Raw genomic sequence first — 64,338 nt, 5'->3', positions numbered from 1 at the left:
TGAAACCCTCTGTGCTAAACAGGTCTTTAGCCATTAAATGTCACGGGAACTCCCAAACATGTGGCACAGTATTTACATGTAACAAAAAGACTAAGTAAGTGAAAAGCCACTAGCATGTCTTGTGGCAATGGACTATCTCTGTTTTCTTCACTGTTTTCTCTAACTTGAAACACCCTGCATTCAGCCTCCCCACTGCTGTCTAGACACAGCTCTGCTTTTGCCATCCACCCTGGGGTGAGTCTGTAGCCTGAAGCCACAGAAGCCCATTCTCTGCTCTCTCATACACACTGTGCATTGAAGGGCTCATGGGAGGCTGCCCTTTCCCCATCCCTTCTAGACGAATACAGTCTCCCTGCTAATGCACCAGATATCTCTACCAGCTAATTAAGATATTACCAGATGACAAATTGTGTACACCTGGTGACCTAACACAATGCTTGTTCCCCAAAACCACTGGCCTATAAAACTGCACAATGCCTTTTGTGTAAGAAGGAGAACTGGAAGTTCACCAGCCCCAGTGCCCTGCCAACTCAGCCAGGTCACCTTGAACAGTGTGGTCCACAACCACCAGGGACCACCAGAGAAACCCCCAGAAGAACGCATGCGCAAAGAGGAGGGGAAATACTTTAATTTTTTGGGGGAAATGATTATTATTTAATATGATTTAATGATAATGATGTAATGATTTTGGGGAAATGATTATCACATATATGTTTATTCTGGAACAACCAATCAATATGTGTGTAAAATACAGCATAAAACCAGAAACAATCCTGTACTCAGCATGCATGGATATTGGAGGAGCTATGTCCCTGTGCATCCACCCAAATAAAGAATGCCTGCTTCTTAATACTACACTTGTGTTAAGGAGTTTTTATTTTACCAAATTTTCAGTAGCCAAGATAAAACTTAGAGGATCAGCTTGGGAGGAAGTGAGTGAAGTACCTTAATTCTGAAAACTCACTTAAAACCCTGTCATCTCCATTAAGAATTCTAGCCCTCCCAACATATTCAAACTTTATTTAGAAATATTTGGCTAAAAAATTATGAGAAAGGAGTGATGAGTGGGAGGAACAAGGAGAGACATTTGAAATTCCAGAATTAGGTCCTCCTAACAGGTATGGCTGTTGCAGCACACAATGAGCAGTGACAGACAGTATTACAGTCAAACTCAGAGAAGAATTTCTAAATACAACTCTGAAGTATGAAGCAAACTGTTATTTTCACTCTTGCTTTTGATCAAGAGGCTTTGTTTTCCTTATACTCTTACAAACTGAAATTCCAAAAACCTGAAAAACATGGATGCCAAGCAAATTTAATGACTCTGGAATCTTATTCATTCTTCTCACAGGCAGGAGATAAATTTTCTTAAAGGAAACATCACTTGTGAATCCCAGTCTTGGCACTGAAATTGACATACACTCTGAAGGAATCCAGCCCTCCTTTCTTTTTAGTCTGTCATTTATTTAATAGGTAGCAGAGGTAGAATGGCGCTAGGGGAAAAGGGAGACTGGAGACACTACATACCTTGAATATTCGCCCCAAGAGCAGCCGTATCATTGTTTTGCATCAGAAAGTGCACAAACATGGTGTAAGTACTTTCTTACATTCACGTTTGCAGCTAATACTATGTAGAACATACTAAGAAACAGCAAGTTTTCCCTTTTCTCTCATTTAAATCCATTTGTTTTCTATTAATCTTTGTTAGTGCCTCATCATCACTCATGCTGCCTTTAGATAAATGGTTGTCAGAAAAGCAAAATTAGATCAACTGGCAGATAATACACATATATTTTAACAGTTTAAAGCTTGCTGTTTTTGTCATTAGCCAAAAAAGACCTGAGTTTGCAATGGCTATTTTCTCGCCCTCCTTCCCTCCCTCCCTCTCTCTCTCACATAACCCAATAAATGATTTCTCAATTACATCACACTTTTGTGCCGAGTATAAAATTACCTGTATAGCTACTTCTTCTTTTACAACCTTAATTACACTCATTTTTCTTATAGCTTTTGGGCAGCATCCTTTCCAAGCTGCTCTGCAAACTACCAATTTCTTTTTGCCCAAGTCCTCTCTTTGGTATTTGCCTCCTGGGAAATATAAGTGAGATTTAGCAGGAAGCCTGTCACTATACATACTTATAAAATAATTAATTTAAAATAATTACCTCATGCATGATACAGTATCTTATTGAGCTACTAACTTCTCATATCATCTTCCCACATCCTACTATTTCTCTTACTATTCCCTTGGAATTGGTTGGGACAGATTTAATTTTCTTCATGGCAGCACCTATGGTGCTGTGTTTTGGATTTGTAACTGACTAGCACAGACAGCACCCCCATTTCAGGTATTGCAGGGTCAAGCAAGGCCTTTCTGACACCATCCCACTCCAAGCAGGCTAGGAGTGCACAGGAAGCTGGGGCAGCTGAGAACTTGTGTTGTGCTAACTCAAAACACTTGGATAAGTATATTTGGATAAGTATCTTATTTACGAAGTATTTTAGTAAACTGCGACCAAAGTAAAGAGATACTTTAGTGGCATTAAATTACTTCAATGGGCTGTAACAGATTCCTAAGAATCTGAAATTTCCAAGGTCAAGGAGACCCCTTTAATAGGGTAATACCTGCAAGGTTTTGCAATCTTCTGCACTGATGCCATGAAGGAAAGGATGAGCACTATTTCTTACCTTCCTTCCGATTTCCTGTGTGACTTTAAATTGTAAAATACTCTCTCTGCTCCCACCTGCCAATTGTTTTCCACAGATCTTCTCTTGACAGCACCTCCTGCTGAAGACTTGGATTAGGCCTTCTGTGTAGCCTCACAGCCCCCAGGACAACTGCAACACCTCATAAGGCTTCCTCAGACCATCAGTTCTATAGTGCAGACTCAAGTTACCCTCTGGCAAGAGGCTTTCATACTAACTTTCATTCTCCCTCCTTTGCCTGCACTATGGTTCCAGCAGGAAGGTCCATAGAAGGGCTTGTCTCTAACCAACTTTTACCTGCCCTTGATTTTAAAGTAGCAAGGGAAACCTCAGCCAGGATGCAGATGTCTGTATTAACATAGTTCCATACAGAAACATATTCATAAAATCACTGAACAGGTGGGACTGAACATTAAACGTCATGTAGTCCCAACCCCCCTGCCACGGACAGGGACAAACCTTACTAAACCAGGTTGCTCAGAGCTCCTTCAATCTTGGCATTACACACGTACAGGGGTGGGGCATCCACAACTTCCATGGGCAACCCCTTTTACTGCCTCACCTCCCAGCCAGTAAACAATGGCTTCCTAACATGTAATCTCAACACACTGTCTCTCAGTTCGAATTTATGTTTTACATGTTGCCAGCACAATCACATCTTGAATGACTGCTCAACACATTGAAGAGGAACAGCAGCCAGGATGTGCCCTGCTTGACCCGGCTGGAGTACCTGTCCTGAAAACACAAAAAAGACAGGCAGACACAGACAGCCCTCCCTGTGCAAACAGACTTTGTATGAGAGGCAGGCAAGCAATGACACATGATACGTCACACTGTCTCAGGAAAGGAAAGGAATTATGAGTTCTGTCCTATGACCCAAATAGTTCTGACATGAAACAGCACCTCACTCAGGAATAGGATGGCTGTTTGAACTATGAAAGACTTTTTCTGCTCTGACATATATCAGCAGAGCAAATTATTGCAATGACCTATTTCAAATGCACAGTCATTTCAGTTTTGATTTTTTCTTCTGCAGACTGCTTGGCCAAACTTGGTCAGATGGCCCTTTAAAGGGCAAGATGTGGGTGCCACACACTGTGGCTACACCAGTAAAGCTTCTCAGGTGCAGAGAGTGCTGATCACAGAGGTATCCTACCATGCACACAGGTCATGCAGTCACCTAGCACACATCCCAACCTGTGACATTCGACTAATATACTACAGCAACTCTGCTGGCTGAGTCCTAACAATCTTATGAGAAGAAGGTCTATGGATTTATCTGTGAAAGCTAACAAAAAACATGGAGACTACAGAGAGGTGTCTATCTAAGCAACTCACAGCTGTGGTTACAGGCTTGTGTTTACAAGCAGCTCTGGTAACAAGCTTATAGTCATGTTCAGAAAGAATCTGGAGATGCATTACCTCCAGCAGCCTTTTGAGCTGGTTGTACAGCAGAGCCAGCACAGAAAGGACACCCAAAGTCTGTGAGGGCTGCTGAGTCTCAGAAGAGCCCAGCTGGGCAGGAGAGCAGTGGAATATGTCACACAAGCGTGCCTGTCAGTCAGTCTCCTGGGATGGATGCTGGATCAACTCCAATGTCCCTAGGATTCCAGTCACAGGCATACTTGCTCTGTGCAAAGAGAGGGTGTCTTGACCTGTGGCTGCTCTCAGGTCACACGCCACTCCTACAAGTGTAGGCCACAAGACTAAAACCAGCACACAAGAGATCTGGCTGCCAAAATAACACTGCAGAGTGACTACCTTTGTGTTCTTGCCCATAGAATGAAAGCACTAACCAAGTATTCTGGGGTAATCACAGAACACTAAAAATCACAAGGACAGATCATTTCCCTCAATGGAAAAAGATTTACAATTTGTTATGGCAACTGTTAGCAGCAAGTAACAAAACAGTACTTTTTGTGAAATTAATTGTTCACCTTTAGTCAGGTTTTGGCAGTACTGGGTTGCTTTCCTTGTTCTTCCTAAAAGTTACGAATACTCTGTGCAGAAGTTGAGATATATATTTTCTGCAAGACCTTCTTTAACAGTTATAAGCAGACAATTCCTTCAGTATGCCCTGCATATGCTGTAATTTTGTATCAAGGAGTTTTATGAGGTAACCTTCAGAACTTTAGCAAGTTCTCATTTGACTATCATAGGCCTAAGTAAAACTCAAGACTAATTTTAGCATTTATTGGAACGTACTGCTAGAAAGAAAAGGTCGAATGTGCTCACAGGAAGGCAGCACCAATTTGAATTTTTGGCTTGAACCTGTTTCTCCTTACAACAAATGACACTTTCCTCCACTGACCCATGTCAAGCAGAATGAATCTCACCAGCAACAGCTGTTAAAGAGAAGGAATTCTATATATGCTTGTAATGCAAAATTTTTCCTTTTCCCCATAATATATTCAAAACAGTGGTGTCATGGGAGGAGAGAGGAACACAATGTCACAGCATGTGTACTGTCTGTGCTGCCAATACCACAGGCAGCATTCTCTGCTAACATGAGATACTTACCTTTTAACAAAAGAAGAGCCAGATGTTTTTTCAGCAGTACTTACTGCCCCTACCCCAGTGGAAAACTAACTGCTCTGTTCCAAGTCTGTGGAGGCAGATGATAATGCCCACTTACCCTATTGAAATATTATCCTTTCTATTTGTTCAGAAGAATCCATTTTGCAGTCCTAAGAGAGGCCTGGAGTTAGCAAAAATGGCTTTCAGTGGTTCATTTACACGTGCTAGTGCCCTTAACAATATCATTAAAGGCAGGCCCTACGGATTTGGAGAATGGCAAATTAATTCCCTGTCTCCTGCAGATGACGGATGACTGAAGATGACCTTTTCTCCTTCCTAACAATGTACAAAAGACTGATGTTATATAGACATAAACATATAAACATAAATATCCACACACAAACACCTATATTTGCTAATGGTGGGGTTTGCTGTTACAGAAGCATTAAAAACATTTAAATTCATAATCAAGATCTTAAACATTTAGATCCCACATTTTGTTTCCATTTTAAATCCTAAGCAGTGGCTGAGAGGAAACTGATGAAATAGGAGAAAGAATTCAAAAGGCACATCATTCTCATGAAGGTGAAGAAAAAAAGCAGATCAATATTGTGGCAAACCTATGAATATCTGAATATGACATAAGGCAAGCCTCAGAAGATAAAGGGAAAGAATACTATTTCCATAATTTCTATTAAGCAAATACCTATTTCTTCCCAGCAGTGTCCAACCACAAGGTAAGAGGACAGGACCTCCCCAGGCAAAGTCAAGATACTCCTCTGGCAAAGGGGTGGCAAGCAGACAGGCTCAGCTACCCGGAGGAAGCCAACATGGTCATAGCATCAGTATTTATTTGAGGGGAAAGTGCTACCATTGAGGCTCTTCTATGGATGAGAATTTCGCTTTGAAAGGAGTGCAATTTTACTGTAAAAAAATCTGATAAAGTGTTTCTTCCCATCTTAAGATCTTCTGAATAAGGAAGCCCAGCTCTGAGCTACAGCCTCACATTAAATATTTGCTGGCTAGTGACAGAGAGGTTTCATGAAAAGCCTGGTGTCAGTTGAACAGCTGTCCAGAGAAAAAGTCTTTTGGCAGAAGACACATCAGGTCAGAACAAAGCAGCACAGACAACAGTTGTAAAACCCACAAAGCTAAACCAAAAGAATTTAAACAGCCATGTACTTGTTAAAAGCAAAGAACCTAGTGAATGTAGTTCACTGAAATGAAAGACAGGCTGGCTATTGACAGGTAAGAAGTTAATCTGAAATATGCTTCATGTCAAGACGCATCTCAGACACACTTTCTTTTGGGTGTTTCATCCAAATAAAGACAGAAAATATTTCTCTGCAAAGAATGAAATTTTTTTTAACTACACAAGTTTACAAATCTGAAAAAGAACTAGAGGGAAGAAAGTGAGACAAAAATAGAGGATTCCAAAGAATTTCTGAAATTTTGAGTGCTTTAACAAATAGCCCAAAGAACAAACATTCTGTAGGTCAGAGTACCAAATGTTTCAAAACATCCTATTCCTCCTTTGGCAGGAGAATTAACCATATCATAACAGGGGCAACAATGAGGAAAGCTTTCAACATCTTTACTTTCAATGTCTCATGTGCCATGCATTAAGAAGATAAACAAAAGTAGGCAAAAGCAGGTGAAATGGTGAGTTTCAGTTTTGTCCTAAGATGTCCAGCTTTGGAATACTGAAGAGTATCTCACATAGGGGATAAAAAATGGCCGCATATTTTAATCTCTCAATTTCTTTGGTCAAAATGACAAAGAAGCAGTTAATTACTTAAATCCCATCTGAAATTTCTGGAAGTCTCAAACTAAGGAGTTCACTTGGAAGAAGAAATATTCTTTTTGAGAGGCTGGGAGAGAGCAACTCTGTTTTCAAAAGCATTTTTAAAATGGTGTATGTTAGTTGGTGTTTACCAATGTAATACCAAGAATATACATGAAGTTGTTGTTCTCTCCCCACCCCCACCTTAAGAAATACATTAAAATTCATTGGTCATATCAGATTTTCTACCTCAGAAGTAATTTATCTTTTTCTTTTCTCTCTAAAATGCTCTCAAAAGATGCTAGCTACTGTTGATCAAACAGAAAATGTGATGTGCTTCAAAGCTCATCCTACAGACTATGTCTTAATATTCAACTGAAAGGAAAATAACAGTTTACATCAAATCCAAACTCCTGAATTAAGACAGGACCTCTCAGACTAGCCCTGAAATCTGTTGTTCTTGATACAGTATTATTGCATTTTCATATACTGTATCAACTATATACTTCTTTGAAGAGAAAAAAAAGGCTTTGCAGGAATTCTTAAATATCCCAATGATATTTTTATTATTCATTAAAACAGACTTGTACAACACACAGAGCTTAAGAGCATGATTATAAAAAACAATCACTATCCCCCTTTTATGTTTTTTAAATCACAGAAGAGTTTAAGAGCTGAGCAACTTACGCAGAGGTGATAGATCTCTGAGATCTTGACAATACTATGTGTCTCATAAATCTAATTCTCAAAGCAGAGAATCACAAATGTCATCAGGCACACAGGCCCTATTAAAGTATCCCCAATTGTCTTTCCAGAGTGCCTTTCTTTACCACATTATTTGATAGACTCTCATGTACAGGTTTGAGCTGCCCAAATATAAGGTCTTCAGCCCATTCTGTGCTTCTCACAACACAGAGCATTCACAGGGCTGCCTATTTTTCCCCAAAACAAAGTCAGACCATCAGTGAAAGTCTATCAGATTGTGTACGTATCAACATGTGTATGTAAACAAAAATCATCAGATCTTTAGTAAAGGCAGTTTTTCTTTCAGCATAATAATGAACAGCTTTTGTGAGAAATGTAACGAGCCAATATGTTCAGCATAATACCCCTGTGTAAGCCCTTCAGAGATTAAACTACAACATCAATGCCTGCTACAACAGTATTTGTCAATACATAATCAATTGGCTCCATGAATAGGAAATAACATGGTTTATTGCAAACAGCAGACTTCAAAAAACAGGTATTTCGAAGTCCAGCTTGTTATGATTTTATTTAACAAAACATGACTTAAATGTTTTCATGCAACATTTGTACTTAAGTCTTAAATAATCATGACAAACAGAAGTAGTTAAAGAACGCACTAATTATAGATTTTAGTGAATATACAAAAAACCTCAGCATTATAGGTTATACAAAGTAAAGAACATCTTAAATATTTCCCCAAAATACTGCAGCAGCTGAGACACAGTGATATGCCTTGCAAGGGCATAGGAATGTAATTTAGAAATCACATGGGAACTACCCCTTTCCTTAAATTTCACAAACAAGACAAAAGCAACATTCAACTCCACACACTGATTTTTCAGGTTATGTCTATGCAGGACCTTGAGTTTTATCCAAACAATAAAAGTTAGACACGTTTATTTAGTAAACAATTATGCAGTAAATCTCTATTACATTTCTTCCTTGGTATTACCTGGAGTAGCCATGTTATTTAAAAGTGGGCAGGTTTGGTACTTTTATACTGATGTCACCAATATTAATATTTCTTGGGATCTCTGGCAGATTCATATTCTTTACAGCTGAAACAGCCCGGGCTGGAGCTCCTGCTAAACCAGCCTGTATATAAAGTGAAGAAAAATGCAAATCAGGCAAAGTCAGTCACAAGAAGGTTCACCAGCAATCTACACAGACAACTAACTTTTCAAGTATTTCCATGGTTACACAATTAGAAAAACCACATGGTAATTGTGTTGGGAATGAAATGGGTTACTTGGAAATATTAAACCAGAAAGAGAAAACAGTTCACATATTCCTGTTTATATGGTAAAACGTGTAATGTCAAGTGGATGGAAAAGTATGAGAGGAAGGAACAGGAGGCTTATCCAAGCACACGTAATGTGCACGTTACAAAACAGACAGTCTTGAGGTGTTGGGTGTCCAGTGTGCTGCCTTTGCCTCTTACCTATTCTAAAAGTTCACGTAGTTCACACTTAACTAGCATTGGTTACAGATTCAGAATAAGTAACCTCAAAGTAACAAGGGGCTGAATGTCAGTTAAATCAAAGAACAAACACACACACACACACACGTGTGTGTATATATATATATATACACATACAAAAATACATATATATGTACACACAGAGGTATTTCAAGGTAGTTTAGACTAAGATGAAAAGGATAAACACCCTGCATTTGTGGCTGATGAAGAGCATGCAGACAGATTATTTCTACAGCCAAACTAGAATAACCTGTTTCCCACAGTAGCTAATCATACACTAACATATCTGCATCCCCTTGAGCATTACACAACAACACAGTTATGCCAAATTAAACTATTAAATAGCATCTATTTTTTATTGAAGTTCTCTACCGCATGCAGTGTCTTTGCATGCAAAACTAGAGCCTTTCTGTATAAACATGCAAGTTTTACAACAGAGAATTGCTGACTTCCATTTAGTTATGCTTTTAGTTAAAGCTGCCAAGTTTGCACACTGGGGCATATTATGAAATGTTAACAATTTACAGCTCAGAAGCCTGAAGACACACCAAAAATCATCTTTCCCTACTGCTTCTGAAAACACCTATTCAAAACCTTGTTATTTTAAGGACTATTAAAACAAGACTGGTGTTACTACTATATTTGATGTTGCAAAAAAACCATACTATTCATTTTAGGTATGGAAATGTTTCTCCTAAAAGTTCAGATTCCCTATGCAATTTAAAATTTGCAGTGTGGTTTTACTTCAGGTTTGCCACAAAAGTGTACAAATAATTTTTATTTTTGCAAGGAAGTAAAAAAGCATGGGAAATTTTTAAAAGAAGAGGACTTGTTAGCAGAAAAAGATACCATATTACAAATTCTCTGAATATGTAAAAAGAATTAACTTTAATTTTAATGCTTTAAAAGTAAGATTAAAAATATTCAAAAACAATAAAAATCACAGTATGATTTACTGGTTTTATAGTGTGGCATCTTACAGGCCCAGTAAAAAGGAGCAATCCACAAGAAACAAAGCAAGATGTTAGGAATTTGTTTTAAAAAAAGACTAAACCCGAAGAAATTGAAGGTCTTTAATTTTAGGGTTATCAAAGACTGAAAAACCCAGTCCATTTGCATATAAGGTATTTCTGAACAAGAAATACAGCAAAATAAAAGAAACTTCAAGAAGGTTGTGTCAAATTTGATTATTAAAAAGCGTTGGTACATGACTACCACCCAATTTCAGATTCTTCACCTGACTTCCATAGTGCCCACCCGGTCAATGGCACAAAAGGAGGCAGACGCTCCACACACTCGTCAGGTAACAACTCTACTTTTTGAAGGCTATGAAAAAAACTTTTTCTCCCTTTTACTACTCTCTTGTAAGAAATAAAGTCAAGTCAACATAAGATTTTCACTTAAAATCCTAAATACTGTTCTGCCTTTTCCCCTTAAAAACATAACCGAAGTCAAAATAAAAGTGATTGAAGTTTCCAATTTTGAACTAACACTTCATGTGGAAAGGCTAAAGCATCATAAATCCGTAGATTTTAGTAATGGGATGATTCCCAGAAGAAAAAACAGAGACCAGAAAGCTGTAAGTCATCTATTAACAATATCTTCCCTGTCAAACCCTCCTACATGAGGCATGGCAAAGTTGGGAAAAACATGTCAGGCAGAGAAGACAGCTCAGAAAACTGCATCTCTGATGTGATGAAATTTGCTCTCACTTTGGCCCTGACATAAACCAAATTATCAGTTCTCAGAAGTACAGACTAAGTAAAAGTCAAAAGGTGCAAAAAAGTATTTTGAAACCCTCTTTTTCCTTCATTTTCCTTAACATCACCAAATCTATCAGGTCATTCGCTTCAGAGGCACTTTCAACAGCAGTATTTTCCTAAAGGGGAAAATCTGGACCTAACACTAGCAGTATTAAGAAATGCAAGTGTCTAAAATTTGCTAATACCCCTGAATCTGCTATAAGTTAGAGGAGCAGTATTAGAAATTGCAATTTCTTTCTGTTTATTAAAAAACAGTGCAGAAGGCATGAAGATGCCCAACACTGTCCTGTTATAGCTGAGAACTTGGAAATACCAATTTTCAATCAAGAGGTAACTTCCAGTGAAGTCTTATTGGATAAAACAGTAAAAGCTTTTAATCCTTCAAATTCTATTTGCAGTAATGGAAGAAAAATTCATTAAGCAAAATGGGGCAATGTAAACTGTTTTCCACAGAGAAGATGAAAATACTAATTAAAAACAATGAATTATACAGACTACAACTGAAACAACGGGGAATCAAAAATATAACAAGTAATGACATGCTGGCACATGGCTGGCAATTCAAAGGAGGTGCCTTCTGTGTGACTTGGATGGAGATTCTTCACCCTAATTTAATGGAAGTTATTTATTCTTAATGGATAAGTAACATTTTTAGTATAACTGGTTATTATTTTTACCTACCTGCTACTATCCTCTTTATACAAACTTACAGTCCCTGCCTCCCGCCCCAATGCATAGGATACAATGGAGACACAATTGAGAATTATTAAAAATACCACAATTGACACAACCACTGCCCCTCCACTCCCCTACATAGTCACAACTTCCAACAGTCAGATTTCATGAGGACCATTCTGGATCAAGATCAGTGAAGATCCCTGACAAAACTGTCAGATTACAAACTGATTGTCAGATTACCTCTTTTTTTGCAGATTGTCAGATTACCTCTTTTTTGACAACAAGATTATCTTTCACTACCAGATGCTGGAGTTGAGATTTCAACTATTACATTCTCTTCTCCTGGAATTCTCTGTATTAAGGGAGTTTGTAGAACAGTGGATACATAAAATGCACAGCAGAATGCTATTTAGCACAATTAATTTCCACCCTATCAAGCATAACACACTTACACAGCATTTCTAAGAGAGAGCAAACAGCTCATAAAAAATGTCTAATGGATAAAATGACCGAAAAGCACTTGAACTCCCAAGCTGGATAACGACTACAATTCAAATGCTATTATATTTGAACTCCTTAGTACTCCTTTTCAGCATGTCAGGCAGTGAACTAGTACACAGCCCTTCAATTTCTTTTACTGGAAGTGAACTGTATTTAAAAACACAAAGGTACAAGTAAGTACCTTCAGCCCCGTGTACTTTTGAGGCATACAGCTTCCACTGTAACACTGAACTCAACAAGTTCCACCTGCCCTTTTTATCATGTAATTCAGCAGGTAAGTTGGTGATGTGCAAAGAAAAACCTGTTCCACTTGAAAAAACAAAACATGTAGCAAGCTTTAAACATGCAGTGAGAATGTTGAGTTGTCTGTCACAGCAAGCAAATGACTGGAGCAAGTGAAACTGAAATTTCTTAAGACACAATTAATACAATTTCAGAAAGACAATATGAATTGTATAGAGCTGGTATAACAATAAGCCAATACAACATCGTTTTGCTGCAGCTCCTTCGTACTCTCAATTTCATTTGCTGTTGAAGGATGTGCTTTAATGTTGGAATGCTGTATATTAAAATGTTAGGTTCCATTACTGCAAAAAAAATGCTTGCAAACACGTTCATGTACTTTTAAAGAGCAGTACCATATATGCAAAAAAAGGACACTATTTCACAGATTGAAACAGACACATTTAATAACAGAATTTTTACTCTACTGGTCCTAATCTATCGTGTGAGAAACATAAGCTGTCATTAATTTACTTAGGTCATTATTAATCACTATAGGAATCAATTCTCTTTGTTCTTATCATCACCCTTTCTTAGAATGCCCAACTGGTAACTTTATATCAAAGTCACCCCAGCAACCTTGTTTTACTCTTTAAAAAGAAATTCAGATCATTTGGGTAAAGTATTGCACATCACAAACATTGTTAATATGCACATACAAATAAAAATGTTCCAACTGTCACCCCAAACAACTCTACACAGAGCTAGCTAGCACTAAAATAAATATATAAAAAACACAGCCTAGTGGAAAACAAAATAATGAAGGCTAACACTGCAAAATAAGCCACCCTTTTCCAGATACTTCAGAGGTACTAGGACCTCTCTGCTGCTGGTGTTTCATAGCAATGCTTCTTTTCAGAACAAGTATGACTTCAAAGCAGCAGGGATATGAAATCATGAAAGGATGCGATACATAATATAAAGGAATGATCATGTCCCCTGCTCATGAGGTTAAATAAATGAACGTAATTAGAGAAAAACCAAAATGAAGTCTGCAAGTATATCAAAATGAGGCCAAACAGATAAGAAGACTTAAGACATACTCTTAGAAATTTTAAGCACTTGAATCACAAAAAGAGTAATGGATGGGAATGATTAATTATTTCTTTGTTTGTTTTTCATTGCCAGACCCAAAAATAAAAACAGAATATGTGTGAGCAGAACACAGAAAAAGAAAAGTAGCTTTGCACAAAAAGAAAAACAAAAACAAAAAAGAAACCAAACCAAAATTCTGAGATCAAGCTCCCTAGTGTTACCAATGAAATACAGACTGTATGTTACAAGTGTTAGTGAACATATTAGGCAGAGGAAAGTCACATCCTGGATTTTCTTCATGTGCTGTAGCATACTTCAAATTTAGGTTAAAATGTTGTATGTTACCAAGAATTATTTTTAGCTAATGCTTTTATAAGTCAGTGCTACTAAATCGAATTTGTTAAATCTTAATGGTATTGCAGTACACTACCCTAGGAAGATCACATAAAAAGGACAGAGCAAAGCTATTAATAAATTAAATAAGTTTCAATTGCTTAAGATTCCACCTGTTTAAAATACATGCAGTTTGAATACACAGAGACTTAAAACAAGTGGAAATTAATTTTCAAGTACTGCCATTAACACTGACTGGCATTCAAACTGTTGAGCTAAACTAAATGTTTCAAACAACAAATGGCAGGTGACATTGACCATAAACTGAACTTCAAACACAAAATTTCCTTCTCCTTTTTCTGTTCTTTGCTAACATTCATGTTCATGGACTACAGTTACCAAGATATCTTAGAGCAAAATATGGACATTCAGATTATAATGACAGCAAATGTACATCTGAAGTTGAGTACATGCTGACAGCCCTTCTCATTTTATGTTCAACATCCTTAAGGCTGGATGACGAACTTTGGAATTTTTACATCATCTTTACAAATTGCACTGATAATTTTACTCTCTTTATACAGAACTATTTCAGCTTGCTGGTTTTAATGGTAGGATTTTTCATGTTTCATTCATCTGAAGCTTATTCTGAAACTTCTCTTAGCAAGCAGGGAAAAGTTCTTTGTTTTTACGTGGAAATACTAAATGGTGAAGCAAAATAGTTTGTATTGTTTCTTTTAGATTATCAGGGACAAAATTCTCCCGACAAAGGAGTTATTTGTATTATGCCATCATATCTTTTTTGTTATCTATGTGTTCATTTTTTATTGATAGTACTTTTGGAGGGTTTTTTGGCTAATATTCACACAAGTTCATATTCCTTTGTTTCTTAACAATGATACAAAGAAAAGTTAAATTCTAAAATGCAGGAAGAGAAATAAAATAAAAAAGTATGATGTCAATGAAAAGCTAGTAAAATACACTATAGCCAATAAAAAGATGAGGGAACTACAAGAAACTAGCACAAAAAGTAGGCTACAAGGACTAGTATGGGTATTTTTACACGTAATTTTTGAGTCTGGCCTACATAATTTATTGCCTTTGACATCATTTTGCTTTCCCTTTTTGTTAAAAGTACATTTTTTTCTAAAAGTCAGCAATACCTTTGTCTACCTGTCCTGTCTGGGAGACTGAAAGATAAAGGTCTGTAAGAGAGAAGAATGGAAAGAGCCAGAAAAGATCAGGAGGTTCAGAAAAAATGAGGCCCAGCTTAAAACTCTAAATCACACGCAGTTGAACACTCCAAATAGAGAAGAGGTAGCCCAGCTTTACCTACAATACTTCCAGAAGCTCAGAATAAAATCCCAATGACCCCCTCTCCCAAAGAATTCCCTCCCTTTATCACAATGATTCTTTGGCTTTAGGATCAACCAGAAACCCATTCACAGATTAACACTAAACTGAAAGGCAGGGAAATGCATATAAGACAACATTTCTCAGGGTACAAATAGTTTATTTTGTAGCCCATCCAAACAATATTAGCTGAATCACAAATCAAAGCTAAGTACTCCCCTATAGTGGTTTAATTGATCTCTGTATTATGAATATATTCATAAATTCCTCAAGCTGATAACTTTGCTCAAATATAAGTAAATTTAATAAATACATTCAGTCTTTTTCATTTAATTCTAGCTGAAAGCTAGAATTTATTTTAGTAACCTAGTTTAGGTTTAGTAACCTAGTGCATTACTAAACAAATACCTGACGTTAAATAGCTAAATTCTGTATATTACCGAAAGCCAGATGGGCACAATAAAAATTGAAGTATTTCTGAAAATGTAACCCAGTCACAGCTTTATTAGTTTCATCATTTCAGCTATAAAAGAAAAGGCTATTTAACCTTAAAATAGCTGCTTTGTAAATGCAAGAGGTATGATGGTGGTCTAAAAGCCAAAGGGACTAAAGCAGCAGTGACGTGGGGCACAGGTGGCACTCCTATAAACTATGGACTACATCAATATTAATTTCTAATTTTTTTTAATGAAAGAAAATGAAGAAGATTCACTCGTTGTGGTTTCTTAGTGACCAGCATTCAAAATTTATTAAGTTATTACTTATTTTTATTTAGATGGATTTGCTTGTGTCTTGAAAATGTGTGTTCAGGAAAGACATACTCAAAAATTTAGAATCTTGATCAAAAAGACAAAAGGAAAAGAAATAGCAATCAGGAATTTTCTGTGGATATACATGAAACAAATTATTAATGATCTAAGGAAATAATTATCAGGTATGTGATGTATCTCAGCATTACAGCAACTGTTAAATTTGAAAAGAAATAGTCACTGCACTAAGGAAAAAGAAAGTATTTGTGGGAGCAGACTGTGAAATATTCTGCTTCATCCCCGTCACCAAGTGTTTTAATTCATCACTGCTACTTTACCTTCTATAATTCATTGCTGAATGTAAAGAAGCAAGTTCCTTTTGCTTTGTATATATTTCACGTTCTGTGTGGGTTTTTCTTCAGGTAATGTACCATCTACTTTTATACTAAAAGCTCTTAAAAGAAAGAATGACTTGTTGATGAATAATGGAAGACAGCAAGTATTGCAGCTGGCTGAACTGAATCTATGTGTTTCAGAAGACTAGTCAGAGATTGGTCTACAGTTGATTTGGTAACATAATTTACAAAATTAAATACTTTCAGATAGAACCAATATGCACATAATACATGGTAGAACACAACTGCTGAGCAACTTCAGCTTTGGGAACATGACTATTTTTTATCATATAAGGAAAAGCTTATATATACAGAACTTATTAAAATATAATAAAAAATTATGAGAATAACTCCAAATATTCATCTCTGTGATCAGTGTTTCATTCTGAGTGTGACAAAAACATTAAAATGAACACTTTGTACATGTTCAAAATCTACTACAGAATCCTTTCAGACACATATTGCTATGTATTGTGTCACATCATACCTAGCTTTTTCTTGTTTTTCACATACTGTTGACCGGTTCATGGATATGGTTTGGAAGTTGTGCAAAACAAAAAATTAAATGTATTAAAAAAACTTGAAGTGGCACAGCTTGAGACTGCAGAATAAGAACAGCATAGATTGTACCACAAAAAAAAACCTGAAAAATTCATTTTTCTCTTTATTGCACTTCAGTTAGAACTAGGAAGTTCTCTGGGTCCTCTCCTAAAATGCCATTTAGTTCATATTTATGTCACTTGGAAGATTTCAGTCTGCTCAGCTGACTTCAACTTCAGAAAGTCTTCAATTCAAGCAACGGCTTGTTTAGAAACTTGGTTATTATTGCTTTGATGTATTCCTTGGTGGAATTACTCCCACCATTTAGAATCCAGCACAGACTTAGCAAAGATACATTAGCAGCATTTTGGCTTACAAGGCACATATGGTGACGTTAAAGGGACAGTAATATTCTGTATCAAAGATAAAGTAATTCTAGATCCTTTCTTAATCTAAATGTCTTTCCTAAACACAAATTAAACAACTTGAATTGAAAAAGGATTCCCAAAACTCTTGTGTGATCCCTCATTTAGCCCATTATGGACAAATACAGAATATAATTTTCTCACTCACTGAAGATCAAAACCTCAGATTATCAAAATTGCAGAATTCATATTTACTTTGAAGTGTCTAAAACTGGGCTTTAAAGTCTATCTAATCCACTTCAGTCCAATTTATTTCCTTGTGTTGCAGCATTACTGCTGCTATTTATTTCAGATGCTTAGAAGCATACTATCAGGCAGGAATATATAGTCTTTAAAGACACTTTGTTTCTTTATCTAATTTCATTTAAGTGCTGAAGTCACTAGTCCAGCATAACAAGTAGGCTGGAACTAAAGGTTTTCTACAACAGAAACTTAAGAGCACTACAGAACTATCTTAATAGCAATGATGCAAAATGCGATTAGATACAAAAAGCAAAATCTAACCAGCAGCAGTTTATTACTTATGATGAAAGGTACAACACCCTGACATACACTGCAAATTGTTGGCACTAAAAGCAGGCAGCTTATGCTATTTAGTTTGCTATGAAGGACGAAGAGCATTATACAGCAGGCTATTTACTACAACCCTGCTTTTAGTTTAGAAACCACACAGTTCATCACTCTTACCTCAGATTTCTCCAGTTTATTTTGAGCATCAATCTGAGTAACAATTTCATTCATATTGGTCTCCAAAACCATTCCACCCATGACCATTTCAGCCAATATATTATGGACCTAAAAGAGACCAAAAGAGAATTTAAAAATGCAAAATATCCTACATACAATCTGGAAAGATGGTCTAGGTACCTCAATACAGGGAAACATGTATTCTGTAAGTCACTTAATTAATGTTAGCATTTAATCTAAAGCCAGTTGGAAACAAAGATCATAATTTCATATTCCTATCTCCATGTTCACGCCTCTTACAAGCACATCTACTATACCACCTCACAATGCTAAGAAACTTTCACATTCCTCTTTCTTTGTTCCCATTTTCCATAAATTATTAGAGTTTGAGTTAGCAACAACAGCTGTAACACCTCTAGGAAGCAGATCCTACAAGACTAAACAAATTGCTCACAAGTAGATGTGTAAACACTCCTCTGGGCCACACTTGAGAAGGAAAAGACTCTGATGCTCACCCATCACAGATCCCAAGATTTGGCTCAGAAGTAGAATTGACATTCCTGAGACAACTGATAAATATTAAGTCTTCAGTATCTACAGCTAAGACTGACAGCTAGGACTCAAACTGCAGGAGCACATAAACCAGCTGGGGACATTACTGAAATGGATACGTCTGAATATCTCTCTTCCCTGCAGCCCTGACTTGAGGATGAAAGACCTGGTTCATGAATCACTGCTTCAGAGTCTGCATTCAAATCATACTAAAGACTTAGTTTGGGTTTTTTTCTTTTTTAAAAGGCATCCTTCTGCACACTTACTTGTAAAAATCCAGGGTTACCATATAATGCATAATATTTTAATCCTATATTAGTATTTAAATCTGAAGACAATGAGTATTTTTCTACTTTTCAGAAATAAACATGTACAATCTGGTATCTCAAAAGCAAAATTCTAAGTACTATTTCGGACATTCTCCCAGTTTCCCCATGGATCAAGGATAGAAGTAAATCTCTAATTCAAATAACCGGGAGGTAGTACATCAAAAACCAACACAGTCCTTCCTTTTGTGTCATACCTAAAAACCAAAATTGAGTTTGTTTCCCTGATACTTTTAAGTGTATTTCAGAACAAATGTATAGTTCATGTATCTACCTAAGCTGTAAACAGCCCTTCTTCAGGCCCCTTTGTGCCCTTCCAAAACCTTTCTTTCTGTATACTTCTTACTCCTTTGCCTCCAGTCTCTCGAATATTTAACTTCTTCCTCAATGCAAACTGCAAACAACCCATAGCTTGGGTTATGATTCTTACTTTTCTCTGCATTTTTTCCTACTTTCAGAGTGCAATACTGAAGTCCAGCACACAGTATTATAAAAATGTTTAAAGCATAGATGGCCTTATAGAAGCTTGACTATTTTGTCTTACCCCACTTTTCTACTAAAGGGACAGCTTTCTAAATAACAGCATTTAATTAATTTTATTTGGCAATCTCCATATAAAAGGAAATCACACCTTTGACTAATAAAGTTACATAACTAGCATAATCCGTTGACTCCTTCCTCTTAAATGTTTGCTCATGTGTAAGAAGCAGCAAGAAAAAAATAAACAGCAACTGTTTTTTATTTTCAAATTAAAATCCATTGCAATTACATATTGCATGTACAAATACACGTTCTGGTCTCTAGCTTTTCTTATTTAAAAAACACTATTTTCATAAAGAAACAGCAACAACAAAAAAAATCATAAATAAAAATGCATTAAGTGGCAATGAAGTGCAAAAGAGACTTCAATAGTGTATTCAAAATAGTATTTAAGTGGAAGACTGAAGGCACAACAAACAGATATTTTATATTCCAGAAGGGATCAGACTGTTGAGAACATCAACTTTTAAAAATTTGAAACGGCTGTTTTGCAATAACAATTTTAAAGTGTTTTTACAAAAATCAAGAGTGCTTCCTACTTGCGTTCAATGCACTCTCTAAAAGCATGAATGCATATTCTAAAGAAGAAAGAGCTTATTGAGAAAAAACTCTCCCAGGAAAATTTGGCAAACACATTTTCTTGTCTTCAAGAAATTTGATTCTGGATGGTTCACTCATCTGGTTAGATAATAAGCTCTTGCAAGAGATCATGATACTCCCAGTGATATTTCAATAGGTGCCAAAAACTAGTGAAAGAAAGTATTCCCTTACATCCCTAGCAGAATGTATTCTATTATTTTAGTTGTATAATAGCTTTCAGTGATGCCTTTTCCATCAGAAAGCATTAGGCTCTTGGACTCAGGGTGGGAATGAGTGCAGGACTGAAATGAACCTGCCCCTCTTCCTCACAAGACATGTGAAAATGTCTTGCTCCACCTATAGCAAGTTTTTTGGCTGCTTGTAATAGAGATGAAGAGAAGTTAAATTCTCTTCTGTATGAACAACACTCCCCAACACCCCAAGTCCTCATCTCTTACAGCACATTAGAAACACTAATTCCCACCTATATTCCATTCTCCAAATGAATTTATCATACTCTTATCAATATTCTTGAATAAGCATCTGTCTTGGCTCCAGGTCACGCTAAGTCACTGCTGAGTCCTGTACAATTATAAAAACCTGTAGAGCATAAGTATTTCCTTACAGAAATACCACATAAAATCTTACTAAGGACACAACAGCTGTTGAGATTACATAGTTTAACTCTTCTACATGCCACCTCATCTTTTTACAAGAAAAAATGTTGGTTTGGGCAGCTGTCACAAGAGAATTGCAAGAAAGCAACATGCCACAGCTCCATCAAGAACTGAAGACACAGAACAACTCTCATACAAATAACTTAGCCAATCCTCACTCTTCTTAATATCAGACCACTCAAAATACAAATATTTTGTATTTTTTTTCACCCCAAACAGCATCCACACATAAGCACCCATTATGACTAAGACTGTCAAGATCAAACAGGAACTGCTGCTGTTCTTCCCTTTTGCACACTTGAAATATATTAACAAGAAAGAGAAAGTGAATGTATTTACTCTGAAGGCTCAGTGCATTATGCTTCTTGACAAATTGAAGCCGTTTAAAGACAATTAAACACTTTAATTCTCACAGATACATCTTCCTGTTTGTTCTCTGACCTATAAAAATACTGATGAACTTAAACTGGAGGGGAAAAAAAAAGGAAGAATGGAGATGACATTAAATTAGTCACAGCTGCCCAACTAACGTTACTGTACAGTTGGTGGCAGCCTTGCCTTACTGCAGAAGTTCATGTCTCTACATTGAATTCTTTTGTTCATTTACACTCAAGTAAAAATCACTGCACTGGTTAATGTCACGCTCAGAGCTTTTTAACTCAAGGCTTCACTGACTTTTATTGTGAAACTGTATTATTTTTACTAAAGTATCTAACTAGTATTTAGGGTTCCCATTTTCCTTAAGAGTTTGAAAATTCTAGTCTAAATATTTAATGGGATTCTCAGGCAGATTTTTAGTAAATCAGATGAAACAGTTAAATTCTAGTGTCCATTTGATATGTAATATTCAAGAAGAAATATCAGCTCATAGTCAATACAAAGTAAAATATTCTTCAAGAAATTTAACATTTTGAAGCCCCTAAGCTCTCTACATATTATTAGAAATGTTTTGTCTATGAAGTTATGTTATTCAATAGTCTGTGATGAAACATGCTACAGAGCAACAACTTGGAGTATATCTCAGTCAAAGACCAAACTCCTTCCCACAGAATGACTGCAGTACTTTCATTCTTTAAGCTCAGAAGCCAATATATAAACACTCAAACTCTTTTGTACTTTAATCTGTCATTTGGAAATATCCAACATGTTCCAGTAATGGAAATTACTAGAAAACTTAATGACTTTTCATGACCTAAGTACTGGTTAAACACTCACTCTAGGTAATCTGCACTTCACTGTCTGGTCAAGGTGCAAGTGTTTCTTCCAAAAGAACTTCCTGATTTTGAAACAAACTGATTTTGAAATAGTTCTTTCAGATACCTAACTTGGTATTATTTCCAGTCTGCTTTTTCTATCTTACTTTCCTTTGACATCTTTTGCTGTTGATGCAGAAAGATATTCACAGATGGGGAAAGGCGACTGCACAGAAAGCAACAGTAGGCACAAAATGCAACTGAAGGAATAAATTCTGTATATTAAATTCTCAGCATTTTGGGTATTACACCAAAAAATGCCCAAGTCCTTTTAAATGAAAGGTGACTATAGTAAAAGCATTTCTCTAAACCAAGTAAGTTAGTACAACACTTGTTTCTTATAGCTGGGAATATTCAAACAACATTGTTTCTAAATGTTTGAAGAAAGACAAAGTCCGTTGGAAATTTTAAATCAAAAGATCCACACAGCATTTAAATTACATAATCACAGCATATGAAATACACCTTCCAGTCCTAACTGGAAAACGCTTAACAACTTCAGTTCTGAGTTATATAAAACCTAAACATAAACAAAATAGAAGACATTATTTCTTAAAGCTCTTTCCACCCTAAGAATATTCAGATATCTTAGATTCTACAATTTGATGTGCAATATTATTATGCAAATCTCCTGTATTATTTTGTTGCTCCTCAGAAAGGCATGTTCCATGGCAGCTTTCATGTAGTAGAAGTAATATTTTAGCAGAAACAGTTTACATTTCATTGATAATTAACTAACAGAATCAAGGAATCAGTAAGGTTGGAAAAGACCTCCAAGACCCTAAAGTCCAACCTTTAACCAAACACCACCATGCTGATTAAAGCACAGCACCAAGTGCCATGTCCCTTTGTTTCTTGAACACTTCAGGTTACGGTGTCTCCATCAGTTTCCCAGGCAGTCTGCCTCAATGCCTGACTACTCTTTCAGGCCAGCTTGAGGCCATCTCCTCTTGTCTGCCCATGGTTACTTGGGAGAAGAGACCAACAACCTCCCTTCAGGTGGCTGCAGAGAGCAGTGTGGTACCCCAAGCCTCCTCCTCACCAGTCCAAACACCCCCTGCTCCCTCAGCCACACCTCACAAGACTTACTCTCTACTCTCTTACGACTTTTGTTACCTTGCTCTGGAAAGTAAGGCAGAGTTTAATACAAGTAGGAGCTGAACCAAATATTTTACTTGATAAAAATATTACAGGTTGTCATCACAGTACCTTGTCTACATGAAAGATTAAATCCAGCTCACAGACATTTTCAAAACATTTGTCCAGTGTTTCCACAAATACCTGTGAAGAGGGGAAAAAAGCACCAAAAGTAAATCTTAACAAAAATTCTGCAGTTCCATTAGGTGCGACATTTGAGAAATGCAAATACAGAAATTAAATACTGGTCAGATCTTAACGCATTAAAGGCATTTAAAGAAATTATGTGGTTAACATTATGTCAAAAGTATGTTATCTATGTAGAGGGCAAAACAGTATGCACAAGCCAATTTAGGTTAAAATTCTGCTTAAAGTCACACTGTTTTAAAAAACATATACATCTTGAAAAACCAGTAACATAACCTAAACTATAATCTCAGCTGTGATTCAAAGTACTCCTTCCCATTTCATTAGAACTCAAATTATGAAGCAAAGAAAACCAGCTTTTTCCATCATTATTTTTAACAATTACTGCATTGCAGGCATTTCCTAGTTAACCAGACTGTTAACATTGCTATTAACTGTCAACATCACTCCTTCCAGCAGCAGTACAGCACCGACCCACTGAATCCAGGATGAAAAAGGCATCTATCTTAATGTCACACGTCCTAATCCTGTCAGGCATACTACCATATAAATTTAGGAAAGTTTGCAGCAGTTCACACATAGGCAAATAATTTCTTTCTGAATCCAGAATATAAAAGCATGAAAATCCAAGCAGCTTCTGCACTCCAGCCGCTGATGCTCCCTGCCAGATATGGCCTGTACATCACCTTCCTCTGGGTGTTTCTGAAACAGATTCCTTGGCATTTATGTTTGTACTTTGGTACCCCAAGAGTACCTGATCCCCAGTTAGTCCAGATAATGAAATGATGATTGTACTTGCAGTCCTGAAGCTCCTGAATGCCAATCACCATGTGCTTGTGGTGAGTGCTGTCAGAGACTCCAGTCTTAGAGCTGTACACACAGTTCTCTTTGGCCAAGGGATACCTCCTACAGACATAGGTTATGTCAAGATCTCTCAAAGTTAAATGTAAGATTGAGCTTAGGGTCTTCAAAGTTAAAACAAATTTCTGAAAAAAAATTATTTATCTTTTATTAATGGCATGAAAATAAATTGCAACTTGTTGGAAATTTTAATCAGTTTTGTATGTTTCAAGGACATTTTGTCACAATGTGTATTTAATATTACTTACTAAGCTGTCACTGTATGCAAACAGCAATCTTTTATTTAATTCTTAAGTCAAACATCCTAAAGAAGCAATATGGAAGACAAACACCTCATTTTGATTCTGTTCCACATGATTTATGAACCCCACCTTGGTATTTGAAAGGCACCAGATTTCAAACTGCCTAGGCCCAGGCATAGATCTGACATAGATCACAGAACTGTTTAGGCTGGAAACCTAAAGATGAATGAATCAAAGAGATAATCCAGCACTGCCAAATCCAGCTCTAACCCAAGTCCCTGAGTGACACATCTACATGTTTTTAGGCATGGTGACTCCACCACTTCCCTGGGCAACCCACTCCAATGTCCAACAATCCTTTCAGTGAATTTTTTTTAACATCCAGTCTAAACTTCCCTTGGCACAAATTGAGGCTGTTTCCTCTTGTCCTATTTCTTCTTTCTTGGGAGAAGAGATTGAAGCATCTCTATAATCTCCTTTCACACAGCTGTACAGAAAGGTAAGGTCCTCCCAGTCCTTCTTCTTTCCAGGTTAAACACTCCCAGCTCTCTCAGCCATCACTCCTTGTAAGACTTGTGCTCCAGCCCCTTCACCAGCTCCACTGCCTTTCTCTGGTCTTGTTCCACACCATCAGTGTCTTTCTAGTAGTGAGGAGCCCAAAACTGGACACAGGATTTGAGGCATGGCCTCACCAGTGCCCAGTACAGCAGGACAGTCACTGGCTTCACTATTGCTGATCTAAGCCATTGGCTTTCCTGGATGCCTGGGCACAGCTGGCTTATGCTCAGACACTGGGGGTCAACCAGCACCCCCAGGTCCTTTTCCACTGGGCAGCTTTCCAGCCACTCTGCCCCAGCCTGGAGCACTGCAGGGACTACTGTGACCCAAGGGCAGGGCCTGGCATTTGGCCCTGTCAAACCTCCTACAACTGACCTTGGCCCATCCCTCCAGCCTGCCTGAATCCCTTCAGCAGATCAACATTTCCAGCCAGCACAAAGTCATCTTCAAACTGACTGAGGGAACACTCGAACCTGTCATCCAGATCACTGATAAGGATATTAAAGAGGCCTGGCCCCAACACTGAGCTCTGGGGAACACCACTGCTGACCAGACACCATGGATGTAACTCCATTCACCTCCACTCTTTGTGGATAAAAGTCCTGCTTCTACAGACATGTATTTATATCTACCAACCCAGTGAAACAGATCTTGACATCACCCATTCCCAACTGCCTACCTCACATTATCAACAAAGAGTACACTGACATCTTAATCACTGGTTTTCAAATCCTGCTCACACTGCAAAAGAGAGGACGATTACACCTGCCCTTGCTATTACTACTACTATTAAAGTATTTTAAATGTTGAAATCAAACTACAAATTAACCAATGATCCATGCATTTAGACTACTCTTTAATACCAAAAATACAACTCTGTCACAAACTAGGAACACAGAGCATATTCAGAGACAGACTCAGGACAATAAGGTTTGGTGACAAGTTAACGAAGAAAATGAATATGCTTCTGTTAAATTATACTGAAGCTAAGCAAGGCAGGGATTTTTCTTCAAGCAGTTATTAATTCATTGCAATAATAATAGTGTTCTATAAAGAAAGGATGCAAGCAAACAAAAAAAAACTTGTATGTTAAGCAGAAAAAAACTACACATTTGACAACGTGTGCAGCAAAACAAATCACCAAAGATGTTCTCTTACTTTCCTTGCACCTTAGGAGAAAGCAGTAACAAGAACAGTGCTGTCTGACATTAGCTGCAAGAAGAAGATTGGAAACAGTGTAAATGCAACCTCTGTCCAATGGTTTTAGTTACAAGAGCTAAGAGTTTGACATATTCCTCATATAGTCACCAACTCTGCACATGATGCACACACTCTGACATCTGTCTAGTTCCTTGGAAAACAAAGCAACTCATTAAAGACAATGGCAACCCAAGAATCCTAAAAACACCCCCCAACATGTGTTCAGTAGCAGTATACAGGCTCACATATCAACAACATAAAAGTCAAAATTTTGTGACATTCTTCCAGTAAATAAAGCTCCTATAGCAATACTTGATTCACTGTTGGAGCAGTTAATTTTAAACCTTTACCTATTACACAGCAACCCCACCACACACTAAATAAACTCACAAATCTCTGCTTACAATGCATGATCAGCAATGTGCAACAAACATTTTTTAATCTAAGGGAAATCAGCTGGCACTGACTATTCCTTCACAGAGATTTTTCACTGACCAAGGATTTCTCATGGACACTTTGGAAATTTCCCCCATCTTCCATTCATGACAAGTTCACTCAGAATAATGCCAGAAATGACTAGGTCTACATTTATTATAGATGATCTTTTAAAACACTGGTCAGCAAGGTAAATTAGATTTTTTACACTAACATTTCTTGGGTTATTTTAAGATGCCTGCAATAATTGAAATGGTAGATAAAATCAGAGTAACTTTCATCTGAATTTTAGTTGAATCAAATGAATTGCACACTGGCAAGCAGTGCTAAAATTTAAGTACTTCAGTAATCACTTTAAATGCTGCAGACTTTAGATCAATAACCAGAAGAGAAAACACACCAATTGTTTTGAAACACACACACCCTTCACACACATCAGCTCAGATGCACCATGTGACATTACTGGAAGAATAACATAAATAAATTAGTGAAATAGCAGGAAAATAAGGATGCAGGCACAATTTATTACTAGCTCCCCCTTGTGCTTAATTTTTAGAATTATAATATTTTATGGTAAAAAGAAGAAACCACACATATTTCCATGTAAGTAAACAGAAAACATAAGAAAAAAAAATAAAACCTCTACACCTTTCTTTTGTAAGAAACATACTTTCATAAAGACAGACACACTGGGAGAGTAAATTATATGAAACAAAACACACAATTTTTACTGCATATATGCAAGCCTGGAGCTCCCTCTACTCAGCCATACGTCAAAACAAAACAGCACCTTTTCAATGAAAGGCTTCTTTTTAAAATAAGCAAATAAGACAAAAATGGAGTAAATCATATATTAGTAGGAAGATAACAAGGGCAGCAGAAAACTCAGAACACATATGCAATTAAATGTGTTGGAACATAGAAAATGTCAAATACTAAAAAAAGCAAGTACAAAAGATGAACTAAAATCAACAGGAGTAACCCATACCAAGAATATCTCCTTCTTCCTTACCTAAACAGCAATAGTAAACCTTAGGACAGAAGTTATTCAATCTACCCTTGGACAGTTCTCATCTCAGCCATATGCTTCTCTATTTTTTATTTAATTAACATAAAAGCAGCTCTGATCAGGATCCCTTATCCTTAAGAACTGAGAAAAACATGTTACATAAACTTCACTGGATTTCCCACATGCCTCTCACTGAACACCATTACCTTGAAAGGCTCCATTGAATTTCCCATGGAAGACTGATCTCACAGATTCTGTTGCTTGCTGACTCATTATGTCTTCAAAGTACAGCTATGGGCCAAGACACTCACTAATTCCTGGAGCTGACATATGCTCCTAGGTCCACAACATAGTTAAGGCACCACTGTAAAGAGGTCTCATTTTCTCCTTATGGCAGTCTACAGCTAGTTGTGTTTTCACACATATTTTCCTTCCATGCACTAAAACCTTACAATTCACAGGCTAATACAAAGATGCTAAAATAGCATGACAGAATTTACAGAATATAAATTCTGCAAAATTTATATTGCAGAATATAAATTTTGACTGCAAAACCTAAGCATAGCACAGATGCTGATCGATCTCCCAATCCAAGTAAGCAAAAAGAAATTTGTGTTTATATTTAGAAAAAAAGGGAAGAAAATGGTCAAAAATTAATAAAGTGAATTTGCCTTTTGAACAAAGAAATCCAAGTTGAAGACAGCATCAAGCCTGAGGCAGAGTCTATGATCTGTAGTGCATACAGCATATTCATTAAGCCTGAGTCAAAAAGATTTACCTGTGACACAGCTCTGACCTAATGGGGGGATAAGTGACATTCACAAAAGTATCTTAAGTATCGCAACAAAAACTTTCTGCTGCAAAGAACAGCAGACTGTCATACGTAATCTAATCTCTTATGCATTTATTCAGTTTACATGACAGAAACCTCCAAAGTGCTATACTGAGTTCTAGGTTCCTTTCACCAGTTTACTTTCCACCATAAACTACTATACATATCTACTTACTACATATCTACTTACTTAGACAATTCATTATATTTATGATTCACAACAAAGACCAGATGTCTTACTCTTACCTGTGTTATCTCTGAACTACAGTAAACAAAGATGTATTAAAATGGTTTGACACTTTCAGGAAGAAACAAAGCTTATTTGCTCAATTCAATATCCATGTGTATATCCTGTTAGTCTACACTGCATGTGGGATTGAGAAGTAATAAGAAACTTTCTGAGGGCCCTCTTTCAGTAAAAGACACATTAAATTCTGATTGCTATTGCTAAGACGATGAAACAGATCCTTCTTCTGAGCCTGTCTAGAAATTAAAAATATTTAATTAATCTCAATATTCCTCATATTTAACAGATCTCTGTCCTGGATTGACAAGCAAATTGTATTCTATTTGCCATCTGTATGGCAGCTGTCTTCTGTTAAGTGGGCAGTTTTCCTTATCTCTTCCACAACCACTCCTCCCTCCAGGGAGACATCTGCTGATAACAGGCTATGGAATGTCACTGCATGACTGATAAGAACTACAGACTCCCATTGGGAGATGCTCCATCCAGAGGGAGGAGCCAAGCATTCCTACCTGGACATAATCTTGAGTCCTGGAACACCAGCATGGCTTCTCCACTGGATTTCCCAGAGGAACAGCTGCCTCTTCCACTGGATCTTCAGAGGAAGACTACACCCTTCTACAGGATCCCTGCTCCAACACAACCACACCTGACACTCCAGGAGGGCTGCAGCCACAATTCCAACTGGACTGCTATCAGTACCCTGACCAACAGGGTGTCAGGTTGTGTTCCGACTCTGTCAGTGTTGTTTCGGTCTACTGCATTGTTTATTTTATCTTTTTTATTTTCTTCCCTAATAAAGAACTGTTATTCCTGCTCCCATATTTTTGCCTGAAATCCCCTTAATTTAAAATTTATGGCAATTCAGAGGGATGGGGGTTTACATGGGGGTCCCATTTCAGGGGAGGCTCCTGCCTTAGCAGACACCTGTCTTTCCAAACTAAGACAATCTCTAATACTCCATAATATAATCAAATAGTTGAATTACAATGTGTAAGAGAATTTGGAATCCTCAACAGCTGTAGGTACTGTGGTAAGACTGTATGATTTATAAACAAAATCATACAAGTCAGAAAAACAAAATATTTCTACAAATGGAAATAGCATTTTTATTATTTCAGTTTTCTTTAAGCAATTATGTTGATATGTAATTAAACACTGCGGCATTTTTGGAAACAATGTGAAATACAAAGACCAGGACATCAAAATCTATTTAAGTATTTTTGGTACAAGAAGCAAAACATTTTAGAGAAAAGTTTAAATTCTTTAACTCAAAAAGTTTGGGGGCATATAATTATGGGTAGTAGTAAGCTCAAGCAATTTGCTTCAACATCTGAGTGTACAATTTAGGTTGCACTGTCTACATATGAATATGTCTTTTCCCTGATCATAAATATTTTGGCACTTCCAAGAAGACACACTATGTGACAGGAAACTAAGCAACGCTGTACAACAAACTGCTATGAACAGGTAGAGCCATTGTGTACCTTACCTATTAACGCTGCACTGTTTGGATACTGCAGAATGTTCTATAACCAAAGATCATGTAAGAATCCAGATGGGACTTTCCTTTCCTGCTACCCACACAGGCACTTTTCTGTATCTACTGTCTGGAACAGCAACACTGGAGCTGAACAGTAGGAGGTGTCTGCGAGAAGCTATGCAGCTTCAAGAAAGGTTTGCAGGGAATTCTGAGGCTTTAGAGACACACAGTGATGAACTGATACAGTCCCATGTCTCAGGACAGCTAATATATCGATTCTCTTGATGTGTAAGCTTTTGAAAGGCTTAACAGTAAGTTATATTTATTGTTTCATATACATATATATGTAAAAGAGAGATCCCTTTCATGCACTGACATAAATCGCTTCATGGTGTGAACCTGTTTTCTGCCACATCTGAGTTCACTAATGATCATTGGTGAAATTGTTTACCTGCAAGTATTAAGTTGGAAAAAACACTGATTTAGTCAGAGGCCTCGACCTAGGAGCATTCATGTTACCAGACATGGTATTTGTTACTAGGTTGATAATGGACATATTTAGCAGTTTAAATACTTGCCCCAGCACCAAACCTGCCTGAGTATAAGAAGCATTTGAACAATGCTTTAAGGCACATGGTGTGATTCTTGGGGGGTCCTGGGCAATGCCAGGAGTTGAACTCAATGATCCCAATGGGTCCCTGAGTTGGAAGGAAACTGTACCTGCACAGAATGCTTTGCAGAGGACATTCTGTTTGAGTTATCTTGAACAGGTCATGTCTCCTCTGCTGGGCTGAGCAGGCCAGATTTTCTTAAAACAGTCTATAACCTATGATGTCCTTGGCAAAAATGAACCGTAGGAATGGAATGTACAGATTCTGACTAAGAGACTGTTGTACGTTTAGGCATTAGTTATCCACGTAACACAGCCTGAATAGACACAGAGGCCTGTGCCGTGCTGCAGAAATTCCTTGGCTAAGGGATAAACTCAGCCAGCTCACTATAATGGAGGAGCCTGCAGGCAGCTCCCACATGGTACCAGTGAGCATGCCACCTGCATGGCCTCACCGTGACTTCAAACTGCAGCAAGAAGTTCTCCTGAAAACATCCTTTAGCAAGAGCTGTTTTCCTTTGAGGAGATTATGTAATAGCTCACAGATTCAAAAGAGGGAAAGCTTCTCTCCATACGCAGGATCTGTCTGCCCCGTGCACTTTAGGAAAACCCACCTGGATTCCACTAGGTGCTACATGAAGGTGGCATGCCCAGAACCTGAAGGGCTGTAGAATTTACCACCTACACTCATCTTCTCACTCTGTTCTATTAAGCAGTTATGTTATTAAACCATCTGTGCTGTTGAGCCTTTCCTACTGAAATAAAGAACATAGGCTTATGGATCATCTTCCTCCTGACCAGTCCTCACCCTACCCATCCCACTTCCCCTGGTGGGGAACACATACCTAGGGGAGCATTTGCCCTCCTTTTCTAAGGCATACCTGCCAAAAAGCTCATATGTCACAAGGAAATTTTAATCCAAAGACGTTTTGGACATATTTATGCATTATACATTTATACTGAGTATATATATGCACGCATGTATGTGTGTGCAAGTCTGGATATATATTAATATATATAAATATACATACATAGCATTGCCTATTAAAGTTCTCAAAATCTACACTTGTATAGCAAATGTTGCACCATTTTTACCTGCAGCCAAAAAAGGTCTTGAAAAGCTAAAACAAAAAATAGTTTGTGCTCAGGAGGCTCCCAACAGTTTCCTCACTTTCCCATCAACTTGGACAACAACTTTTTCAAAGACAGCCCATAAAACTGTAAACAATCTGAAAATAATACTCAGCACTTCTTGGTATGTTCACAGTATAAAAGCAACCTTCCAAATATTACCAAAAAAAGGCAAGCAAAATATTTAAGTTCTAAGCTACTTTAGAGTTGAATTACAGTAATTAAGAAAAAAAAAACAAAAACAAAACAAAAAACAAACCACAATGCAGCAAAAAGAACTTACTTGTATGAGGTCTAAAATACCAAGCTCACTTTCTGAGGAATCCACACAGAAGACAAAATACAAGGTGGCATAGTGTCGGTAAATTAGTTTGTTATCAGATCCACCTATTAATCTAAAGAGGAAATAAAACAAGAAAAGCTTAGTTAGCATCTCAGTCTAAGCTGAGCAAATCCTCACAGTAATTTCAATTAATAGGAGGCCTATTATTAACAGCTGGAGCTATCCTAAATACAACTGTATTGCAACTTTTATTTTGTGATATAATTCCAACAGAAGACCAAGTAACAATACACGTCAATTTACATTTACCACACAAGCAGTTATTGTTATCCACATGAATAAAAATAACATCAACCTGTACACAATTTTTATTAAAATCATTTCAAACAGATCACAAAAAAGCAGGTATTAAATCCACTCCACACGTGCAGGCAGCCACTGCACAGGGATTAATCTGCTTTACAGATTAACAGTGTGTGCCTATGAATCCTTTCCTCACCTTCTCAGAAGAGCATCAAGATGGAAAAAACCCCAACAAACTGTAATGAAGACTGACATTTGGATTAATAAAAAAGCCTTAAATTAGTTTTAAGATCCATTTAATAACCAAGAACATGTAACATCTGTGCTGCAAATGTTTGGCATCTTGAGAAGTAGGACCATACTTCAAGCAATAGTTTATGATGCAATGTTACAGTCACAGAAGCAATTATATTTTTATGGACTCACTAATCATCATGGCACTGAATGAGAAGAGGTCTAAAGAGGTATGTTCTTCCACTCTTCTGCTATGGCCTTCCAAAAAAAAGGCACATAAGGCACAGATCTACATCAGATCACTGACATTTGCTTTGAGCTGTAAGAGGCCCACTCCTAGAGAAACAAAAGTATTTTTTAGGCTGAACCTACATGGCCATGACTATTGTGATTCTTCCTTAATTCTGTACCAGAACTGCATCACCCATTTGGTGCAACATTAACTCATCCCTTTAGTTTCTGTCATTATCACAGGGAGAGAATACACAGATTAAAAAAAAAATTAAAACCTTTTCTGTCTCTTTTGTTTAAGCACATTGCTCTGCATTAATGCTTGGCAGAGAGCAGGGATGGGAGTAGGGAAAGGGAACTTTTTGCTTCTGAAGAGCAGGAATTGTGTTTATGTATCAGACAACACTATTACAAACAAATATGACAGTGGAAATACCTAGCAATTGAAGTTTCTTTTTTTGTCATCTATTTACCCAATTCTTTCAATTACTTCATACTTGAAGTACACATACTTCCACACATAAACTGTTGAGGCCTTTGAGTTAACTGCAAACTATAAAGTGAACCCTGTCCTGAAAGAAAAAAATACTGAAAAAATATTGAAATGGTAACCCTGTAACTGAGCAGTAGGAAGAAAGCCAGAATTCTGTTCTCTGTCTCAGTTTCTTCTTGTTAAGCAGCTGCGATTTTTAAAAAGCTCCGTATGTCTTCTGCCTTTGACTTACAGAATTCAAGCCAGAATGTTTCCAACTTGAGATCATCCCCAAGAACCTGATGATAGAATCACCAGCTGAGTAGTCAGAAAAGAATAATTTACATTTAAAAAACAGTATATAGAAAATCAGAAATAATTTTGAGCAAGAAAAAAGATATCCTAGCTGATATGGTACAGCTAAGCATTTAACTGACTCTGTACACAGAAAATCTAAGTGTTAGAGGACCAACTTTCCATAACCAGAAATTCCCATAAATATAATATTTAACAGACTATGACAATCGCTGTCCCACACTGGAGATCATGAGCTTTTTCCACCAATTCTGACTCCTTCTTCTAGAAGGTGGTTTTTTATCTATTTACTCTTGATGGCTAGTAAATACTCAAAACTAAAACATCTCCATTTCAGAATTTCTTCAGATAAAGCAAGATGACTTCCAAAAACTATGAAGGTGATTCTAAAGTTTTATTTTGTGTCATACAGAGACAGAACACATAAGCCTCATTTTCCTCCTACTTTAGTTTTCCTTTATTAACAAAATATCTTGGTTGAAACTGTACTAGTTAGCACATTTAAAACTTTTTTTTTCTTCCTAGTTCCTATAGCAAGCCCAAATCCTGATAAAAAGGCTGTTGAATGCTACTAGAAAGGCTGCCTGCTCAAATTTTAGGAGTTCAAGCCAAAGAACAGTTCCAAAGTATTTAATTTTCTAGATATTTATCTAGTTGGTCAGAGCATGGTGCTAAAAACACCAAGACTGGGCTGTGGATTCCTGTATAGGCCATTCACTTCAGACACCTTGTGGATCCCTTCAGAATATTCTGTGATTCTGTGAGTCAGTGGGAATGGCAAATGCCAATGCCTCTCAAAATGTGACCGGAAATCTTTAGCTTGATTATAGCAAAACAACATCTGCCTCTTCCTTCCCCATCCTTGCATCTGAAATAATCATGGCACTAGATATGGCACTGTGGCCATTACAGCACTAGGAAAAAAAATTTATTGCCTAAGACATTTTGGTACACATAGCTATGCTTCAGTTAGTGAAGAATATGTACACTTGCAGCAGAATGATTTAATTGCTTGTGCATCAACAAGTCTCAAGTGGCATGGCATTTACATTACAGCTGTGAAAAGCTGTAAGGCAATCAGAAATAATACTACTTGAAAGCCAGTACTTGGGCATTTATTTCAAACTTAATACTTACAGTCCACCTTCTAGAAAATTACAGACATTTTCATCACGTTTTGATACTAAATGGAAAGTTTCTCTGATAATTTGTTGCTGCGTATCTTCACTCTGTGAAAGAAAACACACTTTGCTAAGAAGGACTGACAACGCACAGCACACAAGACTGTAGAACACAAAGTATATCAGCACTCTCAAACTATCTACTTCTGAAGCCTTAAATCTGCCAGCTAACAAGACATGTATTATTTGGGGCATTTCAACACAAAAAAGCCATCATTTACAAGTTGCAGAAGAAGGTATTACTGAGTAATGTGGAAAACTGGGAACTTCAGTACAAATTAATCTAAAAGTAAAGTTTTAAAGCAAACCAGAAGTGCTCTCAAGTAGCTTGAATTTTTTTGTATCTCCAAGGTAGCCTGAACTAATTTTAGTCATAAACCAAGAGGAAAACAAAGGCCCCAAAGCTCAAAGAGAGCAGGGAAGCTTCAAATCGCACAACATGTAACACTTCCAGAAATACCCTAAAATACAAGGGCACCATGAGCAACAGGTTCTCCTAAACCATGACCTTAACTCTTAGCAGATCAGAAACATCTCTTCTGAGACTGAATTCTTCTGGCTATTTAGAAACGTAATCTTTAACTTTGAAATTATGGCCACTGGTCCATAATCTGAAAGACGAACTGATGACATGTATTTTAATTGCCATAAATTACTGTTCTTCTACCTAACTGCAAAATATCAACTTCATTTTATGCAGTTTCTGTTCTCACATATATCAGCTGAAAAAGTCAGACCCATGTTATAAGCTTCAGTATCATGAAAGAAGCACTGCTTTCACGGGTCTGACCGAATTAATCCCTCTAGAAAGCAGGACATGCATCCCCTCATAGAAAAAAGCTGAGATTTGCCTCCTGTACCAGTTCAATTGACACTTAAGAATGCAAAAGCTTCAAAACGTCCACAAACAAATCCACATTATTGAAATCACACACAGAAATACAATCTAAATGATTGCACCGGTTTCTGTGCACCAGAAAGTTTCTCAGTCTGCTACTCGCATTTTCAAAACTTCAAAGCATTCTGTTTACACAAACTTATTAGCCTACTTTAAGCCCTGAGAATTTGTTTAAACACCAGTTATGAAACTAAGAGATCAGGATGGTTTTACGAGAAAAATCTGGTATCCTCTGGCCATTTGTTCACCTCCTTTCCCTTCTACTTCAGTCACACACAAGGACTGCACCAGTTACTCTCCTTTAATTCAAAACCTGACCGTGCAAACTGAGGTGTCACAGTCAGCATTTCTGCTCTGAGGTGTGCAAGTACGATACATCCTTTCCAATGAACTATGAGTTCTCTAATCATCAGAGCTGCAAGAAAAGGGCCACAAATCCAAGTAACTCCACTGCTAGAAAACGAGTTATTTGTTTATGTAACTTTAAGAAACGCCCACTGTTTTCTTGTCTTTTAATGCTTACGTAGACCTCAGCATATTTGCTAGTAAATACAGTACGCTCACACCATATCTTAAAATCGCTTATGCTTTAACTAAATCACGATTTTCCAGCGCATCTTCTTTCCATCAGACTGAGAGTTTATGCTGCATTTTCAGAGCTGCCTGCCTTCTACCACGTAAAAGAATGCTCTTTTTCCGCTCGTTAAGTGTTCACGTCCTCTGCAACTTCACAGCGCACCGGGACCTCCCGCAAGGACCGGCTCTGGGTGAGAGCTCCTGGCCCCGCTCCGCCAGCCCTCCCTCCGCGGCTCCTCAAGGCAGCTCCCAGGGAGAACGGGAGCGCTCGCTCCGCAGCCTGCGGGCGCGGCGCAGGGCCGGCCCGGGCCCCTCCGTGCAGCCCTGCCGCCCGCCCGCCCGCCCGCCGAGCGCGGCCCGCCCGTACGTAGCGCTGGTAGAACTTGGACAGCCGCGGCTTGCCGTGGTTGTTGAAGATGAGGATGGCTTTGATCATGGTGGGGCGGCGGCCGGACGAGCAGCGCTGTGTCCCGCTCGCTCGCTCCCTCCCTCGCTCCTCGCTCCCGTTCCCGTTCCCGCTCCCGGGCCGCTGCCAGCGGGGCGCGCGCACCACGTGACCGGCGGGACGGCTCGCACGTGACGCTCCCGGCGTGTCACGTGACGGGAAAGGCGGCGTCCCACGAGGGACAAAACGCCTCGCAGAGCAGAGGCCGCCCCTCGCGTGGCGTCACTTCCCGCCGCCCGCCCAGCAGCGGCATCATGGCGGAGCCCGAGGAGCAGCCGCCGCCCGCCGCGGCCCAGAGCGGCGGCCGGAGCGACGGCGGGGAGGAGGCCCCGGAGGGCGGGGCCGCGGCGGGGCCCGCCGAACCGGGCCCGCCCCCGGCCGGGTCGCCGGGCACCGAAGAGGCCGCGGGCGACGCGAAAAAGAAAAGTACTGGGGCGGGAGGCCTCCGCCGGGGCGGGCGCGGGCGGGCGGCGGGCGCGGTGACGGGCGGGCGCGGCGGGCCAATGGGCGGCGGGGGCGGGCGGGGCGGGCCAATGGGCGGCGGGGGCGGGCGGGGCGGGCCAATGAGCGGCGGGGGCGGGCGGGGCGGGCCAATGGGCGGCGGGGGCGGGCCCGCCGTGACGCGGCGCTCCCCGCAGTTGACGTGCTGCTGAAGGCCGTGGGCGACACCCCCATCATGAGGACCAAGAAGTGGGCGGTGGAGCGGACCCGGACCATCCAGGGCCTCGTGGACTTCATCAAGAAGTTTCTCAAGCTGATGGCCTCCGAACAGCTGGTACGGGCGGGCACCGGGCGAGGGCTGAGCGCTCAGGGCCCACGTTGTCAAACCCTGCAAGGACTGTTGGGATCCAGGCTACAGCTGCCTGTAGGAAACTTGGAGTAGGAGCACCTAGAGAGCTATTCCAAGTTGGCCCCAGGTTGTGTGTAATATTGAGCAAGCTGCTGCAGCGCAGTGTGGGTGTGCTCGGCACTGACGTCTGGGTTTTTTGCAGTGTCTGTATTTCTTGGTGTCTGCCAGGCAGAGCTGTGTGCACGCTGTGAGCCGTGTGTCCCAGGAAAACATTGGTAGGCACCGTGTACCTGGTGGAACTAGGTATAGAGACAGAGTATTGGAGAGCCAGTCGAGAGGTTTTGGGATCAGGTTCTGAGTCTGAGTGTCTGTTTCCTTCAGAACTCACATCTAAAATAGTTTAGCTACTATCATAGGACTGATTTTGCTTTTAAAACGGTGAGTTGGGAAGTGTTTGCCTTTGGGCAGCAGATTGCCAGTGTTATTTATGGGTTCCTTCCTACAGAAGTGACTAGTCAAAGTGGGCTCATGATAACACTGGAAGAGCTGGAAATACAATTGCACTGATTTTGTTGTTCTGCAGTGAACTCTCAATACAGTCTGAAGTTTTCATTGAAGACATACAGCTAAAGCTAGACTCATTAAAGTAGTCAACTAAAGTGTAGCTGAGTTCATTCTGTTCTTGGTTTGGAGGATCTTATTTAAGTATATAGGCATAAATGCACTGGCCTTCTGATTCCCCTGGAAATCATGAGGGATCTGCTCTTCCATGGTATAATATCTCAAAAAAGAGTAACAAGTATGATATTGACTGAGGACATTCTCAACAGTTTGATTCAGTGACTATCATTATTTCAGGAACACAGCCTTCCTGTGTGGCTGAAGCCTAAGGCTGTACTTCAAGAGCAAAGCGCTAGGAATTTTATTTCTTTTATTTGGAAACAGCACACGATACCCCAGTACGCACTGCTGCCTCACACGGCAGATCCCAAGGCCCTCTTTGTCATGTGGGATTAGCTCCTATAGTGTAAATGCATTTCTTGGAGCAAGAAGTGAGAAGGATGACTCAAAAATAGAACAAGATGTTTCTGGTTTGTGTGTTGGCCACTCTCTAATTGAACAAATCTAGAATAGCATGAGTGGTTTGGGCTGAAATAAGAGCAAGAGTTAAACCATTTTCTGCAGCTGTGTGGGACAGTAGTGGGTCAGCTTGCAGGAAAAGGAAGTCAGCACGTTTACTTTGGCTTGGTCTGGCTGGCCAGACAGGTGACTCCTCATGGCCCTGTTGCTCCTCCACGCTGAAGTGAAGATAGTAACTGGTCATAGTCTGTTACATGCTTAAAGATTATAACAGAACTTTTGACTACAGAATGATTCTTCTGTGTTGCCAGAGGGGTCCTTGTGTGATCTCCATCTCCTCTCTCATTTTCTTGCAGTTCATATATGTAAACCAGTCTTTTGCTCCATCTCCAGACCAAGAAGTGGGGACCCTCTATGAGGTAACTTTCATCCTAAATATCCTTTCCAAATGCATTTAGCAGGATTTGTCAGCACACCTCAGGCACTTGAAATCTCTCACTGCCCCTAGCAGTAACAGCCTGCATTTAATGTGGTGCAGTTGATATTCACAGATCTGTGTGAATGGGGTCCAGAGAGATGTGACTTCATGCAGTCTCTGGAAATGCATTCTGTCGTGTGCAGTGTGTTCTTATGCCTCTCATGTAATGGGGAGCTTTCTCATGACAATATTCCATGACATGTTTATCTGATGTTTATCTGGGAAGACTTTGTTTTGCTTCATGTGTATATTAGCCCATGAATAATTGTAACAGCTCTTGGGGGTTTTTTTGTGTTTTTTTTGCAGTGTTTTGGAAGTGATGGCAAGCTTGTACTGCATTATTGCAAAACTCAGGCATGGGGATGAATGACTGGCCACACAGTTGTTCAGGTTTTCTCTTCCAAAACGAAGAAAGGACTGACTTAAACTCAAGCTGTAAACACACAGAAAGAGGGATTTTTTCATTGCTGCCTATGAACCTATGGTGCAGGTGAATAGCATAAGCAAAGAGCTGGTTGGACTATATGATCACATGGCTTTTTTTCTGATGTACACCTGGGGTACAGAAAAAACACCTGCACCTACCATGTCGAGTAGAGCCAGTGTTCTTCTTGCTGACTACTTAATTGCTGTATCCGAAGGGAAACTATTTCAGTTATCTGCAGGACTGACTGGACAGCTCTGTCCATATGCTGTACTCAAGAAAAAAGAATCTTTTTATTAAAAGTAATGTCTGTTGTACATGTAGCCTGGGATTTGGTTTACTTCTTACGTGTTGTACATCTGTGGTGTGCATCCTGTTCTTTGTGAAGTCTTCATCTTGAATGTGCATTATCTCATATTATTTCAATACAGTGTTTTGATTTTTTTTTATTGCAATATATAGGTGTTGGTATCTAGTCCAATTTCTGCACCCTTAGCCTTCATCATGTTGATAATTTGAGTACCTCATTTATAATGGCACAGCATCATGAGAGGCCTCACAATACTTCCCTCCTGCACAAATTTTGTCACGTTTTGTTGAAGGCTCAACAGCTTTCAATGTGTTTCTTCTTACATTGTTTAATGACTTCCATCTTTAGCTGAATGATGCAGCTAGCTATTGCATCTAGAGTTCTTGAAAAAGTAGTATATATTCTCTTTTTGACTGTTGTTAATTTACATGTTTTACCAGCTGTGTGGTCCACTGTACGGTAGAATGAATTTACATTCTTTTGCTAAATCGTAGCAGTGAGAATTGACTTGAGGTTTTTTCTGTTATGGAGAGGACTTCATACCTTGACTAGGGTACTGACCTTTGCTTTTATTTATTGGAGAGTTTGGGTGTGAGGGGTGGAGATTTTTAGTGGGTTTATTTGAAATGTCTGTTATACAGTCATTTATGTTTGTTTAAGCTGAACCAAATTAAACATTAGTTGTTTGCTTGGAGAATGTTCTTATGCTGGATGACAGTTTTTGTCCCTGATGTAAGCCAGTTCTTCAGCATGTACAGACAAAACAGCCATTTCTATTTTAATTACAGTACTCTGAAACTGCTATTTCATACATAGGTGGCTCTTACGTAGTCTCTGCAGCCTGTGTATTGGATTTTTTTCACCCGAGAGGACTTCTGGAAGAGTAATACCTAGGTTAACTTACTGATGTTGCCACAGTTTGTGTGCAGCGTGTACATACACCACATAAACCATAGGCACATGCTCTGAATGCTTGCTGTGTGGATAGCTTGATGTATCTTGGCACTTTTTAAGTGGAAAACTTGGGTTCACTTCATTAAACTAACAAGGCAAAATTTGTTGTAAACTTTAAACTTCAAATAATCCATACTTTTGCCTGCTCAGAACCCTGATCTCATCCATCTCCATCTCTTTAAAAGAGATGTTGCAGAGGGGAGCACTCTGATTCTGTCTGGTTGAGGAAATTGCCTGCTTACTGTGAGGCCAGCACAACCTCGACGGCCACTAGAGGGTACACAAGGACAAAGGTATTTGCATAGTTTTATCTAGGGCTCTTTTTCAATCTTTTTCGTAGTGTGTCCACATGCTGGCCTTACAAATATAAGTAGTTTGTTCTCCTGTGTGACAGTGTGTTTACCTAAGATAAGCTACTAGTCTGGTTTAAAGAATGTTCTATTGGTGCCTTTCACCTCACTTGATCTTAACAAATGAAACTACTGATAAACTGCAAATGTGCTCTTCAGAAGTGATGCAAGAAGGTTGATGTGTGTGTGTATTGGGGGCGTTGTGTTTTGGTTTTAAAATGTCAAAAGACAGTGAGATCTTGAAGAAGAACTATAGGTCATTGTATCTGCCAGCTAATTATAGAAGGTTGTAATTTATGCTGAATCTATAAATAATTTTTGTCTTCTGAAGTTGAATAAAATTGTTTGCCTCAGTTCCTCAAAATATGATAATCCACTAATGTAAAGCCCACAGTAATGGTCTGGATTTCCTTCTTTACCACATGCATTTCTGGACCTGGATAAATGAATCATGAAGCTTTGAATTATTTGTTTATCTAAGATGCAGCCTATTCCCTGAACAATACTTACTTTTTACTGGTTGCTTCAGCATTTTTCTGCTTTTAATTTTCTTCCAACTACAAGTAATTTTTTTTGGTCCCTAGTTTAGCAGTATACAGTGAGTACTTTCTGATCCAGCCCTTGCTTTCTATTTCCTCAGTGCTCCTAAGCGGCTATCTTTATTCTGTTCCTTTTAGTGACTGCCAGCTCCAGTTCTGCTAATTCCCCCACGTAACTTCTGTACCTTCTTTACAGAGAGTCCTCCTTTTTACCACTTTCCCTTTGGGTTTGTGCCTTGCGTCAGGGAGGTGGTCACTACTTACCTCTGGTAGCTCTTTAAGGACCGTGCACTCTTTCTGTCTGGAGCTGAGGCATGACTTCAGGTGGTAGAAAATTTTCCTTGCTCATATTCTTAAATAACAAACTAGACTGCAAACATGTCAAATAAATAATGTGTCAAGTGAACAAATAAGTGATTCCCAGTACATTGTCTGTAGCATTTGCAAGAGACATGTTGAATCTCCTATTTTAAAAAGAGACAGTTACAGATTCTAAAATCAGATTGTCCTGATATGTTTTTCTCTTTGAAAAGAATATTTCCAGTAAATTGGAAACATCAGAAGCCCAAGTAGAAGATGAGCTGATCTCTGCATTTGGTATCACTTAAGTGACTTCAGTTGCTAGAGTGGGAGAAAAAGGGTACGAAAGGAAGGACTGACTCTTGGACAGATCAGTGAGCGTTGTACAAAACAAAAAATCGAAGTCTAGATTTACTCAAAGTGTTGTACTCAACCAATATGCTACTATACTGATGCTGCAACTATACTGAACTGCCAATATTTGTAATGTAATTTAATTCACTTGATTTAATGCAACTGAATTGAAAAAATGCAAATTGATAAAAATTTAATAAATAATTTTAAAGACTAAGGAATAAGGTAAGTATTGGAAAGGGAAGTTACTACACTGTTTTTATGAAAGACCTAGTACTTCACAACATCCTGATATTAAAAAATAATTCTGTGCAAAATTCAGTTACCCTATTTCCAGTTAATAAAAACCCGATGCAAACCCTTCAAACTGTGAGGCACTATTTTTGTGAATTATAATAATGGTTTAGAGACTAACTTTTATGATTAGATTTGTAATGTGTAGTTTGAACTAGTCTTAAATACACATGGAAACCTGAAGAAGCTAAATGAAACTAAAGTTATGTCAAGAATGAAATGATAAAATACACAGTTGTGCCACCTTTGAGCATACTGAGCAAATGTTGTCATTTCCAGGACTTCAAAGTCTCAGAAAACTACTGCTAAGATCTTAACAGAAGTGGTGTCCGTGTCAATTATCCCCACAACTCAAACTTGAATGTACTGATACACAGTAAAGTCACAGTGAGGGGGTTGGAAATCCACACATCCATTCTTCCAACTCCTTCCAACGCCAAAGCAGCTTCTGTTAACCAATTGTTGCTGTTTGTGTTCATTTTGCAAATCAAATTCTGCATGTTTGCACAGCTTTTTGGCTTATGTTCCTCTTGACTACCCTGAGGTCTCAATTACTCTTCAGGGATATTAGACAAAGGTTATTCAAGACATTATCTTACTAGAACATCTTTATACTGGGGGTGAGGGAAAAAAAAAAGGGGGAGCAAAAAATTCCTTTAACTACAGGGTTTTTCATGAGGACTGTGACTTACAAGCTTGGATAAAATTCAATGTGCATTAAAAAATAAGAGGTTTTCAACATTTTGTATTGGATTATCAAGAGAAGAAAAACACTTGACAAGAAAACTTGTAAAATGCATTTCTTTTTTACAAAGACCACACTTCAGCTTTATTTGTACCATATTTAATATGTTTCCAAGGCTAAATGTCACAAAAACCTCCGCCTTGCTCTTTAATAACGATAACGCTGTGAGATGTCAGATGCCTCTTAGTCAGAATTAGAGCGACAAAAGCTCATTTAGAGATTACTTCATCCTAAAGTAGGTGGTTAAAAAAGGTTGAATCACATTTTTGACTGAGACCAAAATGAGTATGTTAAAGGCTTAATGTTAAGCCTGCCACACTACAGCTGTGTCACTAGACTTGGTAGTGCTGGGAAATTTTCTGAGACAGTGTAGCTCAGTCATCTGTACAGTTGGTTGTTAGAGCACTTGCTGGCCTGTGCTCAATTCAGGAACTGGCAAGATACCATCTCTGGTGGGCACTTTGGATGTGATCAGCTTGTTACGGAGTTCTGGAGGTAAATAACATTGATGAAATCTGTTCTGTGCAAGCTGGCCCCTGTGCCAGGGATCAATCCTTGGGATAGTTGTTGGTAGGTACACAGGTGAGATTTCAGGTGAGATTTGATCCCTTGTATGAGCAATGAGAAGAATTAAACTTTGGGAGAAAAAACATGGTCCCTTTTCAAACTTTGAGAGCAATCTAGGAATTTTTAAAAAATTATTCCTCTGCATTCCCTCCATGCAACTGTCTCTAAATGACTAAACTGATAGGCTCTAAATGCCTACCAGTAGCCACATTCAGCAACATTTTTTGATAAATATGCAGATTATAGATGGTGGCAAAGTAGTAGCTATATGTCTTGGCTCCACTATACCTTTCTTTATCAAAAGTAGATGATGAACATTACTTAATTTTTTTTTAAGTACAGGAGTCTTGGAGTCCTTGCTCTGCATCTTCTTATGGAATGATTCCACATGCAAATTATTTCTATAATGTGTGTATATCAATTAGACTGACCCAATGTAGTATTAAAATATAATTGCATTGAGGGCCTAACCTTAGAAAAAAAGGTCTGAGTTAACATGTTCCAATTGCAAAAATCAGTATATGACTTAAAGCAGATAAATATGTTTCCCTTGAACTCTGTTCGGTAACAGAACTAATAACCCTAAAGAGCTTTTAATGGGAAACCTAGAAGAAAGAAAAGAGATCTCCGCGTAAATCTGCACAGCAATATTCCTAATGCAGAGGCTAGCCAGTACTTTGGCTTTCTCATGTAGATATCATAAATTGAAAAAGACCACAAATTTATTTGTCTTTCTTGCAGAGAAACATGTCAATATTTTGTATTTTATTTATAGCACACGCATGTCCCACCTAAAGTGGATGAGTGATTCTTCCAAGAGTCTCTTCTGTGCTGTGTGGTTTAATGCCACACAGCTTTTCACTGCATTATTTGCAGCAGAGCTCGTGCCATTTAGTAGTTGTTGATGTTTTCAGTGTATGACATGATTTTGTACGTGGCATCCTCATTTCTCTCATGTTTTACTGCATGTTTTCAGTCTGAAGATGGTGTTTAACTGCATGATGTTTGATGCAATTATTCTCAAGCTTTTTTTGAGAATTGCTGTGCATGCAGCAGTTTCTCATCAAAGATCTCCTGTGTACTGAGTGATCAATCTCACTTTACAGATTATACGACTGAGGGACAGCTGCACTGATACATTGATTCATGACTCCACTGAGTCATGTAGTCCCAAAACTTGCACTACAATTGCAGATCTGGGCTTTCTCTTTTGAGCCCTCTACAAACATCAGAAACTTAGGTGAACAGAGACTTAACAAAGGGGTGACTTAGTAAAAGGAGTGAAAGTAATTTTGTGTGGAGGAGAAGGTGTAAGTACTCATGATAGTGTTGAACTGCTGTCGCCTGGCCAGGCTAACAGACCAAAGAGACACAGCATAGTTGTTTGCCACAAGAGTCTGGTCATTCAGACACCTTGGATCCCACCTTCAACTAGCTCACAATTTTTATTTGGAGTTACAAGGTACAAAATAAAGTACAGTCACAATCTACATTTGCAGGTCTAATACATGGTGCAAATTATCTAATGCTACAGTTTGGTAATTCCATCAATCTGACTTGAAGATTTTCCTCAATGAAGCATGAGAGAAACCTTGTGAGCTGCACCCCAGTAGATGATGTGCCACTAAGTGATTGAGCACTTCAGCTGGTAAGTGTCTCCTGGAGGTAGATGTCATGTCAAATGATTGCTTGATTTGCTTATACCTGTCTTCTGGGTAATAGCGGAGTGGTTTAGCATTTGTACATAAAGAGAAATGTTTGTGGTTAAAGCCCAAACTCCTATTCTCCAAGACAAGAGAAATACATGTAATAGTTCATTTCTTCAGGTATATGATTTCCAGCAGTAAAAGTGCATAAAGTCCTGCAGTCTCCTTTTGCAGAATCACAACAGAATGTAAAAACAATTCCTGTGCTGTGTGGATGTCAGTGTTCTCTTTTTTTATATTGAATTTTCAGTGACAGTTAACTGCTGTATGTGCTCAGACCTTGTGCCATTTCTGTCCATAGGGCATAAGCAAAAGCACAAGTTGGAGAGACATAAATATTGTTCTTGATGGTGTTCAGTCAGTCAAGTAATCAACTCCTGTAAAAGTTTTGGGGATCAAAAAGTATGTTGAACAATTCCAATTTAAAAGCTGTAAACACTTTTGAATAGGAGTAAATAAAAAGTATAACTATATAAACTGTAACAAACAGCAGCAGTTGGAAATTGCAGTAGGTAGATCCAGCCTGATCCCTTACTTGTAATACAGGGAGGTATGAAATGTCCTTTTACTAGCAGTATTTAACTAGTGATCTCATCAACACTATGTGGCACAGAAATCAAAGTACTGAGGTGTCAGGGATTAACGGCAGTGGCATAACTCTTTTTTCTCTGTATTTAAATACCAGGGAAAATACCTCCAAGCACAGGTGTACAAATAAGCAGAGAAATATAGCTGCTGGAAATTAGTTTCTGTCAGATACTGTGAATATCAGAATAAGACAAAAAAATACTTGAACACTTACTTCATGCTGCGTTTCAGAACCCATAATTGTGATTCTTACAGTTTATTCTTGAGAGACATTTTATTCCTTTGAGTGGTGCTTCCAACAGCCACCAAAAGAACATGAATTCTGCCTTTGAAATAAATGACATAGTATTTCACACTAATTCTAACTCTTTGTTAGACAAAAAGCAGTTTTAGTGATGCTGTATGAGACTTTTCAGGTGTACTGAAAAACGTGCTACTTGCCCATCCAATCATTGGAGAGCAACCAAGAGCTGACATAGGACAGATGTAAATTTCATTAAGAAAAAAGACTGATTCTCAATTGTGACTTTGAAATAGTTACCAAGGGGATTGATGTGCTTGTTCATTACCTGCATTTGACCCAGGAAGACTGGACATGGCTGCTGATATCAGCACAAGAGTTGTGTTTAAGAGATTTGGGATAGTCTGAGGTTCTCTCAGACCTTAAAGAAATATCTTGAAATCGTTGCAGTTTTCTTTTTCTTTCTCACACACACATACCAACAATACTTTACAAAATACTGATAAGGCAGGGTCTGCTTTGTGCATGCAGGAGAGGTTCTGGAGTGATGGCTGAAAATGTACCTATTCAGTACATTGATTTGCGTTTCACTCCAGTGTGCTAGATTCCAACGGTTAAGTATTCCCTACTGCAGTGAAGCCAAAAATTCGTTCAGCCTCTCAAGCTATATTTACTTTATTAATGGCACTTCTTTTTGTCATGCCTGTACTTTCATGTACAGGTCAGGGAGAGGGAAGAGAAAGCAGGTGTGCTAAAAATCCCTCAATGTAACTATCTGTAAGGGAAACTGCAAGCTGCCAGTGTTGTGAGCACCTTTGAGCCTCAGAGGTACAGCAGCCCACACCACCAGTCTTCTTACTTCCAGCTTCATAATCATAAGGCAGACCTGAAGAGCTGAACCTTTTTTCTTTTTAAGAAAGAATAGATGGATTTTCTTAAAACATTGTTCTATTGTGTATAGTGAATTCTGTTGCCAGAATTCATCACTAATAAACATTTTATTAACAGCTGAAGTGGAAGGAAGATGGCTGGTGTGGCATCTGCTTGCTCTGCTGCCACTATATAGATTGGATAGCCTGAGGAGCATGAGGACGGGCTGTTGTGTTAGCACGGTCTCTTTTGTCCCAATCACTGTTTCTGGTTGTCATTCTGAGTACTAATGGTTACGGCAGCCCTAAATGTTCCTGCAGAGTGCACTGGCTCTCAAGAAATAGCACTATCAAGGGGCAGGCTGTCTGTAAGCAATCTCCAGCAGCAATTTTCTGTATGCTTGAAATACCTGTGTCTTGTTTTGCTTTTCAGTAGCGCTTTTAGATGTATTTTTTTTCAAACCAATGTGTAAGTAACGGAGGCAGCGGCAGGCCGCGCTCCGCGGCAAAGGGAGAGATGCTTTCCGCCCGGCAGCAACAACCACTTCGCCTTCTATTTCCCTCGCCCGGGATACCGGAGCGCCAGACGCCGGCGGCCCGACCTCCCCCGCTTCGCCCGGGCTCCATCGGGGCAGCAGCAGCGAGCGGAGCGAGGAACCTCTGCCACCGCCTGCGGCTGCCCCCGCCCGCCGGGGTCGGTGGCCGCGCTCACGGGGACGGGGACGGGCAGCAGTCGGCGGGCCCGCCCGCCGGGGCGGTGGTAGGCTCCCGCCGTGCCTCCCGGCGCATAAAGGCAGGCGGCGGGGGCCGGCCCGGGGCAGCGGCTGGCGGCGGCAGGGGAGCGACCGGCGGTGATGGAGCACCCGGTGCAGACGGAGACCTGGAAGGCGCGGAGCCTGGAAGAGCTGGTCCGTATCCTCCATCAGATATTCGCCGAAGACAAAGTCAGCGTGGACGAGGTCCAGGCGCTGATGGAGTCGTACGAGAGCAACCCCGAGGAGTGGCTGCAGTACGCCAAGTTCGACCAGTACAGGTAGAGAGCACCCCGGGGCACGGAGCCCCCGGCCGCGCAAGCGGCGGCGAGGCAGAGCGGCGGACGGGGACTGGGACTCAGCGGGGACGCCGGGCGAGCCCCTCCCGCCCCCGCCCCGAGCCGGCCGCCAGCCCCTCCGGCGGCGCCGAGGGGCCGAAGGGCAGAGGCGCGGGCGGGGGTCGCGGCGGGGCCGGGGGCGGGGAGCGGGCGGAGCGGCCGCGGCCAATGGCGGCCCCGCTCCCGCTCCGGCCCAGGGAGGCACCGCGGCGTGCCGCAGCACCGAAATAAGCGAAAAACCACGTAAACAAAGTTGGGAGAAGGAGCCCGGAGAAGCGCGCGGGGCACGGCGCTCGCTGTCCGCGGCGGAGCCCTGCCTGCCTGCGTGCCCTGCCGCGCCGGAGCTGCTGCCCCGTGCTCCGGTGTCGTGCCGATCCAGGCTTTCGGCTGCTCGTCGGCTGGAAGGAAAATACCTGTTGGGGTGCTAACTCGCTCTTGCTCTGCCAGCAACTCATTTATCTCTCTCTCTCTCTGTTGGCTTCGCTGTCTTGAATTTCAAGATAAATACATTTTATTCCAGTGTTTTCTTAAAAAAAACAGACAAACATACAAACAAAACCCCACTCAAACACTCCAAACTCCAAAACTTCCTTTTAACAGTGGCATTGTGAAAGCATCATTCTAGCTTGACTTTTTTTAAACCACTTTCACCTTTCTGTGACTATCTTCCATTTGGAACAAATCATTACATTTGCAACAGATCATAGGAAACTAAGAATCAGGAAAACAGTGTGTTAACATTGGAAGAATGCATGACAACCATTTCTTTATATATTTATTTATTATTTGTTATTTATAAATTTATTTTTGTCAGCCAGACCTGTACAGAAATAACAGCACTTAAGAAGTTTTGTTAAATGCCAGCATCGATTAATTGTTTTCTGACATAGCATAGGAAAAATATGACTACGTAATATATGCACAGGTTGTGGATGCAGTGAGAGGTAGTGTAGAGATAAACATGTTTCCTTTGAAAGTAGTTCTTTATGAGCATCCTTTCTTGAGTAAAATAGAGTGGACTTATGGGGATACTAATTTGAAAGCATTCAGTTGACATCAGTGCACTTTGTTTGTGCCTTTACTTGCATTTTTCAGGTGAGACTGAGGTGCACCATAATAGGCATAAATATTTTCTTTACATGGTGAAGTGCAAATACGCATGCCTACTGCTGAAATTAAATCTGAAGGTCTCACACTGAGCTACTTGTACCATAACATCAGACCCAGATCAGAAGGGTCACACTATGGGAAGCAATAGAGCAAAATCCAAATCCCATCTCTAGTGAACTTTTCAATAGAACAAGATGATCAGCAGTTCAGAGGAAACTTATAGGGTTTCCTATAAGTAAAGTAAAAGGAAGTAAGCAAAAGGAAACAAACATAAGATGTTATTTGAAAATAAATTTTGCTCTAATAAACTTTTTTTCAGAAGTAGATGCTGGCAAAATGCCCCTCATAGGTGCTTTATCCACACAAAATTCTACAATACAAGACATGGAACTTTCACGAACAGAGTGGGAGGACCATGTGCAGGAAGTCTGGCATCTTCATTCTTTGTTATTTTGGCTTCGTACAAATGAGTTCTGTGTAGGGGAAGGAAAGCCAAGAATATCAGAAAAGGAACTGCAGAAGAATGTAACTATGTATTTTTCTTGTTTCATTGCAGTCCTCTGTTTCTAATTATAAGCCAGCTGCTGAAGTGACTTCATTCAATAACCATTTTGATTTGATCCTGTCTACCACTCTAGTCTGACTCACAGCTCCCAAACTCCAATCATCTATGTAATTCAAGAGAAATAGTATTCCAAAATATTAGATATTCCTTTTCCTTCCCAGAAAAATAACTCTTACCAAAAAGCCAAACTTATAAATACAATTTCATTTTTTCTAAGTAAAACTTGCAGTTCAAGAAAATAGAAGAAAAAGAGTTTTTGTATGTCACAACCTTCTTTCATAAACATGTTTGTATAATTTTCTCTTTTATAGGCATATTAGTACAGTAAAGAGCAAACACTTTGTATTTCAGGTATACAAGAAATCTTGTGGACAATGGAAATGGAAAGTTCAACTTGATGATCTTGTGCTGGGGTGAAGGTCATGGCAGGTTTGTATTTAAAAGCTATGATTTTAGCAAACATATAAATTCCCCATATCTTTCACTGTCGTACAAAATAGAGGAAAAATAAATCAGTCCTATGGGAGCTATCAGAAGGTGTCTGGAAAGTAAGCAGTGCAGAGCTCCTATTAGTATAGCAGTCCTGAGTATCTGCTGTAACTTTTGCAAGTTTGTACTCCGTAGCCATTTGTAAAGCACTCTTTCAAAAATGCTTTGTTCTTCTACAAAAGCTAAGCTTCTCTACTGTCAGAGAAAGTTTTTAGTTCCAGAGATACAGTGATAAAGATACGACCCTGTTAAACCGTTCCCATATAACACCTGACCTCAGAAGCAGGACTAGGTGCAGTTTAAATAGTCTTCATTCTCTCAGGGTGTTTAAATCTGTCTTTGTGGCAAGATGAGAAAAGTAGACTTGGATTAGGACTGCAGATAATGAGGAGGGAGCCCCTTTCCAGAACTGTTTGGCTTTCTCTAGGTTCATGCATCCCATCTCTTCCCTCAAAATGGATCATAATGCTGATGTGGCCTCTTGAGTCGTATGCATAGACTGCACACTTGGTTGTGTTGTCCTACACAATGTCAGGGCAGCATCTGTCTCTTGGAGGGTCTTTCACAAAGTGTGGGCTAAAGCAAAAAATGCAATAGCAAATATGCAGGTTTTGGACCGAATATTCTCACATCTAAACAGAAAACCAAAGGAGATGTTGGAACATTTTTGTTTGTTTGTTGCAATTGATCATATACAGTATTCTTTAGGGGATGCCATAACATGATACTCAGAGCAATACAGGAACTGGGCTCACCACCTCTGCTTCTTCTAGGCTATTCTCACACAGCCTGTAATTTATGTTAAACTGTGTTCAAGTTGGATGGGCATTTGTTACGGCTAGACTGAGACAAGTTGTTTTTGCTTCCTGCAAGAAGAAGGTCAGATTTTCTCATGTTATTTGGAAGGACCGTGACAATGTGGCATTTGCAAAGTGTTCTGTGCCTCAAGCAAGCTCTGCTCTCTCAGCATCTCAGTTTGCAAGAAATCCTAATTTTTGTTGAATAAAAACATTAATGTACAAGTACCAAGTTTTTGATTGAAACTCATTAGCTCTGTACTTCAGAGGGTCAAATTCCCTCTTGTTCTTTGCCCCCATCAGTGAAAAGCCCTCCCTTTGTCCTAAGGCCATTTACTTCTATAACAGTTAGCCCTGTACTTAAAGAAAAAATAAACCAATACTAAACTAAATATCTAGCCCTTATGTAATCTCTAAATATGGCAAATCAAATATGCTTCAGAGCAAGAAGACAGATCAAGAAAGCAAACACATCCTACCAGATTCTCTTGGGTTTTAATGTGAAAATACCAGTGAAATTACAGCATAGTATAGCTGGCTGTATTTAGTACTATCAAAGTGAGAAGTATACCATTTTTTTCCAACAATGCATGTGAATCCCAGCAGTAAAGGGACTATAGAAATTAAGAAGCATTAGCTCATTTCTTCAGGTTTTGGGAGTGAGCATGGTGGATTTGCAGAGATCAGGTATACTTGCAAATTTATACCAGCCTCTTCCTGGGATCAAGGTAGAAGCATTGTTTTATTTCTTGAAGAAGAGTTTTTGCATTCTGGAGAAATTTTCAGCCCTACTCCATTCTCCAAACTGTCTTTGAGTTTCTCCATATCAAAGTCATTGGCTGACCAATATCTGACTCTTCTCCAAATCCTGCTGTATGTGAACTTAGCTCAATATATTTCCATAGTAGCTGTTTAAGTAGACATCCCTTAAAGCAAGTCCCTTGTGGAATGGAATTTCATTCTATGGTTTTGTCCCCATACAATATGCTAGGTTGTCTGTCTTGCACTGAAATTAAATATGCATATCACACTGAGTTTGGTTATTCTTTTTGCATATATAGCAGTATCCATGATCACACTGACTCACACTGCTTTATGAAGATTCTCCAAGGAAACCTAAAGGAGACTCTGTTTGAATGGCCTGAGAAAAAAGGAAATGGTGAAATGACGAAGAAATCAGAACGAGTTTTGAGGGAAAATCAATGTGCCTACATTAATGGTAAGATATTAAGCTTGTTTTGACAACTGTCTATGAGTCTTATTCCTAACAGAAGAGTTCATCTGCTTTTTAGTCTCCTATATTTAACAGTATGATACCTGTGGCTTTATGCACAGTTTAAGAATGTGACTCTTTATACACTGCAGAAGCCTGTATCTAGATTGAGTAAAATAAACAACCACAACAAAAATGTGCCTTTCACTCACTCTTAAAATATTGTAGCAATTGTTTGTAACAATAATAATAATGTACTGGATATCTGCTCTAGTCCAAGCAGCCTTTAGTATTGTGCCCCCGATGATTATCTGAAATTGCTTGTAAACATAACCTTGTATAGCATTTTTTAGGAAATAAGAGAAGCAAAGTTTAGATAGCTTGATCACCTTTTTTTTTTTTTTTTTTTTTGTTCCCAAAGAAGTAATCCTTTTTCTCAGTCATGGAAAATTTATGTTGAAAATGTAAAAGCTGCCTATGAAATAAATTGACCAGCTAGGAATAGAAACCTGTGACAGTGCTACTTCTTGTCCAAATCAACAAAAGGCTGTAGTGCTGAAGTGCAGTGTGAGCAAAACTGAAATTCCCAATCTACAAAAAGAAATACACAATGTTGAGAATGACTAAGATTCTATCAGTAAGGCTCTTTAAGTACCTAAATCCATGCCATCATCACATGTATCTGTAACTATTACCACCTCATGCTTTGCTGGAGACCATCCTGTAGTTGCCATGTGGGTGTAATATGTGCTGGTGCTATGAAAGATCCTGCACATCATGCTGGACAACTTTAAGTTCAACAGAACAAAGGTGAAGCAGCATACAAGCAGGTCATCTTCTTTATATGTCATGCGTTAAACACTGGAGAGCACACCTAGAGGGGCTGACCTTGGGAACTTCCCTGCTAGAGGGAGACTCGTGTTGGATTAGAAACTTAGCCTGGGTGAGGACACTGGGAAGAAAGACTGGTGTTCTGCAGGCCTCTGTTGAACCTTTGCCATGCTAAATGAAAACACTGAATTGATAGGGCAGGAAATGAAAGAAGTGGCTTGACACATCTGCTGATGCTCCTTTGCCATGGACATGGGTTCTCCATCTCAGTCAGGTTTCCCTACATATGCAGTCCTTTCCAATGCAACAACTGCAGACCGTGTGCATATTACCCAAACCTGCCTCAGTTCTTTAAAACAAATTTGGTATCCAGTTCTCTGAGGCTGTTTGGAGCTCTGCCACGTTTCATAACAGATGTTTTGGTTTAAAATGAACACGTTAAACAAGCAGAAGGAAAACACTGACAGTGTGTTGTTTGCCATAGCTACATTGATAGCAAGTGCCTTCATGATTCTACTGTGTGCTTCTTGATTGCTCTTGTACGTGAGGGTTGGAACCCACTAAACTGTGTTTATTTGAGTTCCCCATTTGATGAGCAAAGATTTAGGACTTTCCCCCCAGCTGCTACGTCCTCTATTTAGATAAAGTACATTAACAACACTTGGTGCTTCCAATCAGAGTTAGGAATGTACTCATGACTCTCAGGTACCATGGCTATGTTGCACAATACATGTTCATCTATTATATAACAAATTCAAGTACAAAGGCCTGAGCTGTTTTTACACCAGGGTCATAAATTAAATTCAAGGTCTCTCTTAAATAATTCAAAACCTCCATTTTAGTGTAGAATGGACATGGTTTGTTTCACGGATGTGATTCTTCATACCTTACATTTTTCTGTAATGCCTTGATTATGCTTACTATTCAGTCATTATTGGAAGTGTGCTGGTCACTATTGGTTAGTCACTTTATAGGAAAGAGAAAACAAATGAAAAATGTGTTCTCCAAACCCATGGAGATATATTGGAAGGATTAATGAGGAAACAGATGCCTGCAGTAAAAGACACCATATGTCTGCCTGTAAGTCCATGCCCCAAATGCATGTAGCTGACTTTTTATATGACTGATATCCTTTAATAGGATTGATATCCTATTACTTGTAAAGAATTAGCAGCACAAAAGCGTTTGCCCCCTTCCTGCTTCTGAAGCATGTATAACAACAGATTTCCTAGAAAAGTAAATGAGCTTGAAGTCCTTTGGGAATGAGAGCTAGAAAAACACTTACAGTATGGTCTTCCTTAATTTTCTTGGGATTTCTGTTGACCTTTATCCTGTGGCAGATAATCTAGAAATTACATGAACTGTGGAAGGCAATAACATGTTTTGAATTACCAGTGTATTTAGGAATCTGAGCTAGAGAACAGCAGTAAAATTCCTTGTACTGAGTTACTTGTTGTCCATAGAAGTGTGGCCATGCCTATTTGCTCACAAGTTACTGTTTAAAAAGTATTTTTTCCAGGCAACTGAGATCTCATTGAATCTTCCTGCTAACACACCCTCTTTCTGCCATTTTTTGCCTTTGGTGGTGTAGACTCCATTGGCCTGCACCGTGTGGAGAACATAAGCCACACAGAGCCTGCTGTTAGCCTGCATTTGTACAGCCCACCCTTCAACACCTGTAACACCTTTGATCAGAGGACTGGGCACAAGCACAAAGTCACGATGACCTTCTACAGCCAGTTTGGAGAAAGGACTGTCTGCGTAAGTACAAGATGAGGCTCTCCTCACTCGGCCCGGGCTCTGAGCCCTGTGGGGACAGGCATAAGGGGCTGCCCTGCTGCTGCACAGGCTGCAGTGACTCTGCCCTGGGACAGGCAGAAGGGTCAGCACCTCTGCCCTTCCTGGGCCATCCCCTCTAGGATCAGATAAAACCTGTTTCCAAGTACTGTTTGTTTGGTCGAGTTGCACTTCCCTTATGTGGGGTTCCCTGTTTTGTAGCCTTCCTCCTGAGCAGAGAGGATTCATGAGACATCTGCTAGTTGTTAAGCACATTCAGGCAGCAAGTGATGGTAAATACAACCTAGCCCATGGAAAGTGTGAAGTAGCTACATTGTTTTGGCCAGCATTAGTCAGGTGTGATGTTTCCCGCCTAAACTGTCCTGCCAAAAAGGATCACATTTCAAGAGGTTTTAAACCTTGTAGCTTACTGTAAATACTTCTTTAATCAATGCAATTCTTCAGAATCGCAATATTCACAGAGTAAGACTTGCTCTGAGAGTAAGAGTAGGTCAATTGTCTGTTGTCTGCATTCATGGGCAATGGCATGAGATTTTATTTGGATAGGAAAGAAATCTTAAGACCATTTTTGGAGCAACCAAGCTGGAACATGTTGAAGAGGTTAACAGGGTTTCAGCACTGTTCCATTCATTGGGAAAAATAACTGCTTACCTGTGGAGAAAAGACTGATTGTGGATGCTCAGCCACAGATTTTCAAACACTGTTTAGTTTTGTTTGATACTGAACACTTTTGTTTTCCTTGAAGCCAGAAATTCAGTGCTCAGGAGTTGCCTAGGGTGAGTCCTTAGTCAGATCAATTTAAAGTTTTATATAGTTGTCAAGTACCATGTAAATTATTTCTCTGAAGCCTGCCACATTACCAAACAGCTGAAACACAAATTTTGGCCTTCCCAAGTTTGAAAAGTCCCTGAGAAATAAATTTGAATTTATAGTTTAGATTTTAAAGGGTTATTAACATGGGAGAATTTGGAACAAAATTAAAGCAAGAATTCAGTGTTTGTTTTCTTTCATTTTGTTTTAAGTTTTTATTGAATATTTAGTACATAAGATAGTAAGTGAGACTAGGCATTTTGGCTTGGAGTGTTTCCGTACTCTGATCTGTAACCATCTGGCAGTGTTTTCACCATTTATGGGGAGTGGATCTGGCTTACAGGAAAGACCTAAATCTTAATAATTGGATTTCTTTAATGAATTCTTCTAAATGTCATTCCATTAAAGAAGAAGGTGGTAGTAAGTTGGACCATTCAGCTGCATAAAATGATTTCATGCTACAAAAACCTTCTGATCTCAGTGACTTGGTGTCTGGAGAACAGACTGGAAAAGCAAACTTTCTTCTGCTTACCAGATCACAGAAGAACCCAAGGAAGCAGAGATATATAAATTTTAAATACCAAGAGAGTAATGTAAAGTATATTTGTGTGTCTTTTTTGAGTGAGAAGATCAGCCAAACAAAAGTGCATTCTGTTCTTCCTCTTTGTCTTAATTATTTTATAGGTAAAAGACACATGTAAATCCCTTGTGATTTCTGGCCTCTGGCCATGATGAAGTCTTGATTAACTAACTCTTTGGGAAATACACAATATTATAGGTTTAATAAATAAAATAGTGTGTGTGTGTCAAAGGACTTGCCTATGGGAGTAACTGCATAGTTCAAGTACAAACCGTGAGAATACTGATAAGAAAGTTCACTGACAGAAAACTGATTTTGTCTTGGGTGTCACAGCACACCAGTTTCTTCTGCCAGGAATTTCCAGGGGGAGGCAGTATCTGTTTACAGCCTGTCTTCCAAGCTGGACATTCCAGCAGTTTCTGTCAAAATGAAGTAGAGCAGACTATTGGGGAGACAAGATAGCCTGAATGAGGAAGCAGTCCTCAGCAGTCCCTTTTGCTATGAGCTTACTCAGAGCTGATAGACAGGGTGACTTTGTCGGGCACATAGTGCCTTGTTCAAAACTCTGGCAAGGAGCACTGAAAACATACACTCCAAGTATTTTTAGGACCTACTCTGAGAACAAAGGTCCACAACAAGACCACGAAATAAGCAGTGACAGTTTCTTTCCTTAAAGCAACCTCTTTTCTTTCCTTTTAGGCTGCAGGAGTGCCGCAGGAGAACAACTGAGAAGCATCAGCATGCATTTGCGTAAGACCTGCTGAATGTTTAACCAGGGACAGAAGACTTGCATGGCTAAGGCTGACAGCCAGATCCATTTCATTATTTGTACATCGGAGTACACTAGGGCAGCCTCCAGACCGCACACAGTTTCCTCGAGCAAATGCCAATTATGGGACACTAAGCTAACTAGTGCCATAACCTGCTTCAGAGGTTAGATGCCTTTTCTTAGGCTCCTGTTAGAATTAAGTAGTTGGTTGTCAAATTATAGTGCCTTTTAAACTCCACCTTGGATATCACACTGAGAATATCAGAAATAGGATTTTTAAACATCATCTGATTCTTCTCAATAGACCTATGGGGATGTATGCTCTCAATGTAGTTAGTAACTATGTAAACTTCTAAGCTTCCAGTCACTTGTACCTATGGGTAGTACAGTAGATACAACTAACAGCAGTGCCTTTTTTTAAATTTAGTCTTTTAGGTTTTAATGCTTTAGGCCATCTTCATAGTTTTGTGCATTTTTTACCTTTTTTTTTTTACAATTTAATTTGTCAGATACTGTTTTAAATAGGAACAGCGCAATGCTTCATGCATGATGATTTTCAAAACTGATTGCACAGAGATTTGACTTCTAAGAAGACTAATCATACTTAATTCAGCTAATGTCCAGTTTCCAAAGTATTCTGTGTAGCTAATGAAGAAGAAAACTGAAATAAAACTGGATTTCTGCACTGATTTCAGAGTTTTCAGCATTTTTTTCACTGTAACTAAAATACTCATCACACTTTACCAAAATCCACATTCTTCTTGAAATGTTTGCCAAGTAATACACTGTTAGAAAAGATTTTTAAAAGCTGGCAGTATGTCAAACATGCAAAGAATCCTGACTCAAATTAAGTTAGGGGGGAGTTCTGTCACTGAGGGTGCTGATGTTTAGTTTTATCCTCCAGATTTAGTCACAGGGAAAGAACCTTCTTGAAAAGAGTTAACTGTAATTAAACATATAAAAGTCAGCAAAACTGAGTGCACAGAGGCTGTCTCATTCATTTAATGCAGTTAATAACATATTCTCAAGTAGGGAATGTGTAGCAATTCTAGTCTTGTAAGTGACTGCTAGTTAGTCAGACAGCAGTTTAAATTTTATCAGTATTGGGTTGAGTCACATATTTCCCTTTGTATTGACAAGCCCAGAACATATTTACTTTCTGAGACCCCATTTCCCGAGAGGCTGTGTCAGATTTTTAGAAAATGTTTGAGCAGTGTAAGTTTTTTTGAATGAACCTATCCCTTGTTGTGAAAGTGTGACAGCATGAAAGATGAGCTGAGGATGGCAGTCTGGCTGTCCTGCTCATGCAGGGTCACCTTCAGCAGATTGCTCAGGACTATGCCTAGTTGGATTTTGAGTATCTACAAGGACCAAGGCACTACAGTCTCTCTGGGCTTTTGGCGTTTTATCACCTTTACAGTAAAAAAGGCTTATGTTTACACAAAATGTCTTGCATTTCAGTTTGCACGCAGTGCTTTTTGTTATCCTCATCCTTCCTGCAGAAAATAAGCAGTTTCACTTAACTAACTTCAATTATTAATTGAAGCATATTAATCAGGCTTTTGCTTACTAGGTAGAATTAAAGAACAAACTACAACTTGTAGACCACTTGTTCAGTCAGGCCAGGGGGAATGGAAGATCAGGGAGACAGCCAAGAAGGCAAGTAGATGAGAGCAGCTAGCTGTTCTAGGATGCATGCACACAGAACCCCAGCTAGTCACTTATATGCCTAGCAAGTGGGACAGAGGAAATACAGGCAGAAGTGACAACAACAATCTACATGAGTTGTCCCAAGTACCGTTTAGCCACAGTAAGCATTATGTCATGCATCACATAGCATAATACAGGAATTAAGGTGTTTCAGAAAAAGGTAGCTACTGGGGAGATGTGTCCTCTGTACCTCAACATATCGGAGGTAGCCTGCCCAACATAAAGGGTACAAATACAGGAAACCTCAAAATAAATGTTTAATCGGGTCCAGAGCCCTTAGAACACATACCACAGCCACTACATTTGCTACTTCCTAAGCATTAGCTAGACATCAGGTGATCTGAACAGCACAAGCATAAAGCTACTACCTACTAAAAGCAATATTCAGTCAACAAATATCAAGTAATATAATGAGAAGCATAATCACCTTTTCACTCATACAAATATGCTCATATAACTTGTGCTGGTTTAGAACACAGGAACCAGTAATGGCAAAATAGTATTTGCACACTATTATGGCTGAACAGCCAAGGTATTAAATCTTCTAGCATATGAATGAACCTTAGCTTTGGAATAGTGTTAACTGGCCATCTGATGAGGTAGCAGTATGCTGTAGGCTAACAATTAGATTTCATTGGGCAATGAACAGATGTTTAGCATTTCCTATGCTGTTACCCGAAAGGTGCTATTGACCAGTGTTGCTGTAAATTGAAGAGAGTTTAACATTAGCCTGAATTACTGCTAAGATCTTTACATGGAGAGAGATACTGCCTCAAATCATCCAGGGTGGTAACAACAGGAGGAACTCAGCCTAAATATTATTTGATGCATTAACCAAGACTTCAGTGAAGGAGCTGCAACAGAAAGACAAAGGGAGGCAAAGTAATGCCAGCAGTGGAGTGAAATGCAATATTTACATAAATTCAGCAAATTCCAAGGGTGTGGTGTTTTTGATTTGGAGTGTTGGTATTACTAAAAATTTAGCAAGAAGAGAAACTGTTTATCAAAGACATGTTTGAGATGGGAAGGCTCTATAGCCAAGAGTCACTGGGAAGGCATGTTCCATATGCAAGGGAAAAGACAACAATGGGGGCTCTTCAGGAAAGGAAAGGCCCTCTCAGTTAATTTGGCTGTGCCTGACAAGGTCTAGATACAATGAAGCTATAGACATATATCAGTGTTTGAGGAGAGGTTCAGCTATGTATATACAGCAAGCGAGCAGTTCTTTTCCTTCATATGCTGAGGTCTGGGACCTCTTAAGCCTCTGGCAGAAATTGTTTCTAAAGAGGGTCCCTTGCTGCCTAAAGAGTTTCTTAATATTCTTGCGGATAATTGAGCTTGGAGTTACTTTGTGTCTAACTTACTACAAAATCTTGGCATACACAAATCAGTTCAATTTTTTATTTAAGCCCTGAGTCTCTTGATGTTTGAACATTGTTCATCATTGTCCATTGTTGATGTATAGAGAGGCACAGAACCAAAATCCACCCTATATATAAACCTTTCATTACAGTTTTTTTTTCCTTAAACCACAAAGATACAAGATGTGCTATTCACTAGCTAGTCCCTTGTAGTTATTTTTTTCACACTCCTCTCATCACTGAGAGAAAGCTGTGTTGCAAGAATATAGCCTTCCCAAGCGTAAAAGAGGTGACCTGCCTACAGTAACTGTTTGCAGAGACAAACAGAACTAATCAAGCAGAAGCTCAGTGCTTGTCAACCATACCACATATTCTGCTCTTGCCAGTTTAGCTCATGAAAGATTTCACTGTCCTTGAATGTCAGTCTTATGTTCTGTGAATTCCATTCACTGTGTCTAGTAAAGGAAACAAAACCACCATGGATCAACTGTGCAGGTCTTCAAGACTAGCTCTGACACTTGTAGCTCTTATGAAGCTTTAGTCAATAATTTAATCTCAAATCTTTGAACCCTGTGGTGCTTAAGACTACAGAAAATTTCTTCAGGGATGAATGACCCCCAAAACAGGCATAGACAAACTTTTCTGACCTATTTGGTCTTTTGTGCATGCCACACAAAAAACATTTGAGGGGTTTTTCAAAAAGTAATGAAAACAACTTATGCCTTTTCCAGATCTGTCTCCCCTTGCTTTTACTCTCTAATTCACTAGCAACCTTTGGTACAGACAGATAAGTACATTATTTTCTCTTAAAACTTAACTTCTTGACATTTAAGGTGTACCTCCTTCCTCTCTCATTGCAGGTTGAAAGGAACACATAATGTTAAAATCAATTCTATTTGCACTTCACTTCCCAGCAGGAAAAAGTTCTTTCCTAAACCACAAAGATAAAATGTATATGCTGGTCACTGACTTGTGCTTTGGTTTATTTCTCATGTCTATTCTATTCTTTCAGCCCCCTGTGCTTCCTCCCAGGCTTAGTTTAGCTGTTCGGTTGACATGCAGTGATGAACATTTTAAAACCTGAGGGATACATGTGAATTAATGATATTTATTAGGAGATGAAACATCATTAATCTACTTCTTTAATTCATAATGATTAGAGGAACAGCATAAGAGGATTGTGTGGCACATGCTACCCTGATCTGGCCAGTTTCCCTGAGAGCCATGAATCACATGAATCACTGAGCTACCATGAGCAAAATATATTGCCGGACCAGAAAGCAAAATTTCTGGTGCAAAGGACAGCTCCCACTCAGTATTCAGAATCAGATCCTTGGGATCTTTTGGTTTTCTTGTTTGTTTGTTTTTGTTTCTGTTTCTGTTTTGTTTGCTTTATAATACCATATTGTCAGTGCAAAGCCATTTAATTTTCATTGCAAGTCACTGTCTTGTGAAACTCTGCAAGTCACAGTTAGAGAAAGAATCCTTCTCTCCCTAGTTGAAAAGATGCCCCAGCAAAACATGCCCTGTTTACCATGAACACTCTGATCAAATAAGGTTGCTGAAAAATGTTTCTTCCCTTGTTTCAATCTGCAGACAGGTATACAGCTTTTCCATTAAGAAAATTACTGAATTGATGTGTGAGCGCTTGGAACCAGATGCAGAGACCTGTTGATCACTCTCTCAGTGGATGGCCCTGAAGGTGCACGTCCTAAGCATAAAGACAGGCATTTCTGAGGGGCAGAAATAGTTCTGGACATTAAAGAACTACTCTGTAAATGCTGATGGTCTGCTGCTACTGCAATGATCAAGTTCATTTGCGGTCTGGTTACATATGCTTGTAGAGCTCATGGTTTGAACCTTTCACTGGAATATTTAAAAAAAACCTACTGGAGGCACCCAGACCTGTGGCACATCTGGGCCCTAGCTATTCCTCTGGCATAGCTAGGGCCCAGAATGAGCCCGAGATTACTTGTAGGAGAATATTTACCAAGCACATTCATAGAAAGAAAACAAGAACTTGAAAAAGTTTTCTTCATAAGAAATGTGCAAAATAGTTCTGTTTAAACTCAGACACTGGAGGAAACCTTATCATCTTCTTGGGCTAGATCTTTATCCAGCCAATGTTGGAATAGCTGTTCTCAACTGCATTAAAATGTTTTACATTGACTGAAACAGCCATTACTAGGATTGAGTATTTCATTCTGGTTACTTGTATTACCTGAGATTTCAAATTATGTCCCTCCCCGAACATGAGTCAAGAGGTGCTGCTTGAGAAAAGCTCTAACAGCCAGGTTCATGTCCACCAGAAGTATTCAGAGCTAGAGTCTTCACACAACAGGCAAGTATGAGAGGAAAAGCTTCTCTCTACGTCATTGCATCAGTGAAAACAAATAGCATACATTTCTGCTTTTGGACTTCACTTTGTTGAGGCATTGCAATGTAGACAGAGGTTAAGAATGTGGTTTAATTTGTTCTACCTATTTTGGGGTTCTGATATCTTGCAAAAATGAAAACCTTGTGTTAAGGTTTATAATCTGAATTCTGGCTCTGCTCTGTTGGCACAAAACACTTGAAAAAACAGCTTAAGTAATTTTAAGACTCCCAAACTTGGAATTTTTGCTAACACAGTGTTTAGGGCATTTTGCAAAGCACTGCTGCATTCCACTTGTAAAATTTATTAAACCAGATAAAATAGTCTCAAGGTTCTCAATGAAATTGAATTGCATAAAGTACAAAAATGTAAATTATTGTTGCCCTTTTATATGCAATGTGATATCTCTTGCTCCATTCCTGGCTCATAGAAGCATGAAATAGGCATTAGAGTGTGAATTAGAGAGAATTAGACTGTTGTACACAAAATGAGTTAAATTTTTGTGTAAGTAGCCTGTATAGTCTCAACTGCTTCAGCATCTGAGCTCCTGTAAGTTTTTATTCCTACAGTATCAAGTCTGTAGCAGGTGAGTAATATGAAGTTCTTTAATTAGAAGGGAATTGAGCACAGAGAAGTTGGTGGCCTTCTGTCGAACAGGACAGATAGCTCTACAAAAATGTTGCAAACCCTCTGCTAGTTTTCAATTAATTCAGCTAATCTTTATTCCTGTTGCTGCTTAAAAAATATCATCTTCCATGGACAGCTAAAATGTAAGGATGTACTCTTATAGAGCAACTATGCCCTTTATGAAGACAGTCTAAGGAAGTAGAGTCTTTTCAGCCTGGGGAAGGGAAGGTTGTGTGCAGACCTCAGAGCAACCTTCCAGTGTCTGAAGGGGGCCTACAGGGAAGCTGAAGAGAGACTCTTCATCAGGAACTGTGGTGACAGGGCAATGGCTCCAAACTCAAAGGGAATAATATTAGATTAGATATTAGGAAGAAGTTCTTTACTGTGATGGTGGTGAGGCTCTGGCACAGGTTGCCCAGAGACGCTGTGGATGCCCAAACTCTGGCAGTGTTCAAGGCCTGGCTGGACAGGGATTTGAGAGACCTGGTTTAGTGGAGGTGTCCCTGCCCATGGCAGGGGGTTGGAACAAAATGATCTTTAAGGTCCCTTCCAACTGAAGCCATTCTATGATTCTGTGATGTATCATTCACTTGCCCTGCCTTTCTATTGAAACTACATTTGAAAATAAGACCTAGAAACATCAAATGCACCTTTGCAGAGAAAGCTTACTTTACAAATAAATAATGTTAGGTATTTTGTAGTAATTTTTGACTCTGAAGTCACAACCTTAACATTCATTAAAAGCAACTTTTCTAATCAAAAGTTCCCAAACACTTGTGCAGGTCTTTTCCACAGAGCTGAAAATTATACAAGCCAAATGGAAAATTGTTTTCATAGACTCACACTAAAATAAAGGTGGGGTTTTGGAAACCAGCTAGTTCTAAACAAAACAAGACCA

General features: G+C 39.1%; 3 protein-coding genes across 4 annotated transcripts; 2 read left to right on the top strand and 1 right to left on the bottom strand.

Annotated features, from left to right (window-relative positions):
* Positions 1–7,545: 7,545 nt before the first annotated feature.
* On the bottom strand, positions 7,546–36,855 carry AP3S1 (adaptor related protein complex 3 subunit sigma 1). Of its 2 annotated transcripts, XM_064405353.1 has the most exons (7): positions 36,651–36,855; positions 34,766–34,857; positions 32,074–32,185; positions 23,111–23,182; positions 17,975–18,082; positions 14,989–15,030; positions 8,634–8,848 (listed from the first exon to the last, which is right to left on the bottom strand). In XM_064405353.1, exons 1-6 carry the CDS (start codon positions 36,717–36,719, stop codon positions 14,995–14,997), a joined length of 489 nt encoding a protein of 162 aa, XP_064261423.1. In that variant the 5' UTR covers positions 36,720–36,855; the 3' UTR covers positions 8,634–8,848; positions 14,989–14,994. The 2 variants fall into 2 exon arrangements, with proteins under 2 accessions (XP_064261424.1, XP_064261423.1); XM_064405354.1 differs by lacking the exon at positions 14,989–15,030 and having other exon boundaries at positions 7,546–8,848; positions 36,651–36,844.
* Positions 36,856–36,936: 81 nt separating this feature from the next.
* On the top strand, positions 36,937–39,823 carry ATG12 (autophagy related 12). Its single transcript, XM_064405356.1, has 4 exons — positions 36,937–37,154; positions 37,367–37,503; positions 38,955–39,017; positions 39,383–39,823. The coding sequence occupies exons 1-4, from the start codon at positions 36,983–36,985 to the stop codon at positions 39,440–39,442; spliced, it is 432 nt and encodes a 143-aa protein (XP_064261426.1). The 5' UTR covers positions 36,937–36,982; the 3' UTR covers positions 39,443–39,823.
* An 8,230-nt stretch (positions 39,824–48,053) lies between these two features.
* Positions 48,054–58,057, top strand: CDO1 (cysteine dioxygenase type 1). Its single transcript, XM_064405352.1, has 5 exons — positions 48,054–48,350; positions 50,434–50,511; positions 52,430–52,587; positions 55,004–55,173; positions 57,299–58,057. The coding sequence occupies exons 1-5, from the start codon at positions 48,172–48,174 to the stop codon at positions 57,326–57,328; spliced, it is 615 nt and encodes a 204-aa protein (XP_064261422.1). The 5' UTR covers positions 48,054–48,171; the 3' UTR covers positions 57,329–58,057.
* The last annotated feature ends 6,281 nt before the right edge of the window (positions 58,058–64,338 follow it).

This window comes from Passer domesticus, chromosome Z (assembly GCF_036417665.1).
Source record: "Passer domesticus isolate bPasDom1 chromosome Z, bPasDom1.hap1, whole genome shotgun sequence".
Classification (NCBI taxonomy): domain Eukaryota; kingdom Metazoa; phylum Chordata; class Aves; order Passeriformes; family Passeridae; genus Passer; species Passer domesticus.
This window is presented reverse-complemented; position numbering and strand designations above follow the sequence as displayed.

What these genes read in the sequence shown, in the direction of transcription:
- AP3S1 (XM_064405354.1), bottom strand. Translation starts at nt 36,719, where the DNA reads ATGATCAAAGCCATCCTCATCTTCAACAACCACGGCAAGCCGCGGCTG. An exon ending in GTATTTTAGACCTCATACAA is followed by an intron (nt 23,183 to 32,073) that starts GTAAGTTCTTTT and finishes CCCTCTTCACAG; the next exon opens with GTATTTGTGGAAACACTGGA. An exon ending in TAATCTTTCATGTAGACAAG is followed by an intron (nt 18,083 to 23,110) that starts GTACTGTGATGA and finishes GGTCTCTTTTAG; the next exon opens with GTCCATAATATATTGGCTGA.
- ATG12 (XM_064405356.1), top strand. Translation starts at nt 36,983, where the DNA reads ATGGCGGAGCCCGAGGAGCAGCCGCCGCCCGCCGCGGCCCAGAGCGGC. An exon ending in TGATGGCCTCCGAACAGCTG is followed by an intron (nt 37,504 to 38,954) that starts GTACGGGCGGGC and finishes ATTTTCTTGCAG; the next exon opens with TTCATATATGTAAACCAGTC. An exon ending in AAGTGGGGACCCTCTATGAG is followed by an intron (nt 39,018 to 39,382) that starts GTAACTTTCATC and finishes TTTTTTTTGCAG; the next exon opens with TGTTTTGGAAGTGATGGCAA.
- CDO1 (XM_064405352.1), top strand. Translation starts at nt 48,172, where the DNA reads ATGGAGCACCCGGTGCAGACGGAGACCTGGAAGGCGCGGAGCCTGGAA. An exon ending in TGGGGTGAAGGTCATGGCAG is followed by an intron (nt 50,512 to 52,429) that starts GTTTGTATTTAA and finishes TTGCATATATAG; the next exon opens with CAGTATCCATGATCACACTG. An exon ending in TTGGAGAAAGGACTGTCTGC is followed by an intron (nt 55,174 to 57,298) that starts GTAAGTACAAGA and finishes CTTTCCTTTTAG; the next exon opens with GCTGCAGGAGTGCCGCAGGA.